Below are 72,089 nucleotides of genomic sequence, written 5' to 3'. Positions count from 1 at the left end.
GAAAGGCTCCCATGCGCTTCTCCAAGACTGTGGACAGCGGGGATCGCACACGCACCGAAGCACCAGCTGGGGGAGAACCTGAAGGACAGCAGCCTGGGGCATTAGCGCTGGTGGGGCTGAGGCAGGACAGGGGACTCGGAGGGCAGATCAGGCAGCAGAGAGGAGGAGGCGGAGCTACTCACATAACTCATAGGTGTAACAGCAACTGCTGCCGGGGAAATTGAGGAGCTGGCCGGGACTCATTCTACACGGGGAGGTTACCGGAGCACCGGGGTGTGTAGGAGGAAGGAATGGCCTGGCTGGCCGAGACACCAGGGTGCAGGTCTCCGGGGCAGCAACAGTAGTAGCGGGACAGGCACTGTCGGTTACTACTACATTACACCCCATAGCCTTCCAATATTACCAGCGGGTAAGGGGCAGAGGCGTAACAAGGGTTATGCCTCTGCCCCCCCAAAGATTCATAATATAAGCTATGTGCGCGCGCCTAAAGCGCACGCGCAAAAACGTGGGCATGGTCACACACCAGATGGGGCATGGTCACACACAAGATGGGGCATGGCCACTGAAATTAGGGCTTGCTACCACGTCACAATGGAAACATTCTTTTCAATTGCACACGCACCTTACCTGTATGATGGTTTCTCACAATGTGGAACCTCTGGAGAAATGTATCCTCTGAGGCAGACGGCGTCTTCAGTCGGTATTCACTAGTCATGTAGGAGATCCCATCGTCCAGAAGATGCCTGTTTGTGTAGGAATATTAACACGGTCACCATCATACAACAGCGGTTCAACAAGGCTCACATCCTGCCCCCTGCGTCTTTCAGCCACACCATCACCAATCCCCTGTGTCGTCTCCCAGCAACCATCACCTACCCCCGTGTCGTCTCTCAGCAACCATCACCTACCACTTGTGTCGTCTCTCAGCACACCATCACCTACCCCCTGTGTCGTCTCTCAGCACACCATCACCTACCCCCGTGTCATCTCTCAGCAATCATCACATACCACTTGTGTCGTCTCTCAGCACACCATCACCTACCCCGTGTCGTCTCTCAGCAACCATCACCTACCACTTGTGTCGTGTCTCAGCACACCATCACCTACCCCCTGTGTCTTCTCTCAGCACACCATCACCTACCCGTGTTGTCACTCAGCACACCATCACCTACCCGTGTCGTCACTCAGCACACCATCACCTACCCGTGTTGTCACTCAGCACACCATCACCTACCCGTGTCGTCACTCAGCACACCATCACCTACCCCCTGTCATCATCACTCAGCACACCATCACCTACCCCCTGCCGTCACTCAGCACACCATCACCTACCCCCTGCCGTCACTCAGCACACCATCACCTACCCCCTGTGTCGTCACTCAGCATACCATCACCTACCCGGTGTCGTCACTCAGCATACCATCACCTACCCCCTGTGTCGTCACTCAGCACACCATCACCTACCCCGTGTCGTCACTCAGCACACCATCACCTACCCCCTGTGTCATCACTCAGCACACCATCACCTACCCGGTGTCGTCACTCAGCACACCATCACCTACCCGGTGTCGTCACTCAACATACCATCACCTACCCCCTGTGTTGTCACTCAGCACACCATCACCCACCACCTGTGTCGTCACTCAGCACACCATCACCTACCCCCTGTGTCGTCACTCAGCACACCATCACCTACCCCGTGTCGTCACTCAGCACACCATCACCTACCCCCTGTGTCGTCACTCAACACACCATCACCTACCCGGTGTTGTCACTCAGCACACCATCACCTACCCGGTGACGTCACTCAACATACCGTCACCCACCCCCTGTGTTGTCACTCAGCACACCATCACCCACCCCCTGTGTTGTCACTCAGCACACCATCACCCACCCCCTGTGTTGTCACTCAGCACACCATCACCTACCCCCTGTGTCGTCACTCAGCACACCATCGCCTACCCCGTGCTGTCACTCAGCACACCATCACCTACCCCCTGTGTCTTCACTCAGCACACCATCACCTACCCCTTGTCGTCACTCAGCACACCATCACCTACACCCTGTGTCTTCACTCAGCACACCATCACCAACCCGGTGTCGTCACTCAGCACACCATCAGTGGGGGGCACAGGGAGCAGAGTTGGGGACACAGAGGGGGGATGAGGCCACAGAGGGGAGAGTGGGGGCCACAGTGGGGAGAATGGGGCCACAGTGGTGCAAGTGGGGCCAAAGGGGGGTGGGAGTGAGGCCACTGAGGCCACAGTGGGGCCACAGGGGGAGAGTTGGGGGCACAGGGAGCAGAGTGGGGTTACAGAGGGTAGAATGAGGCTGCAGGGGCTAGAGTAGGAGCCACAGTGGGGAGAGTGGGGCCATGGGGGGGGAGAGTGAGACCACAGGGGGGAGAGTGGGGCCACAAAGGGGAGAGAAGGAGGCACAGGGAGCAGAGTGGGGCCAAGGTCATGCACTCACCATGAACACTGGCTGTGCACCGTGGGGAGCAACATCAACATCCCTGCAGACAGGTATCCGGAGTCAGAAGGATCACAAGGGACCCAGCAGCCTCAGCAGCGCTATCAGCCTCAGCAGCGCTATCACCAGGGGGGAGAGCCGGGAACCACTTTAGATGTAATAGGGGAAGGAGGTTACACGCCGAGCGCGGAGGACAGGAAGAGCCGGGGACAGCTCCCCGCCTTGTCAGTGGCCGTTACCATGGAGACAGGTTGCTGGTTGGCTGAGAGACAACCAGCGTCCGCCATACTTACTTCTGCTCCCCCCCCCTTACCTAGTAGTGGGAGCCGGGAGCCAGCGGGCTGAGGCGGTAGGCAGCGCAGCTGGCTGTGTAGACAGGGGAGCATGACACATTGCGGGTCATGCTCAGTGCTCTGGTGGTGCGCATGGGGCGAGCGGGGTGTGCAGGGGCCGGTGGCGCCCCCCTCTGCTGGGCCTGCCACGGCGCCCAGGGCACGCACCCTGCTCGCCCTGTGCTAGTTACGCCTCTGCCTGGAGTGCTGTGCCTTTTTGGAGAAGTGAATTACTAAACATAGGTGGGCGATTTTCCACTAATTGCGCATGCGCAATGTTCGCACTGCGACTGCGCCAAGTAAATTTGCTATGAAGATTGGTAATTTACTCACGGCATTATGAGGTTTTTTCTTCGTTCTGGAGATCGGAGTGTGATTGACAGGAAGTGGGTGTTTCTGGGCGGAAACTGGCCGTTTTATGGGAGTGTGTGTAAAAACGCTACAGTTTCTGGGAAAAACGCGGGAGTGGCTGGAGAAACAGAGGAGTGTCTGGGCGAACGCTGGGTGTGTTTGTGACGTCAAACCAGGAACGACAAGCACTGAACTGATCGCACTGGAAGAGTAAGTCTCGAGCTACTCAGAAACTGCACAGAGAAGTCTTTTCGCAATATTGCGAATCTTTCGTTCGCAATTTTGATAAGCTAAGATTCACTCCCAGTAGGCGGCGGCTTAGCGTGTGCAAAGCTGCTAAAAGCAGCTTGCGAGCGAGCAACTCGGAATGACCACCATAACACGGACACCCGGCGCAATATTGATTATGGTGGATGGGAGAGCCGGTACATTTGTTGTATATATATATATATATATATATATACATATACAGGGGCGGATTGGGCCTGAAAACTAGCCCGGGAAACTTATGGAAGCAGCCCTAATGGGGGTGCGGTCTGATGAGGGGGTGGGGTCTGTTGAGGGTGGTGGAATCCCTTCACATAGGGCCTGATTGTATGCAATTGGGCCTTCCGTGCGTCTTTTGCTGTAGTTGTGTCTGACACTAGTGGCTAACTGGGAAACAAAAAATTGCCCTGTGAAATTTTGTAGAAGTGGCCCGACATGGGCAGCACAGGAGGTATAACATACCGTGTAGCCATGGCAGCATCACTGGATAGCAGAGTTGCTGTGTTGCAGAGATGGAATAACAGAATGACAGTGGACAGTGCAGTGTACTGAGTGCGGTGGGCTGCCTGTCATGTGGGGGGGGGGGCACATGACAACACACAAAACAGGCCCCACAGACACGTCGGGCAGTAAGCCAATCTGCCCCTGGTACTATCTAGCTGCCTGAAGCTGAATGCATTATAATATCACAGTCATAGGTGTGCGCAGGGGGGGTGCCTGGTGCGCACAGGCACCCCCTAATGTCTGGCACCCTGATCTCACATGCCTGATGCAGCGATCGCCGAGCAGGCTGATTACTGTCCCCTCTGCGCTGCACCCTGTCAGGACTGCATTACTGACCAGACGCATGGGTTCATCAAGGGTACCACTGCCACCGGCTTTCAAACTCCCGGCTCCACCTCCATGTACAAAAACAGCGTGATGTGACGTGATGATGTCATGCTGCTCGCACGCCCACCCGTCACATGCCCACCTCTCTCCTTCTATGCTATGCCAACGCCAGCCACTGATGAGGATCAGCATGCAGCCAGCGTTCCTCTTAGGAAGACAAATTCAATACTGGCAGGCGGTTGGCAGCAGCATTGACACGTCACTCGTTTTTCCAGCAGCAGCAGTACTAGTCTGCGACTGTCAGTGTCAGTGAGTGACTGACTTGTAAGTAAGCTGCTGCAGCTTGCAGGGGAAAGAGACAGGGAGCCAGACCAGGCTGAGGAGGAGCAGTGTAATTGCAGTGAGTGCCATCGGGGGTGTTTATTTGGTGCACACCACAACATCTGACAATGTATCTGCTTTATTAGGATTGGTACAAGGGTGGATATTTTATATTGCGTTGACCGTCAATAGATGGTGCTAGACACGCCCAAAAGGCGGTGCTAGACACACCCCTCCAACAGTGCACCCCCTAATAAAATGTGCTGCGCACGCCTATGATCACAGTGGTACTGTCTAGCTGCATGCAGCTGAATGTATTGTGATATCACAGTGTACTGCATACTTACCTACTTTCCTGCCTCCTCCTCAGGGAGGAGGCAGCGTTGTAGGTGAATGGGGACGTGGCCGGCAGCAGGACGGGCGGTTCGGGGGCGTGGTCGGCAGCAGGATGGGCGGTCCGGGGGCGTTGCATACGGGTCGCGTCATCGTAACTCCACCCCCCGCTGTGCTGTGCCGAGAAACGAGGCTCTGCATAGCGGGGGGCAGAGCTACGATGACGCGATTCAGAGCGAATCGCGTCATCGGACCCCCTCGGCCCGCCTACTTGTTCACTGCTGCGGGCGGCCGAGGGGGAAAGCGGGAGGCTTGCCCACCTTTCCGGGGGGCCGGGAGGGTCACCCGATTTTCGGGAGCCTCCCGGCCATTCCGGGAGGGTAGGCAAGTATGGTGTACTGTCTAGCTGCCTGCAGCTGAATGCATTATTATGTCACAGACGTACTGTCTAGCTGCCAGCAGCTGAATGCAATGTGATGTCACAGCGGTACTTTCTAACTGCCTGCGGTTGAATGTATTGCGATGTCACAGAAGTACTGTCTAGCTGCCTGCAGCTGAATGTATTGTGATGTCTCAGTGTACTGTCTAACTGTCTGCAGCTGAATGCACTGTGATGTCACAGAGGTACTGTCTAGCTGAATGCATTGTGATGTCACAGTAGTACTCAGTGCCGGATTTCCCACTAGGCACGTGAGGCATCTTCTGGGGGTGGCACAGGATGCCCCCCCCCCCCAGCTGAAAGGACCCCCTGCCACTTGCCGCAGCTCGGATCTAATAAACTATCCACAGAGTGTTGCCACTACAGCCCAGCATCGCAGTATAAGCTCGCCTGCGCAGGCTCTCCGATCTGACTGACCGGTTACCGCGTGGGCTGTAAGGAAGGAGCCTGGGTTGGCGGCGGGCACATAATATAGAGGGATTCTGGCAGGAGAGGAGCATGCTACAGGAACTGCAGTGTGCAGCCACGCAGGTGATCCGTCTTTTCTCCCCGAGGAGCAAAAATTAAAACAGCACTTATTTTTGTGTGGAGATGGAGATGTGTATAATGGGCTACCTGGTGCAATGTGTATAATGGGATACCTTGTGCAATGTGTATAATGGGATACCTTGTGCAATGTGTATAATGGGATACCTTGTGCAATGTGTATAATGGGATACCTTGTGCAATGTGTATAATGGGATACCTTGTGCAATGTGTATAATGGGATACCTTGTGCAATGTGTATAATGGATTACCTGGTGCAACGTGTATAATGGGTAGAGATGAGTGGGTTCAGTTCCCTGAGAACCAACCCCCCCGAACATCACGCTCCGAAACCAGAACGAGGCGAAACATCATCATCCCGCTGTCGGATTCTCGCAGGTTTTGGATCCCATATAAACAGCCGTTTTCACTCCGGACTGGGAGAGCGAGTGAGAGAGACCTCTGTCTGTCTCTGTGGGTGGTGGTGTCGGGTGGGGTTAGTGTGTGCTCTGTAGGGCTGCTGCTGCAGTCACTGTGGTGTACCTGTGCTGTGTTAGGGGTGCTGTCCTGGCTGTCACTGGTGTCTCATGTGCTGTTACGGCCGGGTGCTGCAGCTGTACATAGTGTTGCTCAGTGCCATAACTAGACATTTTAGCGCTGTGTGCAAGAATTAGCATTGGCGCCCCCTCCCCCCCCCCCCCCATCCTACTCATATATAAAATAAAGCCAATGGTCACGTTCCAAAAATATAAGGGCGAGGCTTCATCAGGAAGGGGCATGACCACAAAATAATACCAATTCACATTACACCACAAATAGTGACACTTGTACAAATTGCGCCAAGTAGAGCCCCTTAGGCACTTTACGTCAGGTAATGCCCCTTAGACATACTGCACCAGGTAGGGCCCCTTAGAACTACTAATGCACCAGACTACATCAGCCTCCATTTCATATGTTCTGGGCCTACCTTGAGTGGTTGTTGTTGGTCATACCAATAGATCTCCAGGTCATGCAGTGTGGTGGGAGGGCACACTGCATAGGTATGCAAGTGCTTCCCACTCCGTCCCCTGGTATGATGCTGTGACTGGTGCCTCCATCTTCTGGTGTCTGTAGGGAGGTGGGTATACCAGCACTCCCCACCAGTCTCCGTTGGTGAGCTATGGAGTGGAAGCACAGGTTATGCATGGCAGCACTTGTCACTCCTCTCTTAACTGAAGACAGATCTCTTTTAGGTGCGATGGGTTGTAGATGTCCCTGCAACCTGTGTACGATGGGTACAGAGTGGGACGGCAGCGCACAGTGCACCTCAGCATCTACTTGGCTCCTCTCTCTCTGTGCCGGGCATGTTACGTGAGAAGTCAGACGCAGCCATAAATTTACATGGTGGAGAGCAGAGCCCTGGAGGTGGGGCAGGCACCTGGCAGCTGTCACACTTCAATCAATGCGCTGACAGTCTGCCGGGGCCTGCCGTCTGGATGTAAAAATGTATGTCATTAAACAGCTCTGTTGATGGCCAAGGCCCCTGGAACACACTGGGCCCTGAGCGACCACTTTGGTCGCAGATCAGTAAATCTGCTATTGGGGCATAGTAGATTATTTATGAGTGATATATATATATATATATATATATATATATATAAACAAACACGAGGAACCACTGCACTCGCCATTCCCAGGGGTTGGGGTGCGGTGGGTTGTGAGCACCGTACTCAAATATACCAAACAGAAAACCCAGCACTCTCCTAAGCAGTTTCATTACCTTAATGCTTTAAAATACATCTAAATAAACAATTGGGTTTTGGTTTATGAATTGTACAATGCATGTAAGCTTGCGGCCCACTCCACGGGACCCCATTTCACCGCAAGTCCTACTCTATCACAAACTTTCACATAAATTTTATAGAAACCTGGCAACTGCTGTCTCATAGAGGAAAATGTGCTTATCTGGTTTAAAGTTTACCTGCCACACTTATGGCTTTTAAAAAGTAAGACAGTCACCAACTGTCTTACCTTTTAAAAGCCATAAGTGTGGCAGGTAAGCTTTAAACCAGAAAAGCACATTTTCCTCTATGAGACAGCAGTTGCCAGGTTTCTATAAAATTTTTGTGATAGAGTAGGACTTGATGTATATTAAAGCATTAAGGTGAATGAAGCTGCTTAGGAGAGTGTTGGGTTTCCTGTTTGATATATATATATATATATATATATATATATATATACACAGTACATATACATACATAGGATATGGTGTATATTTATTATGAGGGCACTGGGCAGTATAGGGAAAGTACAGACACTGCCTCCCACCACCACACCCTCTCAGCCATCAGTATCCTTATCCTACCCCCCCTTCCCCTTCCCCCTCAGTAGACAGCAGCAACCCGGCACAAACTAGTGATGTGCACCGGACATTTTTCGGGTTTTGTGTTTTGGTTTTGGATTCGGTTCCGCGGCCGTGTTTTGGATTCGGACGCGTTTTGGCAAAACCTCACTGAAAATTTTTTGTCGGATTCGGGTGTGTTTTGAATTCGGGTGTTTTTTTCAAAAAACCCTAAAAAACAGCTTAAATCATAGAATTTGGGGGTCATTTTGATCCCATAGTATTATTAACCTCAATAACCATAATTTCCACTCATTTCCAGTCTATTCTGAACACCTCACACCTCACAATATTATTTTAAGTCCTAAAATTTGCTCCGAGGTCGCTGGATGGCTAAGCTAAGCGACACAAGTGGCCGACACAAACACCTGGCCCATCTAGGAGTGGCACTGCAGTGTCAGACAGGATGGCACTTCAAAAAAATTGTCCCCAAACAGCACATGATGCAAAGAAAAATGAAAGAAAAAAGAGGTGCAAGATGGAATTGTCCTCGGGCCTTCCCACCCACCCTTATGTTGTATAAACAGGACATGCACACTTTAACGAACCCATCATTTCAGCGACAGGGTCTGCCACACGACTGTGACTGAAATGACTGGTTGGTTTGGGCCCCCACCAAAAAAAGAAGCAATCAATCTCTCCATGCACAAACTGGCTCTACAGAGGCAAGATGTCCACCTCATCATCATCCTCCGATTCCTCACCCCTTTCACTGTGTACATCCCCCTCCTCACAGATGATTATTTCGTCCCCACTGGAATCCACCATCTCAGATCCCTGTGTACTTTCTGGAGGCAATTGCTGCTGGTGAATGTCTCCACGGAGGAATTGATTATAATTAATTTTGATGAACATCATCTTCTCCACATTTTCTGGAAGTAACCTCGTACGCCGATTGCTGACAAGGTGAGCGGCTGCACTAAACACTCTTTCGGAGTACACACTGGAGGGAGGGCAACTTAGGTAGAATAAAGCCAGTTTGTGCAAGGGCCTCCAAATTGCCTCTTTTTCCTGCCAGTATACGTACGGACTGTCTGACGTGCCTACTTGGATGTGGTCACTCATATAATCCTCCACCATTCTTTCAATGGTGAGAGAATCATATGCAGTGACAGTAGACGACATGTCAGTAATCGTTGGCAGGTCCTTCAGTCCGGACCAGATGCACTCGCTCCAGACTTTCCTGCATCACCGCCAGCGGGTGGGCTCGGAATTCTTAGCCTTTTCCTCGCACCCCCAGTTGCGGGAGAATGTGAAGGAGGAGATGTTGACGGGTCACGTTCCGCTTGACTTGACAATTTTCTCACCAGCAGGTCTTTGAACCTCTGCAGACTTGTGTCTGCCGGAAAGAGAGATACAACGTAGATTTTAAATCTAGGATCGAGCACGGTGGCCAAAATGTAGTGCTCTGATTTCAACAGATTGACCACCCGTGAATCCTGGTTAAGCGAATTAAGGGCTCCATCCACAAGTCCCACATGCCTAGCGGAATCGCTCTGTTTTAGCTCCTCCTTCAATGTCTCCAGCTTCTTCTGCAAAAGCCTGATGAGGGGAATGACCTGACTCAGGCTGGCAGTGTCTGAACTGACTTCACGTGTGGCAAGTTTAAAGGGTTGCAGAACCTTGCACAACGTTGAAATCATTCTCCACTGTGCTTGAGTCAGGTGCATTCCCCCTCCTTTGCCTATATCGTGGGCAGATGTATAGGCTTGAATGGCCTTTTGCTGCTCCTCCATCCTCTGTAGCATATAGAGGGTTGAATTCCATCTTGTTACCACCTCTTGCTTCAGATGATGGCAGGGCAGGTTCAGGAATGTTTGGTGGTGCTCCAGTCTTCGGCACGTGGTGGCTGAATGCCGAAAGTGGCCCGCAAATCTTCGGGCCACCGACAGCATCTCTTGCACGCCCCTGTCGTTTTTTAAATAATTCTGCACCACCAAATTCAATGTATGTGCAAAACATGGGACGTGCTGGAATTTGCCCAGATGTAATGCACGCACAATATTGGTAGCGTTGTCCGATGTCACAAATCCCCAGGAGAGTCCAATTGGGGTAAGCCATTCTGCGATGATGTTCCTCAGTTTCCGTAAGAGGTTGTCAGCTGTGTGCCTCTTCTGGAAAGCGGTGATACAAAGCGTAGCCTGCCTAGGAACGAGTTGGCGTTTGCGAGATGCTGCTACTGGTGCCGCCGCTGCTGTTCTTGCTGCGGGAGGCAATACATCTACCCAGTGGGCTGTCACAGTCATATAGTCCTGAGTCTGCCCTGCTCCACTTGTCCACATTTCCGTGGTTAAGTGGACATTGGGTACAACTGCATTTTTTAGGACACTGGTGACTCTTTTTCTGAGGTCTGTGTACATTTTCGGTATCGCCTGCCTAGAGAAATGGAACCTAGATGGTATTTGGTACCGGGGACACAGTACCTCAATCAAGTCTCTAGTTGCCTCTGAATTAACGGTGGATACCGGAACCACGTTTCACACCGCCCAGGCTGCCAAGGCCTGAGTTATCCGCTTTGCAGCAGGATGACTGCTGTGATATTTCATCTTCCTCGCAAAGGACTGTTGGACAGTCAATTGCTTACTGGAAGTAGTACAAGTGGTCTTCCGACTTCCCCTCTGGGATGATGATCGACTCCCAGCAGCAACAACAGCAGCGCCAGCAGCAGTAGGCGTTACACTCAAGGATGCATCGGAGGAATCCCAGGCAGGAGAGGACTCGTCAGACTTGCCAGTGACATGGCCTGCAGGACTATTGGCTTTCCTGTGTAAGGAGGAAATTGACACTGAGGGAGTTGGTGGTGTGGTTTGCAGGAGCTTGGTTACAAGAGGAAGGGATTTAGTGGTCAGTGGACTCCTTCCGCTGTCACCCAAAGTTTTTGAACTTGTCACTGACTTCTGATGAATGCGGTCCAGGTGACGTATAAGGGAGGATGTTCCTAGGTGGTTAACGTCCTTACCCCTACTTATTACAGCTTGACAAAGGCAACACACGGCTTGACACCTGTTGTCCGCATTTGTGTTAAAATAATTCCACACCGAAGAGGTGATTTTTTTTGTAATTTGACCAGGCATGTCAATGGCCATATTCGTCCCACGGACAACAGGTGTCTCCCCGGGTGCCTGACTTAAACAAACCACCTCACCATCAGAATCCTCCTTGTCAATTTCCTCCTCAGCGCCAGCAACACCCATATCCTCATCCTGGTGTACTTCAACAGTGACATCTTCAATTTGACTATCAGGAACTGGACTGCGGGTGCTCCTTCCAGCACTTGCAGGGGGCGTGCAAATGGTAGAAGGCGCCACCTCTTCCCGTCCAGTGTTGGGAAGGTCAGGCATCGCAGCCGACACAATTGGACTCTCCTTGGGGATTTGTGATTTAGAAGAACGCACAGTTCTTTGCTGTGCTTTTGCCAGCTTAAGTCTTTTCATTTTTCTAGCGAGAGGATGAGTGCTTACATCTTCACGTGAAGCTGAACCACTAGCCATGAACATAGGCCAGGGCCTCAGCCGTTCCTTGCCACTCCGTGTCGTAAATGGCATATTGGCAAGTTTACGCTTCTCCTCAGACGCTTTTAATTTTGATTTTTGGGTCATTTTACTGAACTTTTGTTTTTTGGATTTTACATGCTCTCTACTATGACATTGGGCATCGGCCTTGGCAGACGACGTTGATGGCATTTCATCATCTCGGCCATGACTAGTGGCAGCAGCTTCAGCACGAGGTGGAAGTGGATCTTGATCTTTCCCTATTTTACCCTCCACATTTTTGTTCTCCATTTTTTAATGTGTGGAATTATATGCCAGTATCAATAGCAATGGCCTACTACTATATATACTGCGCACAACTGAAATGCACCACAGGTATAGCATGTAGATGGATAGTATACTTGACGACACAGAGGTAGGTACAGCAGTGGCCTTCCGTACCGTACTGCTATATATACTGGTGGTCACTGTCAGCAAACTGCAAAACTAAAATGCACCACAGGTATAGAATGTAGATGGATAGTATACTTGACGACACAGAGGTAGGTACAGCAGTGGCCTTCCGTACCGTACTGCTATATATACTGGTGGTCACTGTCAGCAAACTGCAAAACTAAAATGCACCACAGGTATAGAATGTAGATGGATAGTATACTTGACGACACAGAGGTAGGTACAGCAGTGGCCTTCTGTACCGTACTGCTATATATACTGGTGGTCACTGTGTCAGCAAACTGCACAACTGAAATGCACCACAGGTATAGAATGTAGATGGATAGTATACTTGATGACACAGAGGTAGGTACAGCAGTGGCCTTCCGTACCGTACTGCTATATATACTGGTGGTCACTGTGTCAGCAAACTGCAAAACTAAAATGCACCACAGGTATATAATGTAGATGGATAGTATACTTGACGACACAGAGGTAGGTACAGCAGTGGCCTTCCGTACCGTACTGCTATATATACTGGTGGTCACTGTCAGCAAACTGCACAACTGAAATGCACCACAGGTATAGAATGTAGATGGATAGTATACTTGACGACACAGAGGTAGGTAGAGCAGTGGCCTTCCGTACCGTACTGCTATATATACTGGTGGTCACTGTGTCAGCAAACTGCAAAACTAAAATGCACCACAGGTATAGAATGTAGATGGATAGTATACTTGACGACACAGAGGTAGGTACAGCAGTTGCCTTCCGTACCGTACTGCTATATATACTGGTGGTCACTGTGTCAGCAAACTGCACAACTGAAATGCACCACAGGTATAGAATGTAAATGGATAGTATACTTGACGATACAGACGTAGGTACAGCAGTGGCCTTCCGTACCGTACTGCTATATATACTGGTGGTCACTGTCAGCAAACTGCAAAACTAAAATGCACCACAGGTATAGAATGTAGATGGATAGTATACTTGATGACACAGAGGTAGGTACAGCAGTGGCCTTCCGTACCGTACTGCTATATATACTGGTGGTCACTGTGTCAGCAAACTGCACAACTGAAATGCACCACAGGTATAGAATCTAGATGGATAGTATACTTGACGACACAGAGGTAGGTAAAGCAGTGGCCTACTGTACCGTAATGCTATATATTATATACTGGTGGTCAGCAAACTGTGCAAAACTGAAATGCACCACAGGTATGGATGGATAGTATACTTGACGACACAGAGGTAGGTACAGCAGTGGCCTACTGTACCGTAATGCTATATATTATATACTGGTGGTCAGCAAACTGTGCAAAACTGAAATGCACCACAGGTATGGATGGATAGTATACTTGACGACACAGAGGTAGCTACAGCAGTGGCCTTCTGTACCGCACTCCTATATATTATATACTGGTGGTCAGCAAAATTATGCACTGTACTACTATATACTACACAATGCAGCACAGATATGGAGTGTTTTTCAGGCAGACAACGTATACTGGTGGTCACTGGTCAGCAAAACTCTGCACTGTACTCTTCCCATATAATATTATACTGGTGGTCCCCAGTCCCCACAATAAAGCAGTGTGAGCACAGATATATGCAGCACACTGAGCACAGATATGGAGTGTTTTTCAGGCAGACAACGTATACTGGTGGTCACTGTCAGCAAAACTCTGCACTGTACTCCTCCTATATAATACAGCTGCTCCCCAGTCCCCACAATTAAGCAGTGTGAGCACAGATATATGCAGCACACTGAGCACAGATAAGGAGCGTTTTTTTCAGGCAGAGAACGGATAAAACTGGTGGTCACTGATCAGCAAAACTCTGCACTGTACTCCTCCTATATTAATATAAAGCTGATCCCCAGTCCCCACAATGATATAAGCAAGCACAAATATTTGCATCAACTCAACAATGAATAAACGGAGAGGACGCCAGCCACGTCCTCTCCCTAACATTTCCAATGCACGAGTGAAAATGGCGGCGACGCGCAGCTGCTCATATAGAATCCGAATCTCGCGAGAATCCGACAGCAAGGATGATGACGTTCGGGCGCGCTCGGGTTAACCAAGCCATATGGGAGAATCCGAGTATGCCTCGGACCCGTGTAAAATGGGTGAAGTTCGGGGGGGTTCGGTTTCCGAGAAACCGAACCCGCTCATCACTAGCACAAACCCTCCCTAGTCCCTACACAGAGCAGCAGCCAGTACCCCCATCCCCTTCCCAAACAGGACTGCAGAAGCTGGCTTCTACCACCTACCCCACTCTCCCCATCAGAGGACTATTGTGGCCGGCTTCTCCCCCCCTGTCAGAGGACAACAGATACCGGATTCTCCCCCCTACTTACTCCCTCTATCAGAGTACTATGCGGTTGGCTTCTCCCCCCTCCTTGCTTCCTCCGTCAGTGGACTACGGCCGGCGGCTGGCTGCTGATCATGGTCACCGGGCTGCAGGGGAGGAGGAGCCTCGAGGTGCACAAGCTGGCTAGTATTTTTGGTCAAAGCTGCAGGCAGATAGGCAGCATTGTCCCCTGATGACTACTCCCCGGACAGCTTGTGCACCTTGAGGCTCCTCCTCCCCTGCAGCTGGGTGACCAGGATCCACAGCCAGCCGCCGCAGTCCACTGATGGAGGAAGCAAGGAGGGGGAGAAGCCTGCTGCGGTTGTATACTGATGTGGGGAGTAGCCGGTCTCCGTTGTCCTCTGACAGGGGGGAGAAGCTGGCCGCAGTAGTACTCTGATGGAGTGAGCAGCATGAGCACGCATATGTATGTCACATGTGTGTGCCAGTGGATGCGCCCGCTGTGTGCAATGCACCACTGGCCCACACCTAGTTACGGCCCTGGTGTTGATGTCTTGGCTGTCACTGTGTTGTACAGGGTGCAGGGGCAGTGTCCTTCTGTATGCTGTAAAATATAGGGGTGCTGCTGTTAAAATAACATTACACTGGCTCTGTATGCTGTAAAAATTCAGAGGTGCAGTAAAATCAATGTACACTGGCCCTGTCTTGTATGCTGTAAAAATTCAGGGGTGCAGTGAAAATAAATGTACACTGGCCCTGTCTTGTATGCTGTAATAATTCTAGGGTGCAGTGAAAATAAATGTACGCTGGCCCTGTCTTGTATGCTGTAATAATTCTAGGATGATGCAGTGAAAATAAATGTACACTGGCCCTGTCTTGTATGCTATAATATTTCTAGAGTGCCATGAAAATCAATGGACACTGGCCCTGTCTTGTATGCTGTAATAATTCTAGGGTGCAGTGAAAATAAATGTACACTGGCCCTGTCTTGTATGCTGTAATAATTCTAGGGTGCAGTGAAAATCAATGTACACTGGCCCTGTCTTGTATGCTGTAATAATTCTAGGATGCAGTGAAAACAAAATGTACACTGGCCCTGTCTTGTATGCTGTAATAATTCTAGGGTGCAGTGAAAATAAATGTACACTGGCCCTGTCTTGTATGCTGTAATAATTCTAGGGTGCAGTGAAAATAAATGTACGCTGGCCCTGTCTTGTATGCTGTAATAATTCTAGGATGATGCAGTGAAAATAAATGTACACTGGCCCTGTCTTGTATGCTATAATATTTCTAGAGTGCCATGAAAATCAATGGACACTGGCCCTGTCTTGTATGCTGTAATAATTCTAGGGTGCAGTGAAAATAAATGTACACTGGCCCTGTCTTGTATGCTGTAATAACTCTAGGGTGCAGTGAAAATCAATGTACACTGGCCCTGTCTTGTATGCTGTAATAATTCTAGGATGCAGTGAAAACAAAATGTACACTGGCCCTGTGTTGTATGCTGTAATAATTCTAGGGTGCAGTGAAAATAAATGTACACTGGCCCTGTCTTGTATGCTGTAATAATTCTAGGGTGCAGTGAAAATAAATGTACGCTGGCCCTGTCTTGTATGCTGTAATAATTCTAGGATGATGCAGTGAAAATAAATGTACACTGGCCCTGTCTTGTATGCTATAATATTTCTAGGGTGCCATGAAAATCAATGTACACTGGCCCTGTCTTGTATGCTGTAATAATTCTAGGGTGCAGTGAAAATAAATGTACACTGGCCCTGTCTTGTATGCTGTAATAATTCTAGGGTGCAGTGAAAATCAATGTACACTGGCCCTGTCTTGTATGCTGTAATAATTCTAGGATGCAGTGAAAATAAATGTACACTGGCCCTGTCTTGTATGCTGTAATAATTCTAGGGTGCAGTGAAAATCAATGTGCACAGGCCCCGTCTTGTATGCTGTAATAATTCTAGGGTACAGTGAAAATCAATGTACACTGGCCCTGTCTTGTATGCTGTAATAATTATAGGGTGCCATGAAAATCAATGTATACTGGCCCTTTCTTGTATGCTGTAATAATTCAAGGGTGCAGTGAAAATCAGTGTACACTGGCCCTGTCTTGTATGCTGTAATAATTCTAGGTTGCAGTGAAAATTAATGTACACTGGCCCTGTCTTGTATGCTGTAATAATTCTAGGGTGCAGTGAAAATTAATGTACACTGGCCCTGTCTTGTATGCTGTAAAAATTCAGGCGTGCAGTGAAAATAATTGTACACTGGCCCTGTATGCTGTAAAAATTCAGGGGTGCAGTTGTTAAAAATTAGAAGTACACTGTTCCTGTATGCTGTAAAATATAGGGGTGTTGCTGTTCAAATAACATTACACTGGCCCTGTATGCTATAAAAATTCAGATGTGCAGTTGTTAAAAAATTAAAAGCACACTGCTCCTGTATGCTGTAAAATATAGGGGTGCAGCTGTTAAAATAACATTAAACTGGCCCTGTATGCTATAAAAATTCAGGGGTGCAGTTGTTAAAAACTAAAAGCACACTGCTCCTGTATGCTGTAAAATATAGGGGTACTGCTGTTCAAATAACATTGTACATACAGGTGTTTCCTGTATGCTTAAAATTCAGGGTGCAGTTGTTAAAAATTAAAAGCACACTGCTCCTGTATGCTGTAAAATAAATGGGTGCTGCTGTTAAAATAACATTACACTGGCCCTGTATGCTGTAAAAATTCAGGGGTGCAGTAAAATCAATGTACACTGACCCTGTCTTTTTTGCTGTCAAAATTCATGGGTGCCGTGAAAATCAATGTACACTGGCCCTGTCTTGTATGCTGTAATAATTCTAGGGTGCAGTGAAAATAAATGTACACTGGCCCTGTCTTGTATGCTGTAATAATTCTAGGGTGCCGTGAAAATCAATGCACACTGACCCTGTCTTGTATGCTGTAATAATTATAGTGTGCCGTGAAAATCAATGTACACTGGCCCTGTCTTGTATGCTGTAAAATTACAGGGGTGTTGTGAAAATACGGGGGTGCTGGCACTGTCCGCGGTTGTGTTGTCTAGGCCTGACCTTCACAACACTATATGGGAAGAGGAGGCTCCTACCACCATTTGCATGCCCCCTGCAAGTGCTGGGAGGAGCACCACCAGTCCAGTTGCTGATATAATTCAGGGGTACAGCCGTTAAAAATTAAAAGTACACTGCTTCTGTATGCTGTAAAATATAGGGGTGCTGCTGTTCAAATAACATTACACTGGCCGTTTATGCTATAAAAATTCAGGGGTGCAGTTGTAAAAAATTAAAAGCACACTGCTCCTGTATGCTGTAAAATATAGGGGTGCTGCTGTTAAAATAACATTACACTGGCCCTGTATGCTGTAAAATTCAGGGGTGCTGTTGTTAAAATAAAAGTACACTGGTCCTGTTTGCTGTAAAAATACAGGGGTGCAGTGAAAGTAAATGTACACTGACCTTGTTTTGTATGCTGTAAAATTAAAGTGGTGTGAAAATACTGGGGTGCTGGCACTGTCTGCGGTTGCGATGTTTTGGCCTGACCTTCACAACACTGTATGGGAAGAGGAGGCTCCTAGCACCATTTGCACACCCCTTGCAAGTGCTGGGAGGATCATCGCCAGTCCAGTTGCTGATATTGAGATTGAGGATGTCACTGTAGAAGTACACCAGGATGAGGAGGATATGGGTGTAGCTGGCGCTGCGGAGGAAGTTGACGATGAGGATTCTGATGGTGATATGGATTGTTTGAATAAGGCACCAGTGGAGACAGTTGTTGCCATGGAATGAAAAAGCCCATTGTCATGTCTGGGCAAAATACCAAAAAAGCCACGTCTTCGGTGTGGAATTATTTCTCCACAAATCCGGACAACAGGTGTCAAGCCATCTGTTGCCTTTGTCAATCCATAATAAGTAGGGGTAAGGACGTTAACCACCTAGGAACATCCTCCCTTATACGTCACCTGCAGTGCATTCATCATAAGTCATTAACAAGTTCAGAAACTTTGGGTAATAGTTAGTGATGAGCGGGTTCGGTTCCTCGGAAACCGAACCCCCCCGAACTTCACCCATTTTACACGGGTCCGAGGCATACTCGGATTCTCCCGTATGGCTCGGTTAACCCGAGCGCGCCCGAACATCATCATCCCGCTGTCGGATTCTCGCGAGAATCGGATTCTATATAAGGAGCCGCGCGTCGCCGCCATTTTCACTTGTGCATTGGAAATGTTAGGGAGAGGACGTGGCTGGCGTCCTTTCTGTTTATTAATGTTGCTGCAAATATTTGTGCTTATTGCTTAATTGTGGGGACTGGGGAGCAGCTGTATTATATAGGAGGAGTAAAGTGCAGAGTTTTGCTGATCAGTGACCACCAGTTTTATCCGTTCTCTGCCTGAAAAACGCTCCATATCTGTGCTCAGTGTGCTGCATATATCTGTGCTCACACTGCTTTATTGTGGGGACTGGGGACCAGCAGTATTATATAGGAGGAGTACAGTGCAGAGTTTTGCTGACCAGTGACCACCAGTATTATACGTTGTCTGCCTGAAAAACGCTCCATATCTGTGCTCAGTGTGCTGCATATATCTGTGCTCACACGGCTTTATTGTGGGGACTGGGGACCAGCAGTATTATATAGGAGGAGTACAGTGCAGAGTTTTGCTGACCAGTGACCACCAGTATTATACGTTGTCTGCCTGAAAAACGCTCCATATCTGTGCTCAGTGTGCTGCATATATCTGTGCTCACACTGCTTTATTGTGGGGACTGGGGACCAGCAGTATTATATAGGAGGAGTACTGTGCAGAGTTTTGCTGACAGTGACCACCAGTATATATAGCAGTACGGTACGGAAGGCCACTGCTCTACCTACCTCTGTGTCATAAGTATACTATCCATCTAGATTCTATACCTGTGGTGCATTTTAGTTTTGCAGTTTGCTGACAGTGACCACCAGTATATATAGCAGTACGGTACGGAAGGCCACTGCTCTACCTACCTCTGTGTCGTCAAGTATACTATCCATCTAGATTCTATACCTGTGGTGCATTTTAGTTTTGCAGTTTGCTGACAGTGACCACCAGTATATATAGCAGTACGGTACGGAAGGCCACTGCTCTACCTACCTCTGTGTCATCAAGTATACTATCCATCTAGATTCTATACCTGTGGTGCATTTTAGTTTTGCAGTTTGCTGACAGTGACCACCAGTATATATAGCAGTACGGTACGGAAGGCCACTGCTCTACCTACCTCTGTGTCGTCAAGTATACTATCCATCTAGATTCTATACCTGTGGTGCATTTTAGTTTTGCAGTTTGCTGACAGTGACCACCAGTATATATAGCAGTACGGTACGGAAGGCCACTGCTCTACCTACCTCTGTGTCGTCAAGTATACTATCCATCCATACCTGTGGTGCATTTCAGTTGTGCGCAGTATATATAGTAGTAGGCCATTGCTATTGATACTGGCATATAATTCCACACATTAAAAAATGGAGAACAAAAATGTGGAGGTTAAAATAGGGAAAGATCAAGATCCACTTCCACCTCGTGCTGAAGCTGCTGCCACTAGTCATGGCCAAGACGATGAAATGCCATCAACGTCGTCTGCCAAGGCCGATGCCCAATGTCATAGTAGAGAGCATGTAAAATCCAAAAAACAAAAGTTCAGTAAAATGACCCAAAAAGCAAAATTGAAAGCGTCTGATGAGAAGCGTAAACTTGCCAATATGCCATTTACGACACGGAGTGGCAAGGAACGGCTGGGGCCCTGGCCTATGTTCATGGCTAGTGGTTCAGATTCACATGAGGAAGGAAGCACTATCCTCTCGCTAGAAAAATGAAAAGACTTAAGCTGCCAAAAGCACAGCAAAGAACTGTGCATTCTTCTAAATCACAAATCCCCAAGGAGAGTCCAATTGTGTTGGTTGCGATGCCTGACCTTCCCAACACTGGACGGGAAGAGCTTGCGCCTTCCACCATTTGCACGCCCCCTGCAAGTGCTGGAAGGAGCACACGCAGTCCAGTTCCTGATAGTCAAATTGAAGATATCACTGTTGAAGTACACCAGGATGAGGATATGGGTGTTGCTGGCGCTGGGGAGGAAATTGACAAGGAGTATTCTGATGGTGAGGTGGTTTGTTTAAGTCAGGCACCCGGGGAGACACCTGTTGTCCGTGGGACGAATATAGCCATTGACATGCCTGGTCAAAATACAAAAAAAATCACCTCTTCGGTGTGGAATTATTTCAACACAAATGCGGACAACAGATGTCAAGCCGTGTGTTGCCTTTATCAAGCTGTAATAAGTAGGGGTAAGGACGTTAACCACCTAGGAACATCCTCCCTTATACGTCACCTGGACCGCATTCATCAGAAGTCAGTGACAAGTTCAAAAACTTTGGATGACAGTGGAAGCAGTCCACTGACCACTAAATCCCTTCCTCTTGTAACCAAGCTCCTGCAAACCACACCACCAACCTCAGTGTCAATTTCCACCTTACACAGGAAAGCCAATAGTCCTGCAGGCCATGTCACTGGCAAGTCTGACGAGTCCTCTCCTGCCTGGGATTCCTCCGATGCATCCTTGAGTGTAACGCCTACTGCTGCTGGTGCTGCTGTTGTTGCTGCTGGGAGTCGATCGTCATCCCAGAGGGGAAGTCGGAAGACCACTTGTACTACTTCCAGTAAGCAATTGACTGTCCAACAGTCCTTTGCGAGGAAGATGAAATATCACAGCAGTCATCCTGCTGCAAAGCGGATAACTCAGGTCTTGGCAGCCTGGGTGGTGAGAAATGTGTGTCCGGTATCCACCGTTAATTCACAGGCAACTAGAGACTTGATTGAGGTACTGTGTCCCCGGGACCAAATACCCTCTAGGTTCCATTTCTCTAGGCAGGCGATACCGAAAATGTACACAGACGTCAGAAAAAGAGTCACCAGTGTCCTAAAAAATGCAGTTGTACCCAATGTCCACTAAACCACTGACATGTGGACAAGTGGAGCAGGGCAGACTCAGAACTATATGACTGTGACAGTCCACTGGGTAGATGTATTGCCTCCCGCAGCAAGAACAGCAGCGGCGGCACCAGTAGCAGCATCTCGCAAACGCCAACTCGTTCCTAGGCAGGCAACGCTTTGTATCACCGCTTTCCAGAAGAGGCACACAGCTGACAACCTCTTACGGAAACTGAGGAACATCATCGCAGAATGGCTTACCCCAATTGGACTCTCCTGGGGATTTGTGACATCGGACAACGCCACCAATATTGTGCGTGCATTACATCTGGGCAAATTCCAGCACGTCCCATGTTTTGCACATACATTGAATTTGGTGGTGCAGAATTATTTAAAAAACGACAGGGGCGTGCAAGAGATGCTGTCGGTGGCCCGAAGAATTGCGGGCCACTTTCGGCATTCAGCCACCGCGTGCCGAAGACTGGAGCACCAGCAAACAGTCCTGAACCTGCCCTGCCATCACGAGGTGGAATTCAACCCTCTATATGCTTCAGAGAATGGAGGAGCAGCAATAGGCCATTCAAGCCTATACATCTGCCCACGATATAGGCAAAGGAGGGGGAATGCACCTGACTCAAGCGCAGTGGAGAATGATTTCAACGTTGTGCAAGGTTCTGCAACCCTTTGAACTTGCCACACGTGAAGTCAGTTCAAACACTGCCAGCCTGAGTCAGGTCATTCCCCTCATCAGGCTTTTGCAGAAGAAGCTGGAGACAATGAAGGAGGAGCTAAAACAGAGCGATTCCGCTAGGCATGTGGGACTTGTGGATGGAGCCCTTAATTCGCTTAACCAGGATGCACGGGTGGTCAATCTGTTGAAATCAGAGCACTACATTTTGGCCACCGTGCTCGATCCTAGATTTAAAACCTACGTTGTATCTCTCTTTCCAGCAGGCACAAGTCTGCAGAGGTTCAAAGACCTGCTGGTGAGAACATTGTCAAGTCAAGCGGAATGTGACCCGTCAACAGCTCCTCCTTCACATTCTCCCGCAACTGGGGGTGCGAGGAAAAGGCTAAGAATTCCGAGCCCACCCGCTGGCGGTGATGCAGAGCAGTCTGGAGCGAGTGCTGACATCTGGTCCGGACTGAAGGACCTGCCAACGATTACTGACATGTCGTCTACTGTCACTGCATATGATTCTGTCACCATTGAAAGAATGGTGGAGGATTATATGAGTGACCGCATCCAAGTATGCACGTCAGACAGTCCGTACGTATACTGGCAGGAAAAAGAGGCAATTTGGAGGCCCTTGCACAAACTGGCTTTATTCTACCTAAGTTGCCCTCCCTCCAGTGTGTACTCCGAAAGAGTGTTTAGTGCAGCCACTCACCTTGTCAGCAATCGGCGTACGAGGTTACTTCCAGAAAATGTGGAGAAGATGATGTTCATCAAAATGAATTATAATCAATTCCTCCGTGGAGACATTCACCAGCAATTGCCTCCAGAACGTACACAGGGATCTGAGATGGTGGATTCCAGTGGGGACAAATTAATAATCTGTGAGGAGGGGGATGTACACAGTGAAAGGGGTGAGGAATCAGAGGATGATGATGAGGTGGACATCTTGCCTCTGTAGAGCCAGTTTGTGCAAGGAGAGATTGATTGCTTCTTTTTTGGTGGGGGCCCAAACCAACCAGTCATTTCAGTCACAGTCATGTGGCAGACCCTGTCGCTTCGTTAAAGTGTGCATGTCCTGTTTATACAACATAAGGGTGGGTGGGAGGGCCCAAGGACAATTCCATCTTGCACCTCTTTTTCTTTCATTTTTCTTTGCATCATGTGCTGTTTGGGGACTATTTTTTTAAGTGCCATCCTGTCTGACACTGCAGTGCCACTCCTAGATGGGCCAGGTGTTTGTGTCGGCCACTTGTGTCGCTTAGCTTAGTCACACAGCGACCTTGGTGCGCCTCTTTTTTTCTTTGCATCATGTGCTGTTTGGGGACAATTTTTTTGAAGTGCCATCCTTTCTGACACTGCAGTGCCACTCCTAGATGGGCCAGGTGTTTGTGTCGGCCACTTGTGTCGCTTAGCTTAGTCACACAGCGACCTTGGTGCGCCTCTTTTTTTTTCTTTGCATCATGTGCTGTTTGGGGACAGTTTTTTTGAGTGCCATCCTGTCTGACACTGCAGTGCCACTCCTAGATGGGCCAGGTGTTTGTGTCGGCCACTTGTGTCGCTTAGCTTAGTCACACAGCGACCTTGGTGCGCCTCTTTTTTTCTTTGCATCATGTGCTGTTTGGGGACTATTTTTTTGAAGTGCCATCCTGTCTGACACTGCAGTGCCACTCCTAGATGGGCCAGGTATTTGTGTTGGCCACTTGTGTCGCTTAGCTTAGTCACACAACGACCTTGGTGCGCCTCTTTTTTTCTTTGCATCATGTGCTGTTTGGGGACTATTTTTTTGAAGTGCCATCCTGCCTGACACTGCAGTGCCACTCCTAGATGGGCCAGGTGTTTGTGTCAGCCACTTGTGTCGCTTAGCTTAGCCATCCAGCGACCTCAGTGCAAATTTTAGGACTAAAAATAATATTGTGAGGTGTGAGGTGTTCAGAATAGACTGAAAATGAGTGTAAATTATGGTTATTGAGGTCAATAATACTATGGGATCAAAATGACCCCTAAATTCTATGATTTAAGCTGTTTTTGAGGTTTTTTTGTAAAAAAAACACCCGAATCCAAAACACACCCGAATCCGACAAAAAAATTTCAGGGAGGTTTTAGCAAAACGCGTCCGAATCCAAAACACGGCTGCGGAACCGAATCCAAAACCAAAACACAAAACCCGAAAAATTTCCGGTGCACATCTCTAGTAATAGTGTAAGCAGTCCACTATCACCTAAATAATGTGGTTTGTTTGTTTGAATTGTATTTATCTGTGAGGATGAGGATGTAAACACTGAAATGGGGGGGGGGGCATCTGAGGATGAGGATGACATCTTACCACTGTAGAGCCAGTTTGTGCGAGGAGAGATTGATTGCTTCTGTTTTGGTGGGGGCCCAAACAAACCAATCATTTCAGCCGCAGTCATGTGGCAGACCCTGTTGCTTCCCCTCTGGGTTGCTTCCCTCTTTCCTATCAGTGCAGGTGGGCTGCCCCACTGCCGTTTAAGTCCAGGGGTGCTGTTGCCTGTTTTCCGTGCTGTGTAATTCTCCAGGGGTGCTGCCTACACTGTATAAATCATGGGGTGCTGCAGTATAATACCAGGGGTGCTGCTGTACTTGATCCTAGGTTTAAATGAAAGCCTTGAGCAGATATGAAACAAGCTTAAACATCGCAAACAGATTTGTGAAAACTAGCCGCAAAGGTGGAAAAGGAAACTTATGAAATGTTTTTAAATAAAGTGGGGAGAGACCACATTTGTGGCCAAAATCAGTGTGACTCAGAAGGGACTGAATCAAAATCCATCACAACTGCTGGGGAGGTAAAAGTGAGATTTTCTGCCGGAGCATTAGAGAGAGGTTCTTCTCAATTATTTCATGTTAGGGACTCACTCGAATGGATCAAGTTAGTTAACCTTAATTTTGATTTATTATTGATGTTCCACAATTTGGAATTATTTATGTAGAAGATACACATTGGTTGTACAGAGATCTTCTTTTCCTAAGGGCTGCGTAGGGTTATCACAAGACCTTGCGGTGTTAGAAGAACAGAGTTTCAGTGATCTTGCATTGCATCAGCTTCCCATTGCACTGCAGCACTAGATGGGCCAGGAGCTTCTGTGAGGCACAAACAGTTACTGAATACGGCCCAGTATGGCGTCTCATGGTGGCTTACAGCCAGGAAGATGTCTGGCTTGCCAGGCTGAGGCATGCTGTGGGCACAGAGGTTAGCATTGCTTCCTCCCACAGTCCTACTTATAGTATGAAATGAGTTTGGACTATAGAGTGGTAAGCTCCACTAGGGCAGGGGCTCAATAACAAATACATTTACTGCACAGTCATGCTTAGTACTTTACCGAACCCACCCGAAGTCAACTTGTCCCATCTGGGGCTGCTGTAGGGGCTCAGGAGGGGCTGCTAAAACATCTAAGGGGCTGCTTTATTAAAAAATAAAATATGAATAAAATAAACAAGACACACAGGTATGCTCACATGCATGTTACTGGGACACACAGGTATGCTCACATGGGGGGTAATTCCAAGTTGATCGCAGCAGGATTTTTTTTTAGCAATTGGGCAAAACCATGTGCACTGCAGGGGAGGCAGATATAACGTGCAGAAAGAGTTAGATTTGGGTGGGTTATTTTGTTTCTGTGCAGGGTAAATACTGGCTGCTTTATTTTCTACACTGCAAATTAGATTGCAGATTGAACACACCCCACCAAATCTAACTCTCTCTGCACATGTTATATCTGCCTCCCCTGCAGTGCACATGGTTTTGCCCAATTGCTAACAAAAATCCTGCTGCGATCAACTTGGAATTACCCCCATGGGTTTAACTGTGAGCTGTCAAAAACAAAAATAAGGCATCTACCACAAAATATGTAAAGAAAAAGGCAATAAAAAATGCATCATCAAGGTAATGGCAGAGATGATGTTTCTCCTCCGCAAACATGGAGTGAACTTAATACTATACCTGGACGACCTGCTGATAAAAGCACCATCCAGGGAGAAGTTGTTGGACAGCATTGCCCTCTCAACCTGACTACTCCAGGATCACGGGTAGATTCTGAACTTACCAAAATCCCACCTGGAACCAACATGGCGGCTTCCGTTCCTGGGGATGATACTGGATACGGAGGAACAGAAGGTATTCCTTCCATTGGAAAAGGCATTAGTAATCCAGTCAATGGTGCGGGATGTTCTAAAACCAGCCCGGATCTCGGTACATCTATGCATTTGCCTTCTAGGGAAGATGGTAGCCTCTTAAAAGGCTCTGCAATATGGAAGGTTTCATGCAAGGCCCTTCCAGCTGGATCTGTTGGACAAATGGTCCGGATCACATCTTCACATGCACCAGAGGATACGTCTGTCGCCAAAAGCCAGTATTCCTCTTCTGTGGTGGTTTCAGACTTCTCACCTGACCGAGGGTCGAATGTTCAGGATTCAAAAATGGATTCTGCTAACCACAGACACAAGCCTCAGAGGTTGGGGAGCGGTCACCCAGGGGGAATGGTTCCAAGGAAAATGGTCAAGTCAGGAAACCATTCTTCCGATCAACATTCTGGAACTATGGGCCATATACAATGCCCTTCTACAGGCGTCACTTCTACTTCAAGATCACGCCATTCAAGTTCAGTCGGACAATGTGACTGCAGTAACGTACATAAACCGACAGGTCGGAATGAAGAGCAATGTCAGAGGTAACAAGAATTCTCCTCTGGGCAGAAAGACATGCGGTGGCGCTGTCAGCAAAATCTTCATTCCGGGAGTAGACAACTGGGAAGCGGACTTCCTCAGCAGACACGACCTCCACCCAGGACAGTGGAGCCTTCACCCACAGGTGTATGAGTCCTTAACACGTTGGTGGGGAAGTCTCAACAAGAAGCTAAAGCGGTATTGTTCCAGGTCAAGGGACCCACAAACAGTGGCTGTGGACGTTCTGGTGACTCCATGGGTCTACAAGATGGTTTACATGTTCCCACCTCTTCCATTGATCCCAAGAATTCTCAAAAGAATAAAAAGGGAAAAGGTTCAAGCAATTCTCATTGCTCCAGATCGGCCAAGAAGGGCCTGGTACGCGAATCTACTGGAGATGCTCCTTGAGGACCCATGGCCTCTGCCTCTTCAAGAAGATCTTCTACAACAGGGGCCGCTCGTCTATCAAGACTTACCACGGCTACGTTTGATGGCATGGAAGTTGAGCGTCAAATTGTAGCCTGGAAAGACATTCCAGACAGGGTTATTCCAACCCTGATCCAAGCTAGCAAAGGGGTAACGTCTAAACATTACCACAGTATTTGGAAAAAAAATGTCTCGTGGTGTGAAAACAGGAAATTTCCTGCAGTGGAATTTCAACTGGGACATTTTCTCCTTTTTCTACAGTCAGGTGTGGATGTGGGCCTACGTTTGGATTCCTTGAAAGTCCAGATTTTGGCCTTGTCCATTTTCTTCCAGAAACAATTGGCTTCCCTCCCTGAGGTTCAGACGTTCTTGAAGGGTGTTCTGCACATCCAACCTCCCTTTGTGCCTCCCATAGCACCTTGGGATCTTAATGCGGTGTTGCAGTTTCTCTAGAGATGTGCAGCGGGCATTTTTCGAGTTTTGTGTTTTGGTTTTGGATTCGGTTCCGTGGTCGTGTTTTGGATTCGGACGCGTTTTGGCAAAACCTCCCTTAAGAATTTTTAACGGATTCGGGTGTTTTTTTCAAAAACCCCTCAAAACCAGCTTAAATCATAGAATTTGTGGGTAATTTTGATCCTATAGTATTATTAACCTCAAAAACAATCATTTACACTAATTTCCAGTCTATTCTGAACACCTCACACCTCAGAATATTATTTTTAGTCCTAAAATTTGCACAGAGGTCGCTGGATGACTAAGCTAAGCGACCCAAGTGGGCGGCACAAACACCTGGCCCATCTAGGAGTGGCACTGCAGTGTCAGACAAGATGGAACTTAAAAAAATAGTCCTCAAACAGCACATGATGCAAAGATAAAAAAAAAAAGAGGTGCAAGATGTAATTATCCTTGGGCCCTCCCACCCACCCTTATGTTGTATAAACAGGACATGCAAACTTTAACAAACCTATCCTTTCAGCTACAGGGTCTGCCACACGACTGTGGCTAAAATGACTGGTTGGTTTGGGCCCCCACCAAAAAAGAAGTAATCAATCTCTCCTTGCACAAACTGGCTCTACAGAGGCAGGATGTCCACCTCCTCCTCATCGTCTGATTCCTCACCCCTTTCACTGTGTACATCCCCCTCCTCACAGATTATTAATTCGTCCCCACTGGAATCCACCATCTCAGGTCCCTGTGTACTTTCTGGAGGCAATTGCTGCTGGTGAATGTCTCCACGGAGGAATTGATTATAATTAATTTTGATGAACATCATCTTCTCCACATTTTCTAGAAGTAACCTCGTACGCCGATTGCTGACAAGGTGAGCGGCTGCACTAAACACTCTTTCGGAGTACACACTGGAGGGGGGGCAACTAAGGTAAAATAAAGCCAGTTTCTGCAAGGGCCTCCAAATTGCCTCTTTTTCCTGCCAGTATACGTACGGACTGTCTGACGTGCCTACTTGGATGCGGTCACTCATATAATCCTCCACCATTCTTTCAATGGTGAGAGAATCATATGCAGTGACAGTAGACGACATGTCAGTAATCATTGGCAGGTCCTTCAGTCCGGACCAGATGTCAGCACTCGCTTCAGACTGCCCTGCATCACCGCCAGCGGGTGGGCTCGGAATTCTTAGCCAGTTGCGGGAGAATGTGAAGGAGCAGCTGTTGACGGGTCACGTTCCGCTTGACTTGACAATTTTCTCACCAGCAGGTCTTTGAACCTCTGCAGACTTGTGTCTGCCGGAAAGAGAGATACAACGTAGGTTTTAAATCTAGGATCGAGCACGGTGGCCAAAATGTAGTGCTCTGATTTCAACAGATTGACCACCCGTGAATCCTGGTTAAGCGAATTAAGGGCTCCATCCACAAGTCCCACATGCCTAGCGGAATCGCTCTGTTTTAGCTCCTCCTTCAATGTCTCCAGCTTCTTCTGCAAAAGCCTGATGAGGGGAATGACCTGACTCAGGCTGGCAGTGTCTGAACTGACTTCACGTGTGGCAAGTTCAAAGGGTTGCAGAACCTTGCACAACGTTGAAATCATTCTCCACTGCGCTTGAGTCAGGTGCATTCCCCCTCCTTTGCCTATATCGTAGGCAGATGTATAGGCTTAAATGGCCTTTTGCTGCTCCTCCATCCTCTGAAGCATATAGAGGGTTGAAATTCCACCTCGTTACCACCTCTTGCTTCAGATGATGACAGGGCAGGTTCAGGACTGTTTGCTGGTGCTCCAGTCTTCGGCACGCGGTGGCTGAATGCCGAAAGTGGCCCGCAATTCTACGGGCCACTGACAGCATCTCTTGCACGCCCCTGTCGTTTTTTAAATAATTCTGCACCACCAAATTCAATGTATGTGCAAAACATGGGACGTGCTGGAATTTGCCCAGATGTAATGCACGCATAATATTGCTGGCGTTGTCCGATGTCACAAATCCCCAGGAGAGTCCATTTGGGGTAAGCCATTCTGCGATGATGTTCCTCAGTTTCCGTAAGAGGTTGTCAGCTGTGTGCCTCTTCTGGAAAGCGGTGATACAAAGCGTAGCCTGCCTAGGAACGAGTTGGCGTTTGTGAGATGCTGCTACTGGTGCCGCCACTGCTGTTCTTGCTGCGGGAGGCAATACATCTACCCAGTGGGCTGTCACAGTCATATAGTCCTGAGTCTGCCCTGCTCCACTTGTCCACATGTCCATGGTTAAGTGGACATTGGGTACAACTGCATTTTTTAGGACACTGGTGACTCTTTTTCTGAGGTCTGTGTACATCTCACCGCCCAGGCTGCCAAGGCCTGAGTTATCCGCTTTGCAGCAGGATGACTGCTGTGATATTTCATCTTCCTCGCAAAGGACTGTTGGACAGTCAATTGCTTACTGGAAGTAGTACAAGTGGTCTTCCGACTTCCCCTCTGGGATGACGATCGACTCCCAGCAGCAACAACAGCAGCGCCAGCAGCAGTAGGCGTTACACTCAAGGATGCATCGGAGGAATCCCAGGCAGGAGAGGACTCGTCAGACTTGCCAGTGACATGGCCTGCAGGACTATTGGCTTTCCTGTGTAAGGAGGAAATTGACACTGAGGGAGTTGGTGGTGTGGTTTGCAGGAGCTTGGTTACAAGAGGAAGGGATTTAGTGGTCAGTGGACTGCTTCCTCTGTCATCCAAAGTTTTTGAACTTGTCACTGACTTATGATGAATGCGCTGCAGGTGACGTATAAGGGAGGATGTTCCGAGGTGGTTAACGTCCTTACCCCTACTTATTACAGCTTGACAAAGGCAACACACGGCTTGACACCTGTTGTCCGCATTTGTGTTAAAATAATTCCACACCGAAGAGGTGATTTTTTTGTAATTTGACCAGGCATGTCAATGGCCATATTCATCCCACGGACAACAGGTGTCTCCCCGGGTGCCTCACCATCAGAATCCTCCTTGTCAATTTCCTCCTCAGCGCCAGCAACACCCATATCCTCATCCTGGTGTACTTCAACAGTGACATCTTCAATTTGACTATCAGGAACTGGACTGCGGGTGCTCCTTCCAGCACTTGCAGGGGGCGTGCAAATGGTAGAAGGCGCCACCTCTTCCCGTCCAGTGTTGAGAAGGTCAGGCATCGCAGCTGACACAATTGGACTCTCCTTGGGGATTTATGATTTAGAAGAACGCACAGTTCTTTGCTGTGCTTTTGCCAGCTTAAGTCTTTTCATTTTTCTAGCGAGAGGATGAGTGCTTCCATCTTCACGTGATGCTGAACCACTAGCCATGAACATAGGCCAGGGCCTCAGCCGTTCCTTGCCACTCCGTGTCGTAAATGGCATATTGGCAAGTTTACGCTTCTCCTCATACGCTTTTAATTTTGATTTTTGGGTCATTTTACTGAACTTTTGTGTTTTGGATTTTACATGCTCTCTACTATGACATAGGGCATCGGCCTTGGCATACGACGTTGATGGCATTTCATCGTCTCGGCCATGACTAGTGGCAGCAGCTTCAGCACGAGGTGGAAGTGGATCTTGATCTTTCCCTATTTTACCCTCCACATTTTTGTTCTCCATTTTTTAATGTGTGGAATTATATGCCAGTATCAATAGCAATGGCCTACTACTATATATACTGTGCACAACTGAAATGCACCACAGGTATGGATGGATAGTATACTTGACGACACAGAGGTAGGTAGAGCAGTGGCCTACTGTACCGTACTGCTATATATTATATACTGGTGGTCAGGAAACTGTGCAAAACTGAAATGCACCACAGGTATGGATGGATAGTATACTTGACGACACAGAGGTAGGTAGAGCAGTGGCCTACTGTACCGTAATGCTATATATTATATACTGGTGGTCAGCAAACTGTGCAAAACGTAAATGCACCACAGGTATGGATGGATAGTATACTTGACGACACAGAGGTAGGTAGAGCAGTGGCCTACTGTACCGTACTGCTATATATTATATACTGGTGGTCAGCAAACTGTGCAAAAGTTAAATGCACCACAGGTATGGATGGATAGTATACTTGACGACACAGAGGTAGGTAGAGCAGTGGCCTACTGTACTGTACGGCTATATATTATATACTGGTGGTCAGCAAACTATGCAAAACTTAAATGCACCACAGGTATGGATGGATAGTATACTTGACGACACAGAGGTAGGTAGAGCAGTGGCCTTCTGTACCGTACTCCTATATATTATATACTGGTGGTCAGCAAAATTATGCACTGTACTCCTACTATATACAGTACTACAATGCAGCACAGATATGGAGCGTTTTTCAGGCAGAGAACGTATAATACTGGTGGTCACTGGTCAGCAAAACTCTGCACTGTACTCCTCCTATATAATATACTGGTGGTCCCCAGTACCCACAATAAAGCAGTGTGAGCACAGATATATGCAGCACACTGAGCACAGATATGGAGCGTTTTTCAGGCAGACAACGTATAATACTGGTGGTCACTGGTCAGCAAAACTCTGCACTGTACTCCTCCTATATAATATACTGGTGGTCCCCAGTACGCACAATAAAGCAGTGTGAGCACACATATATGCAGCACACTGAGCACAGATATGGAGCGTTTTTCAGGCAGACAACGTATACTGGTAGTCACTGGTCAGCAAAACTCTGCACTGTACTCCTCCTATATAATATACTGGTGGTCCCCAGTACCCACAATAAAGCAGTGTGAGCACAGATATATGCAGCACACTGAGCACAGATATGGAGCGTTTTTCAGGCAGACAACGTATACTGGTGGTCACTGGTCAGCAAAACTCTGCACTTTACTCCTCCTATATAATACTGCTGGTCCCCAGTCCCCACAATAAAGCAGTGTGAGCACAGATATACTGTATGCAGCACACTGAGCACAGATATGGAGCGTTTTTCAGGCAGAGAACGTATAATACTGGTGGTCACTGGTCAGCAAAACTCTGCACTGTACTCCTCCTATAATACTGCTGGTCCCCAGAATAAAGATATGCAGCCCCCTGAAACAAAGTGAGAGGACGCCAGCCACGTCCTCTCACTATCATTTCCAATGCACGAGTGAAAAATGGCGGCGACGCGCGGCTCCTTATATAGAATCCGAATCTGGCGAGAATCCGACAGCGGGATGATGACGTTCGGGCGCGCTCGGGTTAACCGAGCCATACGGGAGAATCCGAGTATGCCTCGGACCCGTGTAAAATGGGTGAAGTTCGGGGGGGTTCGGTTTCCGAGGAACCGAACCCGCTCATCTCTAGTAAATAGTCCCCTATGTACCATAAAACCATAATGTACATATGCATATAGGCAACACTACACGGCTGAAGACATGGAGTGGCACATATCATTCCAACAACTTATTCATCAATGTCTTAGGATGGGTACACACTTGAGCGACGGGGATTCGTTCCGACATAGGAAAGAATCCCCATCATCCCGCATTGCCCCAACACAACTTTAATGAAGGACGGAGCGACCATGTTCCGTCCTTCATTAACATAACACAGGACGCTAGCGATGGATGCTTGGCTTGATGTGCAGCACATCAAACCAAGCATCCATCGTATACAACCGTGAGAGCACGCAGTCCTGTGTACACACTGCGCGATGTAAGTGATATGTCGCACCAAAAGGGCATTTTGGTGCAGCATTGCTCCAGTGTGTACCCAGCCTTAGACAAATGCCATCCTTGTGACCACCATGTACTTACCCCATTACCCTCAGAGTGTCCACCATGTACTTACCCCATCACCCTCACAGTGTCCACCGTGTACTTACCCCACCACCCTCACAGTGTCCACCATGTACTTACCCCACCACCCTCAGAGTGTCCACCATGTACTTACCCCACCACCCTCAGAGTGTCCACCATGTACTTACCCCACCACCCTCACAGTGTCCACCATGTACTTACCCCACCACCCTCAGAGTGTACACCATGTACTTACCCCATCACCCTCACAGTGTCCACCATGTACTTACCCCACCACCCTCACAGTGTCCACCATGTACTTACCCCACCACCCTCACACTGTCTACCATGTACTTACCCCACCACCCTCAGAGTGTCCACCATGTACTTACCCCACCACCCTCAGTGTCCACCATGTACTTACCCCATCACCCTCACAGTGTCCACCATGTACTTACCCCACCACCCTCACAGTGTCCACCATGTACTTACCCCATCACCCTCACAGTGTCAATCATGTACTTACCCCACCACCCTCACAGTGTCCACCATGTACTTACTCCACCACCCTCACAGTGTCCACCATGTACTTACCCCACCACCCTAACAGTGTCCACCATGTACTTACCCCACCACCCTCACAGTGTCCACCATGTACTTACCCCACCACCCTCAGAGTGTCCACCATGTACTTACCCCACCACCCTCAGTGTCCACCATGTACTTACCCCATCACCCTCACAGTGTCCACCATGTACTTACCCCACCACCCTCACAGTGTCCACCATGTACTTACCCCATCACCCTCACAGTGTCAATCATGTACTTACCCCACCACCCTCACAGTGTCCACCATGTACTTACTCCACCACCCTCACAGTGTCCACCATGTACTTACCCCACCACCCTCACAGTGTCCACCATGTACTTACCCCATCACCCTCACAGTGTACAGTTAAACAAATTTAATATATAGACTTTGTATTTTTATTTATAAGTTCAAACATCAAATAAACAGTAAATAAATGTAAGGATCCTGAGCTGGGTCTTCCAGACGTAAACAGTAGACTTGCAGAGTGTTGCTCCTCATACAGTAAATAGTGAGAATGGGACGGCAAAGTCCTCCAGATCTCTGCTTGGAATAGAAGAAGTCACAGGCAGTCTATTATCAAAGGTGTTTAGAGGGAATGATGTTGTTGCTGTTGGACATTGTGTTTTGTCTAATGTGTTGCAAAAATGGGTTGGACGTTGGTAAAGTATAGCGATATTATTACGTAGTAGATGGCACTGCAGCTTTATGAACTTGTTGTAATTGACCATGGCATTAAAAATAATAGAGTTTTTTCGAAATGTTATATTTACTTTTTAATCTAGTCATTATTTAATGTAATAAATGTATATAAATCACACATCGCTATAAACGGGTCCTCTATGGGGATCGGGAGGTCGGCTGTGCTGCGCACAAGGTGCTACCTCCTGGTGCCGACCATTATAGGAGCGTTACAAGCCATTTCTCGGCTCTAGCTGGGTACACACTAGACGATGTGTCTACCTAGCGATATCGGTGGTTCCCGGTATCGGCAAGTTCATACACACTTGTCAATGCAGGCAGTGACGGAGTGATGATTAACTTATTATTATTATTATTATTATTATTATAATAATAATAATAATAATTATTATTATTATTATTATTACTACTCACTTTCAAGGATTTTTCAGCATTTTTTTTATTCTTTTTTCATTAATTTTAAGGTGCAAATTGAAAATTCCACAGCAATGGCATGTATGTTTGCAGAACGGTAGAGGCACTTTAAGGTGAACATAAAACTTTCTCAATAAGGACAGGTGGTTATTGATGTGTGTAATAACATCTCATTATCAAATGCCGTGAAAGGCCTTATGATAACACTATACTGCAGTTTATATTGTCTATTAAAACCCAATGAGACAAATACATTTCTCTTCTGAAAATGAGAAATATTAAACAGAGGTAGTCGCTGACCAGCGCACATGACTTCAGTTATATAGTAAATGTTGGGGTGCAAAATTTTATGTTCAGTCATTGTAAGTTGCAGCCCGCATCTCACACTCTTGCTACAGCTATGGGTGCAGAGGTTACTAGAGGAGTCCACCCATTATCCACACACGGGGCAGTTATAGGCTAGATCAATAATTCATGAGGTAGGATTCTGTTAGTATTATCACTAGTATAAGGCACACATTGCTAGGTGATTGTTAGTCTGCATTCTCGTGAATATTGGTTTAGGCCACAAACAACTGCCTCCAATTTGTATAGCTGACAACTATTACATTATATTTAGACATCTTTTAGTGGACTTGTTGAAAGGCCACATCAATTAATGGGCATCACCCATGATAGATAGTGGGCATTGCCAAGCAATCGATGAGAGCTAGCCACACATTGTTCTTATGGATTAGGCTATGGCAAAAGTTGGCAATGTGGTTCAGAAGCATTACTATTGTGGGCAGCCTTTACTTGTTGAACTATCATATGTGACGAACATATGATGAGTTGGTTCATGCTATATATGCGTTGCTGTCAAGCGGTGGCTGTGTCATCTAGAATGCCACATTCAGAGATAACAATCTTCCTACTGGTCTTCCCACTGTTAGAGCCATAACTTTCCATCTTCTTTATCACCTCCATCCCCTCGACTACATGGCCAAAGACCACATGTTTTCCATTCAGCCTGCAAGATAGAGATTAGTGAAAGAGTAAAATATGTAAATTATTTGTTGCCTCATTTCTCCCTTGCAGACCTCTGCATTGTGTGTTCATACTGTACTGCCCTTTTTTCTTACCAGTCAGCCTTGATGGTTGAGATGAAGAACTGAGAGCCATTGCTGTTGGGTCCTGCGTTGGCCATGGAGAGGATGCCTGGGGTATTGTGTTTTAGGATAAAGTTCTCATCTTCAAACTTGCCACCATAAATTGACTTACCCCCTGTACCATTGTGATTGGTGAAGTCACCACCCTAGAGGTGAGTGAAGGGAAGAGGAAGCAATGGTTGTAATAAGGTTGGTGATCCAAGTGTGGAGAAGTAGGTGGAAACAAAATAATCAGTTCTAGGTGGTTATGGAGAAAAGTGAGTTGGTATGGATATAATACAGTAAGAGGTAGAAATTCTGGTGGTTATGGTGAACAGACAAAAAGTTGGGACGTAATAAGGTAACAGATGGGGATTGTGGTACATATGGAGAAGGGTGATGCATTCAATATCCCGCCTGTCTGGATCCCGACCACCGTGATACCGACACCTATCCTCCCTCTTGGGGTGTCCACGACACCCCTGGAGGGAGAATAAATAGTGTGGCACGCATAGCGCACCACCGTGCCCACAAGGGGCTTTTTTGCGCTCGCCCCGCTGCCGGCATTCCGGCGCCCGGCATCCCGCTGTCGGGATTCTGACCGCCGGGGTGTCGGGCGCCAGTATATTGATACCAACGCATGGAGAAGACAGTGTAGACTGGGATGTACTGTAGTAATGAAAGATGAGGAAATCCAGATAGTTATGGAGAACAGGTATAAGGCAGGGAACTGAGAAAGTGGGAAGAGACCCACCTACTTATACAGAAGACAGAATTAGAGAAATAGAATAGTAAGTGTATAACCAGGTGGTGGTTACAGAAATAGAAAGAATACAGAGAGATGAAAAAAATGAGAGTAGAGTTTCCAGGCAGTTATCAGTCACAAAATAACATACTGTATGGAGATAGGTGGTTATGGGGAACAGATAGAAGGTTGGGAGATCAGTGGACATGCAAAAGTCAGTGTAAGTTGGAAGATAGTAAGGAAACAGTGGAAATCCAGCTGGCTTTGGAGAACAGAGAGAAAATCAAAATACAGAGATGGAGAAATTGCTAAGTGTATATCCAGGTGGTTATGAAAAAGAAAGGACACAGAGACATATGAGAGGTGGTGTTCTAGGTAGTTATCAACCAGAGAGAAGGTAGGAAGATAATAATGTGAGAGAGGGGGAGATGCAACTTGTTATGAAGAAGAGAAAGACAGCAATAAGATAAACAGGTCAAAGGTAGAGATACAGTTAGTAATGGGAGAAAGAGAGAATATAAGTTAACTGGAAAAAGTGACATGAAATACAGCAAGAAAAATGTTTTGGAAGTGCAGAGACAGTAATGGCAGAGACTACATAGATTTGTATCAAGGAGGTATCTAAAAGTAAAGATGCTTTGTGCCGCCTTGTCTCACCTGGCACATGAAGCTGGGGATGATGCGGTGGAAAGTGCTGCCCTTGTACCCGTAGCCAACTTCCCCTGTGCAAAGTTTAAGAAAGTTTTCTGCAGCGATAAAGGAAAACAAAAAGGGTAATTTAGAACATTGTAAACATTGTAGTACAATACAGTTCGGAAAGAGAAACTTATTCCAAAGATGGTAAAGTCAAAATGGAGAAAGGAATCAAGAGTGACAAGGACTGGACAGATACAATGAGAGAGGTGGACAGGAGAGGATAAAACGCTTGGATATGATGAGTTAGTTATGAGGGAGTGGAACTGTATGTTATCAGCACAATGTAGGTAAATCATCTGTGTATAAGGTGCAGAACAAGTCATTGGGATGCTGTAAGCAGGAGGATCAGAGCACGTGATGTGTGCGGCTGCTGCTGCCTGCAGTGATTGTGCACGTCATACACAGTGAGAGATGCATTTATATCTCAGTGACCTCAATTTGCTGCATACCTGCAGTCTTTGGCACAACATCAAACCGGAGCTAAGGAAGAACGAGAACAGAGATTAGCAAAGCATGATGTATACACAGTGTATGGGGTTATGGTTAGAATAGTACACATTTTCAGCTGTACCTCCCTCTAAGCTAAGCGATCTGGACATTAAAGAAAATGAGTATATCCGGGAGGGGTAAAACAGAGTGCACTAACCCACAGATTCCCAATCTCCTTTATAAACGATGATCAACCTTCCTTCCTCCATCATTAACCATCCAACATCACCTCCTCCCTCATGTATCATCATTAACACCTATAGTCTTCCATCATTAATCTGTCACTATTAACTCCCCCATCATCCTATATATTAATAGCAGAAGGATAACTTTTATGACTGACATATTTCTATGATGCTGTTGTCTGAACATACACCAAATTAAAGGTCTTGATCCGTAGATTTGCAGAAAAATATTGGCGCTGTAATTGTTTGCCTCGTTTCGGAGTTATGTGGCAAAATGTCTACCTGCCATTTACAGTGCATCACCATTGTGCTCTGGAAATGTGACAGCTGGTGAACTCTCCCTGTGCACCTGCTGGGTGACCTGGAATATGTGACCTGCTGGGTGGTCTGACAACTGTGACAGTTATTTGCAGCCGCCCACTAAGCAGGGATTTTTAGAAATTTGACTCCTAGGGGGGTGAAAAGGTGTAAAATGTTCCGCCCAGCAAACCTTTGCCTTTTTGAAACTGGCCACATCTGCTAGTTCATCATTAATCCCCTTTCCCTCGCCCATTCTACTTCGCCCCCACTGATCCTCATAATATCATCTACCCTCAGTCACAGTCATACAGGTGCAGTAATGCTCTTTTGCATGTTCTCAGAGCTGTGGTGTAAGTGATAGTTGTTGGTGCCCCTTTCTGCTTGCATTTACTACTAACACCCCCAGGGCCGGCGCTTCAACTAGACAGCTTTAGGCAGCTGCCTATGGGCGATGGGACCTGAGGGGGCGGCCTGCTGAGGCTGCCTGAAATAAAAAATAAAGATGTCTCTGAAAGACCAGGGTTCTATTGGCGGGCCTAATGCAGAGCAGTGTTTGTGACCAGACAGCTGCTCAGGGAGTCAGGCACAAGAGACTCCCAGCCATAGAGATCAGCACCAGGGATAGAGGATGCAATGCTGTCAGTCTCACAGGCAGGAAGACAGAGCGTCATGGTGACATTGTGCATGCACAGAAGCTGTAACTGGCCGGCACTGTTAGCTCCTGGAGAGGAGTGTCGCTTGTAGTTTGCTAAGTTCTCACCGGTTACTGCCAAGAAACATGGCCAAACCACCCCGACCAGAGCCGCTTACACAGCGTTGGATAAGAGCCAGAGCTGCCTGGCGGAAGAGGAGAAACTAGTCCGAGGTGAGGAAAGACCCCCTACCCCCCCCCCCCCTCCCCTGGCTCGTACAGCGCTGGACCACCAGCGCAGTGCGGAATCCTGTATTCACCCTTCTTTCCTATTTCCCCAGGTACCGTGTCACCCCCCCCCCCTCATGTCCCCAGGTCCTGTGTCCCTACTCCCCCTCTCACGTCCCCAGGACCCATGATACCTTCTCCCCCCCTCATGTGCCTGGGTGGGTCCTGTGTCCCAACTCCCCCTCTCCACCCCCCCCCCCCATGTCACCACCTTCCCCCTCATGTGCCAAGGTACTGTGTCCCTCCTCCCCCTCTCCACCCCCCTCATGTCCCCAGGTCCTGTGTCCCTCCTCCCCCTCTCCACCCCCCCATGTCCCCAGGTCCGGTGTCCCTCCTCCCCTCTCCCCCTTATGTCTTGTTTCACCCCCCCCTTCCTCATGTCCACAGGTCCTGTGTCTTTCCTTTGCCTGCCCCACTTATGTCTAATGTCAACCCCTCATGTGACCAGTTCCCTTGTCACTTCCTCACATGTCCCCAGGTCCTGTGTCCCTCCTTCCCTTCCCCCTCATGTCCCATGTCATCCCCTCACCCTTCACGTGCCCAGGTCCTGTGTCACAGCTTCACCAGGCTTGTCCATCCCTGCAACTCTTTGTGGAAGCATGGGCAACTAACAGCAGCACTATATGGACTCATGAGAGTGTGATTGTGACAGCACTGGTGATACCAAGTGCATCCTCCTCTGTGGCTGGAGCCTGGCCTGGTGGGGGCACTGCTGAGGCTGTGTAGTGCTGTCATCCTGGCATGCTGTGTGTGCGTGTGCCTGGTACCTGCTGTCACTACTTGTGTCCTGCAAGGGAGGCAATGGCATATGTACAGTCCGGGCCCTCAGTTAATATTAATTGGTTTTAGATGGTGCAATGCTTCCCCAACTGCTGCACATCCCTGCATTGTAACCCAGTGTTATTTATTTTTGACCTTACAGAAAGAGCTTCACCTAAGACTGCTAGGAGTATGTATATATCACAATACTGCCCCAGTTCCTTCAATTCTCAAAAGACACTGTTCTTCTGATATCATGTTACCTTCCCTCATATACAGTAGGAGGCAGATCATGTTTCAGGGATATCCATACTATACATTGGCTTTGAATATATACAGTGTGATTGTTCATGATGGGGTGTATCTGTTTTGTCCATCAATTTTAGTAGGCCGAAGTTTTGCCTAGGGTGCTAACAAACCTTGCACCGGCCCTGAACACCCCATCCCATCAGTAACCAGACACATACTCACTCCAGGGGCACCAAGATGATAAGGGGTGAGTACGTATTACATGGGCCCGAGCTTGTTAGTAGGACCCGGTCCGGATCATCTCCTAAGGGAGACACAGCCCCTGTGCGGCTGCCTGTGCCCCCTATACAGCGGCGAGGAGGAATGGGGGAGTGTGCACTCGGGATGAAGTCTCTCTTCATAGGTGCCGACTGCTATGGGAGTGGACCTGCCTCCTGCAGATCACATTTACCCTCTGTCACGACCACCGGCCAATTCTCCAGATACACCAATCCGAGAATCACCGTGCGTGACTACTGAATTACTTTAAACCCAAAACTGCCACCAGCAAGATGATTTTAGCGACTAAACGCAAGGCTATCTTCGCTTTGGCCTATACACACAATTATTAATACATCACAAAATCATAGTATGGACCATGAGGCCTTTGGGCATAAGAACACAGACCAGAATTAAAAATTAGATGTTTAATTTCAAGAATATCTTCAGAGCTTCAGTTAAAAAAGAGTGACAAAGATTATGAGAAATATTTAAAAGTAAACAATGATTAGGATACAATTTCAAATAAAACAAAAGGGAAAATAATTTCAGAAAACCTAACTTAGCAGTAGGTGAGCCTTCAGTGTGGAGGGATTTCACAATGTAAAATATATGGTGCATCCCCAGCTCTTGGCTGTTCCCTCAGGAATGAACAACCCAGTGTGGGTGAGAGGGACAGATATAACCCCCTCACAGCTGCAGCCCCCACCGTTTCCTTAACTCACTCAATGCTGTGTACCTGGGCAGTGAGAAACCAGAGTTACTTCTTCCAGCTGGCTTTATTTTAAGTTTCAAGTGGTCAAGTTTCTTGACTTGTGATGTTCCTCCTAACTATAGTTTATAGCTTCTTAGATAAGGTAAGGGCCATAAACTAACCTCTGGCTCCCCACTATACATCAGTGTCATCTACTCTATGTAGCTATGGATTCACTTAGAAGACAGGCTTGCAACCATGTTGTGTCACAGACTCCATTACAATATACACGTAAACATTACATACAAGCAGGGGCGCCAGAATGATTTCACGCAGGGGGGGGGGCAAGTTTGAATTTAATTTTTGCGCCTCTCCTTCAACCTCCGCCCCCCTCCTCCCCCTCCCGTGGTGCCGGTCTCCTCTCCTTCAAACCCCTCCCCCCTCATCAGTGCGGGGGAGCGCTTACCTCTGTATCCCCGTGGACGGCTTTTAAAGTAGTGTGCTGCCGCAGGCAGGGTGCAGTGCCCCTTCTGTACTGGCCGGCTGTCTCTTCTTTGGTGATGCATTACTGGGAGGAGGCGTCGCATTCCGGGACCACAGCCACGCCTCCTCCCAGTAATACATCACCAGTGAAGAGACAGCCGGGCAGTACAGAAGGGGCCCCGCACCCTGCCTGCGGCAGCACATTGCTTTTAAAGTTGTAGCTGCTGACGGGGATGCGGAAGGAAGGGCTCCCCCGCACCAGCGCCTGCGCCTCGATCATGTTTGGGGGGGTCAAGCTGCCCCCTTGCCCCCCCCCCCCCCCATTCCGACGCCTATGCATACAAGTCTTATATCGCTGGATGCAAATGAATGTCCCATTTGTCACACCCTCCACATTCACTTCTGCCACCCCAGCAGCACCCAGATAGGGAGGACCACAGCACATGCCTCCTGGGCTCCCTGCTTATAGCCACTCTGGGGCACATAATGCATAACCTGGAGCAATGGGAGAGATCAGTGTGCTCCCTTCAGGGTTGGTGCCCACGGGCACCGAGAGGCGTGGGGGGAGGTACAAATTACCTGGGCCCAGGGCTGATGAAGTGGCCCTAGTGGGGTCCCAGGTCACCCCCCTTACCTGGCAGCAGCAACAGCTTTTCTCCTCAGCAGTGTGGCCAGGAATGGGCTTAAAAATAAAAAAAATCTGTATTTTTCCCTAAAGGTTCATGGCCACGCCTCCTATGATTTGGCCACACCCCCTGAGAAGTACCTGGGCCCAGCCAGGCTCTCTACTGCCCTGTCGGCACCCGGAGGCAACTGTCTTCCATTGTCTCCTGTAGTTACGTCTCTGACTCAGAGGAGGACTGAGTATTTATGTCACACTCATTAATCAGAAAGGAAATAATCTGTGATCAGTTCCCCTCTGAGCATGTTTAAAGTTGCCACGTCTGAATGCCAGGCCAGTTTTATGGTGCTGAATATATACTTATATCTGAACAATACAGAAAACTCTGCTTCTATGGCAATGTCTGACCGCACTAAGGTGCAGATTCGGTAACCCGCAGCAAGTACTGTACTAAGACATTGTACAGTAATAAGCTGCATTTTTCCCCCCAATATAATCAGAAAGTTGATTCATTCCGTTCACTTTGAAATGTCAAGTCGCAGTCATCGTGCATTGGCCCTCATTCCGAGTTGTTCGCTCGTTAGTGGTTTTCGCAACGGAGCGATTTGTCGCAAACTGCGCATGTGCAATGTTCGCAGTGCATCTGCGCCAAGAAATTTGCCAAAAAGTTAGGTATTTTACTCACGGCTTAATGAAGAAATTTCTTCGTTCTGGTGATCGGAGTGTGATTGACAGGAAGTGGGTGTTTCTGGGCGGAAACTGGCCGTTTTATGGGTGTGTGCGGAAAAACGCTGCCGTTTCTGGGAAAAACGCGGGAGTGGCTGGAGAAACGGGGGAGTGTCTGGGCGAACGCTGGGTGTGTTTGTGACGTCAAACCAGGAACGAAACTGACTGAACTGATCGCAGTGGCAGAGTAAGTCCCGAGCTACTCAGAAACTGCAAAGAAATTTCTATTTGCAATTATGCGAATCTTTTGTTCGCAATTCTGCAAAGCTAAGATACACTCCCAGAGGGCGGCGGCTTAGCGTGTGCAATGCTGCTAAAAGCAGCTAGCGAGTGAACAACTCGGAATGAGGGCCATTGTGTCAAGTATGTATGTGAAGTGTATGATAACACCCTGAACCCCCAACCTAGTGGAAAATAAGGTAGTATGTGGGTATAAGGACGGTGTAGGAGGCTGTTAGCGGACATAAGAAAAGTATAGGATATAGGAGGTTGCTAGCAGGTGTCACTTAATGAATGGAAAATAATAATAGCCAGCATGTGTATTTCAGCCAAGAAAAGTGTTTTTAGGTGCATATAAATTAGAGATGAGCGCCTGAAATTTTTCGGGTTTTGTGTTTTGGTTTTGGGTTCGGTTCCGCGGCCGTGTTTTGGGTTCGACCGCGTTTTGGCAAAACCTCACCGAATTTTTTTTGTCGGATTCGGGTGTGTTTTGGATTCGGGTGTTTTTTTCAAAAAACACTAAAAAACAGCTTAAATCATTGAATTTGCGGTCATTTTGATCCCATAGTATTATTAACCTCAATAACCATAATTTATACTCATTTTCAGTCTATTCTGAACACCTCACACCTCACAATATTATTTTTAGTCCTAAAATTTGCACCGAGGTCGCTGTGTGACTAAGATAAGCGACCCAAGTGGCCGACACAAACACCTGGCCCATCTAGGAGTGGCACTGCAGTGTCACGCAGGATGGCCCTTCAAAAAAATACTCCCCAAACAGCACATGACGCAAAGAAAAAAAGAGGCGCAATGAGGTAGCAGACTGTGTGAGTAAGACTAGCGACCCTAGTGGCCGACACAAACACCGGGCCCATCTAGGAGTGGCACTGCAGTGTCACGCAGGATGTCCCTTCCAAAAAACCCTCCCCAAACAGCACATGACGCAAAGAAAAAAAGAGGCGCAATGAGGTAGCTGACTGTGTGAGTAAGACTAGCGACCCTAGTGGCCGACACAAACACCGGGCCCATCTAGGAGTGGCACTGCAGTGTCACGCAGGATGGCCCTTCCAAAAAACCCTCCCCAAACAGCACATGACGCAAAGAAAAAGAAAAGAAAAAAGAGGTGCAAGATGGAATTGTCCTTGGGCCCTCCCACCCACCCTTATGTTGTATAAACAAAACAGGACATGCACACTTTAACCAACCCATCATTTCAGTGACAGGGTCTGCCACACGACTGTGACTGATATGACGGGTTGGTTTGGACCCCCCCCAAAAAAGAATCAATTAATCTCTCCTTGCACAAACTGGCTCTACAGAGGCAAGATGTCCACCTCATCATCACCCTCCGATATATCACCGTGTACATCCCCCTCCTCACAGATTATCAATTCGTCCCCACTGGAATCCACCATCTCAGCTCCCTGTATACTTTGTGGAGGCAATTGCTGCTGGTCAATGTCTCCGCGGAGGAATTGATTATAATTCATTTTAATGAACATCATCTTCTCCACATTTTCTGGATGTAACCTCGTACGCCGATTGCTGACAAGGTGAGCGGCGGCACTAAACACTCTTTCGGAGTACACACTTGTGGGAGGGCAACTTAGGTAGAATAAAGCCAGTTTGTGCAAGGGCCTCCAAATTGCCTCTTTTTCCTGCCAGTATAAGTACGGACTGTGTGACGTGCCTACTTGGATGCGGTCACTCATATAATCCTCCACCATTCTATCAATGTTGAGAGAATCATATGCAGTGACAGTAGACGACATGTCCGTAATCGTTGTCAGGTCCTTCAGTCCGGACCAGATGTCAGCATCAGCAGTCGCTCCAGACTGCCCTGCATCACCGCCAGCGGGTGGGCTCGGAATTCTGAGCCTTTTCCTCGCACCCCCAGTTGCGGGAGAATGTGAAGGAGGAGATGTTGACAGGTCGCGTTCCGCTTGACTTGACAATTTTGTCACCAGCAGGTCTTTCAACCCCAGCAGACTTGTGTCTGCCGGAAAGAGAGATCCAAGGTAGGCTTTAAATCTAGGATCGAGCACGGTGGCCAAAATGTAGTGCTCTGATTTCAACAGATTGACCACCCGTGAATCCTTGTTAAGCGAATTAAGGGCTCCATCCACAAGTCCCACATGCCTAGCGGAATCGCTCCGTGTTAGCTCCTCCTTCAATGTCTCCAGCTTCTTCTGCAAAAGCCTGATGAGGGGAATGACCTGACTCAGGCTGGCAGTGTCTGAACTGACTTCACGTGTGGCAAGTTCAAAGGGCATCAGAACCTTGCACAACGTTGAAATCATTCTCCACTGCGCTTGAGACAGGTGCATTCCACCTACTATATCGTGCTCAATTGTATAGGCTTGAATGGCCTTTTGCTGCTCCTCCAACCTCTGAAGCATATAGAGGGTTGAATTCCACCTCGTTACCACTTCTTGCTTCAGATGATGGCAGGGCAGGTTCAGTAGTTTTTGGTGGTGCTCCAGTCTTCTGTACGTGGTGCCTGTACGCCGAAAGTGTCCCGCAATTCTTCTGGCCACCGACAGCATCTCTTGCACGCCCCTGTCGTTTTTTAAAAAATTCTGCACCACCAAATTCAAGGTATGTGCAAAACATGGGACGTGCTGGAATTTGCCCATATTTAATGCACACACAATATTGCTGGCGTTGTCCGATGCCACAAATCCACAGGAGAGTCCAATTGGGGTAAGCCATTCCGCGATGATCTTCCTCAGTTGCCGTAAGAGGTTTTCAGCTGTGTGCGTATTCTGGAAAGCGGTGATACAAAGCGTAGCCTGCCTAGGAAAGAGTTGGCGTTTGCGAGATGCTGCTACTGGTGCCGCCGCTGCTGTTCTTGCGGCGGGAGTCCATACATCTACCCAGTGGGCTGTCACAGTCATATAGTCCTGACCCTGCCCTGCTCCACTTGTCCACATGTCCGTGGTTAAGTGGACATTGGGTACAACTGCATTTTTTAGGACACTGGTGAGTCTTTTTCTGACGTCCGTGTACATTCTCGGTATCGCCTGCCTAGAGAAGTGGAACCTAGATGGTATTTGGTAACGGGGGCACACTGCCTCAATAAATTGTCTAGTTCCCTGTGAACTAACGGCAGATACCGGACGCACGTCTAACACCAACATAGTTGTCAAGGCCTCAGTTATCCGCTTTGCAGCAGGATGACTGCTGTGATATTTCATCTTCCTCGCAAAGGACTGTTGAACAGTCAATTGCTTACTGGAAGTAGTACAAGTGGGCTTACGACTTCCCCTCTGGGATGACCATCGACTCCCAGCAGCAACAACAGCAGCGCCAGCAGCAGTAGGCGTTACACGCAAGGATGCATCGGAGGAATCCCAGGCAGGAGAGGACTCGTCAGAATTGCCAGTGACATTGCCTGCAGGACTATTGGCATTCCTGGGGAAGGAGGAAATTGACACTGAGGGAGTTGGTGGGGTGGTTTGCGTGAGCTTGGTTACAAGAGGAAGGGATTTACTGGTCAGTGGACTGCTTCCGCTGTCACCCAAAGTTTTTGAACTTGTCACTGACTTATTATGAATGCGCTGCAGGTGACGTATAAGGGAGGATGTTCCGAGGTGGTTAACGTCCTTACCCCTACTTATTACAGCTTGACAAAGGGAACACACGGCTTGACACCTGTTGTCCGCATTTCTGGTGAAATACTTCCACACCGAAGAGCTGATTTTTTTGGTATTTTCACCAGGCATGTCAACGGCCATATTCCTACCACGGACAACAGGTGTCTCCCCGGGTGCCTGACTTAAACAAACCACCTCACCATCAGAATCCTCCTGGTCAATTTCCTCCCCAGCGCCAGCAACACCCATATCCTCCTCATCCTGGTGTACTTCAACACTGACATCTTCAATCTGACTATCAGGAACTGGACTGCGGGTGCTCCTTCCATCACTTGCAGGGGGCGTGCAAATGGTGGAAGGCGCATGCTCTTCACGTCCAGTGTTGGGAAGGTCAGGCATCGCAACCGACACAATTGGAGTCGGACTCTCCTTGTGGATTTGGGATTTCGAAGAACGCACAGTTCTTTGCGGTGCTACTGCTTTTGCCAGCTTTAGTCTTTTCATTTTTCTAGCGAGAGGCTGAGTGCTTCCATCCTCATGTGAAGCTGAACCACTAGCCATGAACATAGGCCAGGGCCTCAGCCGTTCCTTGCCACTCCGTGTGGTAAATGGCATATTGGCAAGTTTACGCTTCTCCTCCGACAATTTTATTTTAGGTTTTGGAGTCCTTTTTTTACTGATATTTGGTGTTTTGGATTTGACATGCTCTGTACTATGACATTGGGCATCGGCCTTGGCAGACGACGTTGCTGGCATTTCATCGTCTCGGCCATGACTAGTGGCAGCAGCTTCAGCACGAGGTGGAAGTGGATCTTGATCTTTCCCTAATTTTGGAACCTCAACATTTTTGTTCTCCATATTTTAATAGGCACAACTAAAAGGCACCTCAGGTAAACAATGGAGATGGATGGATTGGATACTAGTATACAATTATGGACGGGCTGCCGAGTGCCGACACAGAGGTAGCCACAGCCGTGAACTACCGCACTGTACTGTGTCTGCTGCTAATATATAGACTGGTTGATAAAGAGATAGTATACTCGTAACTAGTATGTATGTATAAAGAAAGAAAAAAAAAACCACGGTTAGGTGGTATATACAATTATGGACGGGCTGCCGAGTGCCGACACAGAGGTAGCCACAGCCGTGAACTACCGCACTGTACTGTGTCTGCTGCTAATATATAGACTGGTTGATAAAGAGATAGTATACTCGTAACTAGTATGTATGTATAAAGAAAGAAAAAAAAAAACACGGTTAGGTGGTATATACAATTATGGACGGGCTGCCGAGTGCCGACACAGAGGTAGCCACAGCCGTGAACTACCGCACTGTACTGTGTCTGTTGCTAATATAGACTGGTTGATAAAGAGATAGTATACTCGTAACTAGTATGTATGTATAAAGAAAGAAAAAAAAACCACGGTTAGGTGGTATATACAATTATGGACGGGCTGCCGAGTGCCGACACAGAGGTAGCCACAGCCGTGAACTACCGCACTGTACTGTGTCTGCTGCTAATATATAGACTGGTTGATAAAGAGATAGTATACTCGTAACTAGTATGTATGTATAAAGAAAGAAAAAAAAACCACGGTTAGGTGGTATATACAATTATGGACGGGCTGCCGAGTGCCGACACAGAGGTAGCCACAGCCGTGAACTACCGCACTGTACTGTGTCTGCTGCTAATATATAGACTGGTTGATAAAGAGATAGTATACTCGTAACTAGTATGTATGTATAAAGAAAGAAAAAAAAACCACGGTTAGGTGGTATATACAATTATGGACGGGCTGCCGAGTGCCGACACAGAGGTAGCCACAGCCGTGAACTACCGCACTGTACTGTGTCTGCTGCTAATATAGACTGGTTGATAAAGAGATAGTATACTCGTAACTAGTATGTATGTATAAAGAAAGAAAAAAAAACCACGGTTAGGTGGTATATACAATTATGGACGGGCTGCCGAGTGCCGACACAGAGGTAGCCACAGCCGTGAACTACCGCACTGTACTGTGTCTGCTGCTAATATAGACTGGTTGATAAAGAGATAGTATACTCGTAACTAGTATGACTATAAAGAAAGAAAAAAAAACCACGGTTAGGTGGTATATACAATTATGGACGGGCTGCCGAGTGCCGACACAGAGGTAGCCACAGCCGTGAACTACCGCACTGTACTGTGTCTGCTGCTAATATATAGACTGGTTGATAAAGAGATAGTATACTCGTAACTAGTATGTATGTATAAAGAAAGAAAAAAAAACCACGGTTAGGTGGTATATACAATTATGGACGGGCTGCCGAGTGCCGACACAGAGGTAGCCACAGCCGTGAACTACCGCACTGTACTGTGTCTGCTGCTAATATAGACTGGTTGATAAAGAGATAGTATACTCGTAACTAGTATGACTATAAAGAAAGAAAAAAAAACCACGGTTAGGTGGTATATACAATTATGGACGGGCTGCCGAGTGCCGACACAGAGGTAGCCACAGCCGTGAACTACCGCACTGTACTGTGTCTGCTGCTAATATATAGACTGGTTGATAAAGAGATAGTATACTCGTAACTAGTATGTATGTATAAAGAAAGAAAAAAAAACCACGGTTAGGTGGTATATACAATTATGGACGGGCTGCCGAGTGCCGACACAGAGGTAGCCACAGCCGTGAACTACCGCACTGTACTGTGTCTGCTGCTAATATAGACTGGTTGATAAAGAGATAGTATACTCGTAACTAGTATGTATGTATAAAGAAAGAAAAAAAAAAACACGGTTAGGTGGTATATACAATTATGGACGGGCTGCCGAGTGCCGACACAGAGGTAGCCACAGCCGTGAACTACCGCACTGTACTGTGTCTGCTGCTAATATAGACTGGTTGATAAAGAGATAGTATACTCGTAACTAGTATGTATGTATAAAGAAAGAAAAAAAAACCACGGTTAGGTGGTATATACAATTATGGACGGGCTGCCGAGTGCCGACACAGAGGTAGCCACAGCCGTGAACTACCGCACTGTACTGTGTCTGCTGCTAATATAGACTGGTTGATAAAGAGATAGTATACTACTAATATTATATATACTGGTGGTCAGGTCACTGGTCACTAGTCACACTGGCAGTGGCACTCCTGCAGCAAAAGTGTGCACTGTTTAATTTTAATATAATATTATGTACTCCTGGCTCCTGCTATAACCTATAACTGGCACTGCAGTGCTCCCCAGTCTCCCCCACAATTATAAGCTGTGTGAGCTGAGCACAGTCAGATATATATATACATTGATGCAGCACACTGGGCTGAGCAGTGCACACAGATATGGTATGTGACTGAGTCACTGTGTGTATCGTTTTTTTCAGGCAGAGAACGGATATATTAAATAAAACAAACAACTGCACTGTCTGGTGGTCACTGTGGTCGTCAGTCACTAAACTCTGCACTCTCTTCTACAGTATCACAGCCTCAGGTCAATCTCTCTCTCTCTCTCTCAACCCTAATCTAAATGGAGAGGACGCCAGCCACGTCCTCTCCCTATCAATCTCAATGCACGTGTGAAAATGGCGGCGACGCGCGGCTCCTTATATAGAATCCGAGTCTCGCGAGAATCCGACAGCGTCATGATGACGTTCGGGCGCGCTCGGGTTAACCGAGCAAGGCGGGAGGATCCGAGTCTGCTCGGATCCGTGAAAAAAACCATGAAGTTCTGGCGGGTTCGGATTCAGAGAAACCGAACCCGCTCATCTCTAATATAAATGTCTTTACTGGGATGTATAAGTGATTATATCAGTGTTTCCCAACTCCAGTCCTCAGGAACCCCTAACAGTGCATATTTTACAGATCTCCTAGTGGTTGCACAGGGGCGTGGTATATTTTGTCGACATTCATCATGAGAATTTTGACATCAGTGTCAAACTGGGGCTTGAAGGGCCCACCAGGGAATTGTAGTTATAGAGGCCCATGCTTAGGGGTGTGGCCAGCCACCACAGAGGCTTGGCTAACTAATAGAGATTGTTTGATTAGATAGCAAATCTTGTTAGTCCCTGCATGATAATGTACCAGATTAATAACAACAATGCACTGTAGTGAATACACCATAGCCCTGTGCAGTATAATGTAACTTATGTATAATTCAAGTGCACAGACTAAAACCTGATCCCTAGAGGAGGGAGTGAGGCCCACCGGCAGTGAGGCCCACCGGGGGTATACTCTATGCCCCTATGGGCCAGTCCGACCCTGGTTGATGTGGTCATAATGTCGACATGCTCTCAATATAGACATTGACCAGGTCAACACTGCTGAAATATTGACAAGATTACAATGTTGACAAAACGTTCCTGCTGGCCTATCAGTGACTTACCTGGCAGCTCCAGCGTTATCTTTCGGTCAGGTGATGGTGACTTGCGGCGGTGTGAGTATGCCTAACCCTCCTCCTAGTACCTAATTCTAGCCTCCTCACCCATATTGGTATCCAGGTGATAGATTTACAGTGTCTAGGTAGATAGTTAATAGGTCGAAACCATATGGTCCACATACAGTAGTTTAACAGATGAAAAGTCGACAGGTACAAAAGGTCGACATACAGTAGTTTAACAGATGAAAGTCGACAGGTACAAAAGGTCAATGGTTGACACACAAGTGGTCGAACTATGGTTTTTGGGTTTTTCAAGACATGCCAACATTTGCTTGATTTACTATCCACGTGGAAATCTGTTGAGAATAGTGATCTTGCCTGAAGCGCGACGAGCGTACACGTTTATACTAATGGAATATTCAAGAAGTGGCCTAAAAAAATCAACTTGTGTTGACCAGTGTCATGTTGACCTTTTCACCCTGACGACCTCCTGTACCTGTCGACCTTAACCACTTATGATCTTTTATCTGTCGATCGTTCGTACCTGAAAACCTAATGCATGTCGGCCATATGTTATTGACCGTCTACCTAGACATTGTAGATCTATTATACCACACCCACTGGCAACAAAACCCTAACCTCCCCTTACCACAGCCTAACCCTAACCCAGGGGTTCCCAACCTCAGTCCTCAAGGCACACTAACAGTCCAGGTTTTAGGGATAGCTATTCTTGAGCATAGGTGACTTAATTGGTACCTCAGTTATTTTGATTTAACTATCTTTGCTGAAGCCTGACTATCACTGAAATCTGGACTGTGTGTGCCTTGAGGACCATGTTTGAAAAACATCGCCCTAACCCTTCACTGCCGGTCCGTGCAGAATGTCGGAGCTTCACATGTTGACATTTCACCACGTACCAACATTATAGCAATGTCGACATCATAACAGTCATCACTGTGAATATTCACATTTTGACTTCATTGTGGTGCACAGGCGTAGTCATCACTCACTGACGCATTTGAAAAGATCCACTGGTGGAGGTATTTATTTTAATTGTAAAACCGAGGAGCTCTATAAAACATGCACTGTTAGCGTTCCCATGGAAAAAAAGGCTAATGCCGCAGGAGGCGCCTGAAGAAAAAATGCACCTCCTGCTGGCATCGCAGATCCGAGTGCTGCGGCTGAAAATGTGGCATCGGATCACCATTGGTTGCAGCTGTCGGCATACATATTGCGGCAATGACAGTAAAGGACACACATGTACTGTAGTGTCATAACTGCCAACCAACTGACCTGGCGGTTTTTTACATGCTGGGTGAAGGGGGAGGGCCAGGCCCCCTAGCAGCCGCACCCTCCACACCTACTATAGCTACGTCCTTGCATGTGCACTTCCCTGGAAGCCCAAACTTGGCTTTGCTGCCGACAGACGGTTTACTTTCTGGCAGCAATAGCACCTTCGATGTATAGGTCAAGGCAATAATATATATTCATAAATAGTCCCGATCATTTTATGTGTGGTACACACTGCTGACCAACTGACCTGACAGATTTCCTAATGATTGAGAACACCCAATATTGGCCCTCATTCCGAGTTGTTCGCTCGCTAGCTGCTTTTAGCAGCAGTGCACACGCTAGGCCGCCGCCCTCTGGGAGTGTATCTTAGCTTAGCAGAAGTGCGAACGAAAGGTTAGCAAAACTGCTCGTAAAAATTTTCATGCAGTTTCTGAGCAGCTCCAAACCTACTCCTACCTTGCGATCACCTCAGTCAGTTTAGTTCCTGCTTTGACGTCACAAACACGCCCTGCGTTCGGTCAGCCACTCCCCCGTTTCCCAAGGCACGCCTGCGTTTTAACCTGACACGCCTGCGTTTTTAAGCACACTCCCGGAAAACGGTCAGTTACCACCCAGAAACACCCACTTCCTGTCAATCACTCACCGATCAACAGAGCAACAGAAAAGCGTCGCTCGACCTTGTGTAAAACTGCATAGTTTTGTGTGAAAGTACTTTGCGTGTGCGCACTGCGGCCCATACGCATGCGCAGAAATGCCGCTCTTTCACCTAACCGCCGCGCTGCGACCGAAAGCAGCTAGCGATCAACTCAGAATGAGGGCCTTTGTACATACGCATTAAACAATCATTGTTCCTTTCCGAACAATGATTGTCTACTCAGAGGTTTGAGAGCTACCAATCGTGACTCTGTATACACTGTCATACACTGTCTCCAAGATGAGTGACCCTTAACCATTGGTACCCAAAGCAACGACTTAAGTTAGTCTAACTGGGTGTGGTTCATTAGGTCGACATGAGTTAGGTCGACATACATTGGGTCAGCCATGTTTGGTCGACATGCATTAGGTCAACATGATCACTAGGTCGACATGGTCATTATGTCGACATGGAAAAAGGTCGACATGAGTTTTTTTTACTTTTTTTGGTGTTGTTCTCTTTGAAAAGGGACGGGGAACTCCAGTTAGTGCCCCGTAACCCCCTGCATGGCTCGCTTCGATTCCCATGCTTCGGGCACGGTGCCTCACTCCGCTACAGCTCGGCATAGGTCACCGTTCCCAATTGTAGTCCACGTGGATCGTTAAGTATGAAAAAGGTCAATAAATGCAAAAAATTGTGAAAAACTCATGTTGACCTTTTCCATGTTGACTTAGTACATGTCGACCTAATGACCATGTCGGCCTAGTGATCATGTTGACCTAATGCATGTTGACCAAACGTGGTCGACCCAATGTATGTCGACCTAATGACCGCCATCCAGTCTAACTGTGGCACAGGCCCTGTTTGTTTGTGCACTGTGAAAATTAAAAAATACAATGCAGCATGTTCCCCTCCCAAAATCCTCCACCAGTCACAAGTCCCTGCCCTGCCCTGCCTGGAGCTGCTTGTCACTATAGCAGAAAAAAACATATACTGTATTACCATGTGACCCAGCGCAGGACGTCTAACTTTGGGCTGGTTAAGGATTTGGTGGGAGCAAGGTCTTTTTTTGTTTATTTATTGTAGGTTTTAAACCATACATTTATTATGTGTTTCGTTTGTGTGTGAAGTGTATTATATTATGCATACCTCCCAACACGACCCTCTCCAGGAGGGACACAATGCTCTGCTTCTGGACTTTTCTCTTAATTTATGATTGTAAGATTGCCATCACCGGTTTTGAACAGGTTAATGGATAAGAAAGGTATTTCAGCACAAGTGATGGCAATCATAAATTAAGAGGGACGTCCAGGAACAGAACATTGTGTCCCTCATGGAGAGGGTCATGTTGGGAGGTATGTATTAGGGATGTGGTCAATATGCCAGCTATCAGGATCCCGGAAGCCAAAATACCGACACCCATCAGAATGCTGACGCCGGAACTCAGAAAAAGTTCAGCAGATCGATGACGGAATCCCGACAGCCGACTAATACTGTAGCCTTAGCTACATTTATGGTTGGCAGAGTCATTTCTTAGCTGATTATTTAGGCATAAAATGTTAGATCTATGCCTTGTACATAAATGATATACCTCGTGCATGTTATTCTAGTTCTGTATGTACATCTATACCAGGAAGGGTTGGCAATGCTCCCAGTGATAGATTATACCTTCCAGTCCTAGATTCCGCCCTGACACAATGTAACGTCATAGCTCCGCCCACAGGCAGCAGCACCCTGGGGCGACAGACACTGCAGTGTGCTCAGCCTAATTCCTGCAGAAAACTAAAGAGAGCAACTGACACACTGCAGATACATCTTATCACGCAGGCTCCCATTCTCCATACTGCTGCTATAGACTCTCTTAAGCCGCCTTGAGCTGAATGTTGCTTAGAAAATGCATGCAGCTGTGTGGAGTTGCTACCATTTAACCCCTTATATGCTGGCATGTTAAGCCAGGGATAGTAACCAGTTCATGATAGACATGCTGAGGGTGGAGGGGGTTTAAAGTGGCTCCAGGGCGGCTGGTTGCGGATTAGTCAGATTGGAGAAGTAATTCCAGCGTCCTTCTTTTAATCAGTCGACATCTGCTCCTATATTTTTGTATGGCCCATCGCATACCCATATGTTCAGTATGCATACTCGCTGTGTCAGCTATGTACATTACCTCTGCACAGCCCCAGTACATTACCTCTGCACATCCTTTTCTGACGCTTCTGTAAATAGTCAACATTTAATGTGTGTATGACACATACAGCTGCATAGACATCCACGTACTCCACAGTGCTATATATTGGGAAGCTACAGATCCACAGATGATACATCTAGATGAAACAATAGGGGATCAGAAGTCTGCCCCAGGAGCTTACAATTTATTAGCAATGTCTAACTGATACAAGAGGTAGAGGTATCATAGCAGTCCAGTGTCATCCCTTTGATCTTTGAGTAGAATGTACTTCCATTGTTTCAAGGCTTAGCCAGCTATGGGGGCATCCCTGATGTCGGTTAGTTGAGCCGAAAGCATGAAATCTATTCTTTCCCAAGCAGTAAAGGAATCTGTGTACTGGCGTCTCGTCCATTTGCACATTTCTGCTTTGACGTTATACCGAGTCCTAATGCTATGGATCATTGCACCAGTCGCAGCAGCTATTATTAGATATCTCCCAGCAATGAATAACTTCAATAGCTCTTTTTTGCTTAGATTGTAAGCTCTTTTGAGCTGGGGTCTTATATCTTGCTTTGTCTCCATTTGGTATGCATGTTAGCTCTGCTGTAATGTGTAATATAACATGTCTTGCATTACATGTCGTTCATATAATGTACTATATGCATAACCATAAAAAAAAGGGAACATTTGCTGTAGGTGCATAAGTGTTTGTGTTTTGGGCACTCAGATCTTCAGCCAATCTCATCTGTTGGCCACACACCTTTTGTTCCACATATTCATTCTGATCAGATTGTATTGGATTGTAATTGGCTTGGAGGATAGTTTTGTGGTTTACGCATGGTCCAATAATCCATTGGCAAATGCTGCACGTGATTGGTTAGTATAAAAGGCTACCTTTTTAATATTTTACTTTATATGCTGACTTGCTATAGTACAACCGTTTGGTAAAATAATATAACACAGTGGTTCCACTCAATGAAGTCACAGGGGCACTGCGGGGCTGGGCTAGGACTTCATCATTTCGCTAATACTTGGCTGTGACTGGCCACTGACCTTGGGGATGACTGAGATGTGCATACACTTACTCTATGCATTGCAACCCAGTGAACAACAGACTGCATCCTGGGTAGGGATGGCCATTAGAAATGTTGCCTAACGATGGCATATAACCAACTTATCTAAACCATTCGATGGTGCACTTGTGTGCATGTGTAAATGAGCTTTGCCCTGAGCCACTGTTTTTCCCTGTGGTGTATTACATCACCAAATATCGGGAAAACACACATTGGAAGGAAACAAATGATAGCGGCAACCATCGCAATCCAGCTATTGCATGCCAAAACCATTACCAACGAGCTGAAAACATTGATGATTACTGATGATCATTCTTAACACGGATACATAATATAAGATTATCTATCCAATCTGGTTGGAACGAAAATCTGGTAACGTATGGGAGCAAATCACAATTGACCAAACACTACAACATACAAAAATGGACGTTCAGACAAATTGGTAGTATCCATTTGATTTAACTAATTCATCTGAACGACCAATGTTAACCATTTTTAAGTTTTTGGAAGCAAACGGACAATTGTCATTTGCTCCCATACATTACCAGATTTTATCTCCAATCAGAAAAATTGGACAGATAATCTTTAAGTGTGTATTCACCTTAAAACTGGGGTGGGCAGGTTGCATGGTACACTGAAGAGGTTGCACAGGTATATAAAATGATTGCATTTTTGTCAGTAAATCTGTATTGTGCATTAACCCATACAAAACCATGCATGGTGCTCAAAGCACAGAAGATCTAAAACGCGGTCCTCAAGGCACCCCAGCGAACCAGGTTTTCAGGATATCCATAAATCAGCACAGATCGTTAATCAAATTGACTGAGGTACTAATTAAGTCACCTGTGGTCAAGCATGGATATACTTAAAACCTGGACCGTTGGGGTGCCTTGAGGACCGTGTTTGAGAACCTCTGTCATAGCGATTCTTAGGCGATTACAGGACACTGACCAGGTCACTCTTAAAGTGCCTGTGAGATGTGCGCAGAGCTGGCAGACTAGGCTAAACCACTGGAAAAAAAATTTGTATAAATTCTTTATTTTCAAAGGAAGTTTTTCAGAACAAAATAGCCACATAAGGAACATGTACAAATTAATGATACAAATAGTACGCTATGGATTAAAGGCACATAAAAACATGAGAACAGATAACACGGTCCTCCAAAATATGTATCCATTAAAAATGATAAACCAATAACGTACAGAAAATATGTTTAAAATAAAAAAATAAGGAGTATCAGATTCCATTATAGTCAAAAATAAAGAGAAAAAAAATTTTTTTAAAGGGGAAAAAGAAGACGTGAGAGGGGACAGAGAACAAAGGAGATGCAAGAAAGAGAAAGAGAGATCCACTCGGCTGGAAGGAACCATCAATAAGGGTAACTAAATCAGTGTCAAACAACACCAATACTACATCACCACCAACAGGAAAGGGGGTAAATGATAAGATCCCAAATTTGAACTATAGACATGGTAAGCCGTCTCCGACACTACTGATGAGGTGGCACAGGAATCATGGTCAGAAAGGACGGTGATAGTTTAAAGTCCATCCAGCTGAGCCACATACAGTATGTACCATGTCTTTCGGGGGTGTAAAATAATATATTTCGTCCATGGACATATAAAAGTCAACCACTGGAAATTGAATGGTGATTTACAGTGAGTATTTACAAAGACCAATGTGAAACATAAGGGTGGCAGTTTCCAGTCAGATTCCGGGACCTGAGAAGCTGTGCCCTGCCCGTCCCATTAGTACTTGTGCTTAATTAAATATGAATGTGTTGTTCTTTTGCAGCAACTAAGTTGTTAGGACATAAACCGTTATTAACTATTAAGCTGTTTGGGCCTTACTATCTAATATAACAAGACTGTTAGGTATTTCTTTTGGCCGAGGAGCACAGTATTAGAGTGGAACCATCGGTATAGTCATACTTATCAATAGGGGAGATGTACTAAGCAGTGAAAACAGTGGAGAAGTGAGCCAGTTGAGAAGTTTCCAGTGGCAACCAATCAGCATTGATGTAACATTTATAGTTTGCATACTATAAAATTATACAGAGCAAATGATTGGTTGCCATAGGCATCTTCTCCACTGGCTCTCCTCTCCACTCTTATCACTGATTAGTACATCTCCCCCAAGCTCTACAGGCATCCCAGAGGGCAGGCACAGGGGGAACTGCAGGAGTGTGCTACAGGGAACCGTGTCATCGCGGCTCAAGGCCACAATTGGTGGACTCGGGCAACAGGTGTGAGGCCGTGATTCACAGTTAAACTGCGTCAAACCCCTGGACGGCCCACTTCCCCAGTGACATAGGCAGATCCAGAAGGCTGGATCGAGAGACTAGAAAACTATGGTATAACAGATTATCATGGATCTCCATTGTTGCCAGCACTATTACAGTGTAATACATATTTTGGGATATCCCCAAGGATATGTCAGCTGTTATTAGAATCAGATTATACTGGCATCTCTAGGTTCTCACTCATTACCATAGCGACGTCATAGCGGATTTTATACATTCAGTACAGCACGGTGGTCTCACAATTCACCAGGAAGCAAATCAGATGGCTCCCACACCTCACTGTGGGGGTAATTCAGATCTGATAGTAGATGTACTAAATTTAGCACATCTATGATCACCTACTTCGACATGTGGGGGGACGCCCAGCACAGGGCTAGCCCGCCCCGCATGTCAGGCCCCAAGGGTGCAAAGCATTACACAGCGGCGATGCTTTTGCACCCGCTGAGTAGCTCCCTGCCAGCACAGCTCCTGCGCAGTGGCAGGCCACTACCCGCCATGTCCCGGGTCGCTGCGGCTGTTTGTGACGTCACGCAGCCGCCGGGCCCACCCCCGCAATGGTCTGGTCACGCCTGCGTTGTCCGGACCGTGCCCCGCCAATGGCGTTCTAACGCGGTTGGCGTGCCCCCTCCTGCCCCACGACCACCTCTGACTTATTGATCGCAGCCCTGAGATGCTGTTAGCATCTCACTGGCCTCCCGTAGTGCGCACGTGCAGTGCAACTCCGCAATGGGCTCAGTGATGCAGTCTGAATTAGGAACTGTGTCGTCCTGTGATCGTTACTGACAACTCTTACTGGTTAAACAGTATACAGTGGATAAAGAGTTTACAGTACAAATCACATAATTCTTTCTATCTATCTATCTATCTATCTATCTCATACATCTAATATGAAAAATTACACATATGAATGTGGCAATCTTATTCTATAATAATCGCATCAGTTTTGACATTATTTGGTACAGGACTAAAAAGCCTAAAATGCCAGCTGCCACCTACAGATGCTGCAATTACTGTACATCAGACAATCCCAGGAAACTAATACAAGTGTAGCCTGTACCCAAAGTTATATGTTATGATATACTGAATTAATATTGTATCAACTGGAGAAATTCTCCCAAGGAGAAATTTCCCAACGGGCATTTAAAACAGCACAACACAACTTGTGCCTCTCTGTAAGCACCTAGTGATGTCATGCTGAAACAAAACGACGGGCCTGTACAAGTCACACAGGTGACCTACAAAGCTTGCTGTGGAAAAGTGGTACAGTCATTTGTGTCTATGCTAAATACCATGGTGTAATAGAGGCTGAGGCTAGGGTGATGTTGAAAGTACAAAGAATTTTCATAGGTTAGCATTAAATTATAGGGGGGTGGTGGTGGGGGGATTTGCTGGACTGAGCATCCTAATTTTAACTATAATAAGAGGTGCTAGTGTGCTGAGACTTGTAGTGCTGCACAGAAAAAAAAGAGAAAATGCAGAAGTGATACCTAGTCACATATCCTGGCTTACAAAAGAAGTGCTGTTGTGCCGCCATTACAAACAGTATTGACCAGGGCTATCTAAACAATTCTTGGCTCGCCCTGGCCGCAAACTAGAGCCAAGGAAGAACGAGCCCCCACCCTGACCCAGTTTTCCAAACCACTGCAGCTCTCATATATAGTAAAATATAAGAATAAAGCAATCACTGTACCTCCATCACTACACGGCCAAGAGGAATCCCATCCGCACTTATGTCAAAAAATACCCGTTTGTTTTCCATGATGAATCCAGTCACTTTGTGAGGTCTCAGGGATGCTGAGCAGAGATCCCCGTGTCCACTCTTATATATGTAGACATACCACTGCCTGCTGTGTCAATCACACACAATAACACATAATGCCTCCCTCCCCTTCCCCCGTAGCACTGAACCCAAGAATATTTGATACTAGCTCAGTATATTCCCTTCCTAATCCCATTGGATATATTGTGGGTAGCACCAAATGCTGTGTGATTAGGGTGGGGGAGTGGGTTCAATGAACACAAAGCTATTTCCGTCACCTCATCTGACAACTAAACTAGAATTGTGCAGGCATGTAACTCACAAGTGGCCATATTTTGCAGGGACAGTCCGTGATTTCAACAAAATCACCTGTACTTATTTTATTCACAATTGTCCCTATGTTTACATATTTTCTGATAAAAAAAAAACTTTTTTTTTCTCCAAAAGTTGCCCCTAACATTGACAGACAAGAGGACTGTATACTAGAGATGAGCGCCGGAAATTTTTCGGGTTTTGTGTTTTGGTTTTGGGTTCGGTTCCGCGGCCGTGTTTTGGGTTCGACCGCGTTTTGGCAAAACCTCACCGAATTTTTTTTGTCGGATTCGGGTGTGTTTTGGATTCGGGTGTTTTTTTCCAAAAAACCTAAAAAACAGCTTAAATCATAGAATTTGGCGGTCATTTTGATCCCAAAGTATTATTAACCTCAAAAACCATAATTTCCACTCATTTTCAGTCTATTCTGAATACCTCACACCTCACAATATTATTTTTAGTCCTAAAATTTGCACCGAGGTCGCTGTGTGAGTAAGATAAGCGACCCTAGTGGCCGACACAAACACCGGGCCCATCTAGGAGTGGCACTGCAGTGTCACGCAGGATGGCCCTTCCAAAAAACCCTCCCCAAACAGCACATGACGCAAAGAAAAAAAGAGGCGCAATGAGGTAGCTGTGTGAGTAAGATTAGCGACCCTAGTGGCCGACACAAACACCGGGCCCATCTAGGAGTGGCACTGCAGTGTCACGCAGGATGTCCCTTCCAAAAAACCCTCCCCAAACAGCACATGACGCAAAGAAAAAAAGAGGCGCAATGAGGTAGCTGTGTGAGTAAGATAAGCGACCCTAGTGGCCGACACAAACACCGGGCCCATCTAGGAGTGTCACTGCAGTGTCACGCAGGATGTCCCTTCCAAAAAACCCTCCCCAAACAGCACATGACGCAAAGAAAAAAAGAGGCGCAATGAGGTAGCTGTGCGAGTAAGATAAGCGACCCTAGTGGCCGACACAAACACCGGGCCCATCTAGGAGTGGCACTGCAGTGTCACGCAGGATGTCCCTTCCAAAAAACCCTCCCCAAACAGCACATGACGCAAAGAAAAAGAAAAGAAAAAAGAGGTGCAAGATGGAATTGTCCTTGGGCCCTCCCACCCACCCTTATGTTGTATAAACAAAACAGGACATGCACACTTTAACCAACCCATCATTTCAGTGACAGAGTCTGCCACACGACTGTGACTGATATGACGGGTTGGTTTGGACCCCCCCCAAAAAAGAAGCAATTAATCTCTCCTTGCACAAACTGGCTCTACAGAGGCAAGATGTCCACCTCATCATCACCCTCCGATATATCACCGTGTACATCCCCCTCCTCACAGATTATCAATTCGTCCCCACTGGAATCCACCATCTCAGCTCCCTGTGTACTTTGTGGAGGCAATTGCTGCTGGTCAATGTCTCCGCGGAGGAATTGATTATAATTCATTTTAATGAACATCATCTTCTCCACATTTTCTGGATGTAACCTCGTACGCCGATTGCTGACAAGGTGAGCGGCGGCACTAAACACTCTTTCGGAGTACACACTTGTGGGAGGGCAACTTAGGTAGAATAAAGCCAGTTTGTGCAAGGGCCTCCAAATTGCCTCTTTTTCCTGCCAGTATAAGTACGGACTGTGTGACGTGCCTACTTGGATGCGGTCACTCATATAATCCTCCATCATTCTATCAATGTTGAGAGAATCATATGCAGTGACAGTAGACGACATGTCCGTAATCGTTGTCAGGTCCTTCAGTCCGGACCAGATGTCAGCATCAGCAGTCGCTCCAGACTGCCCTGCATCACCGCCAGCGGGTGGGCTCGGAATTCTGAGCCTTTTCCTCGCACCCCCAGTTGCGGGAGAATGTGAAGGAGGAGATGTTGACAGGTCGCGTTCCGCTTGACTTGACAATTTTGTCACCAGCAGGTCTTTCAACCCCAGCAGACTTGTGTCTGCCGGAAAGAGAGATCCAAGGTAGGCTTTAAATCTAGGATCGAGCACGGTGGCCAAAATGTAGTGCTCTGATTTCAACAGATTGACCACCCGTGAATCCTTGTTAAGCGAATTAAGGGCTCCATCCACAAGTCCCACATGCCTAGCGGAATCGCTCCGTGTTAGCTCCTCCTTCAATGTCTCCAGCTTCTTCTGCAAAAGCCTGATGAGGGGAATGACCTGACTCAGGCTGGCAGTGTCTGAACTGACTTCACGTGTGGCAAGTTCAAAGGGCATCAGAACCTTGCACAACGTTGAAATCATTCTCCACTGCGCTTGAGACAGGTGCATTCCACCTACTATATCGTGCTCAATTGTATAGGCTTGAATGGCCTTTTGCTGCTCCTCCAACCTCTGAAGCATATAGAGGGTTGAATTCCACCTCGTTACCACTTCTTGCTTCAGATGATGGCAGGGCAGGTTCAGTAGTTTTTGGTGGTGCTCCAGTCTTCTGTACGTGGTGCCTGTACGCCGAAAGTGTCCCGCAATTCTTCTGGCCACCGACAGCATCTCTTGCACGCCCCTGTCGTTTTTTAAAAAATTCTGCACCACCAAATTCAAGGTATGTGCAAAACATGGGACGTGCTGGAATTTGCCCATATTTAATGCACACACAATATTGCTGGCGTTGTCCGATGCCACAAATCCACAGGAGAGTCCAATTGGGGTAAGCCATTCCGCGATGATCTTCCTCAGTTGCCGTAAGAGGTTTTCAGCTGTGTGCGTATTCTGGAAAGCGGTGATACAAAGCGTAGCCTGCCTAGGAAAGAGTTGGCGTTTGCGAGATGCTGCTACTGGTGCCGCCGCTGCTGTTCTTGCGGCGGGAGTCCATACATCTACCCAGTGGGCTGTCACAGTCATATAGTCCTCAGTCTGCCCTGCTCCACTTGTCCACATGTCCGTGGTTAAGTGGACATTGGGTACAACTGCATTTTTTAGGACACTGGTGAGTCTTTTTCTGACGTCCGTGTACATTCTCGGTATCGCCTGCCTAGAGAAGTGGAACCTAGATGGTATTTGGTAACGGGGGCACACTGCCTCAATAAATTGTCTAGTTCCCTGTGAACTAACGGCGGATACCGGACGCACGTCTAACACCAACATAGTTGTCAAGGCCTCAGTTATCCGCTTTGCAGCAGGATGACTGCTGTGATATTTCATCTTCCTCGCAAAGGACTGTTGAACAGTCAATTGCTTACTGGAAGTAGTACAAGTGGGCTTACGACTTCCCCTCTGGGATGACCATCGACTCCCAGCAGCAACAACAGCAGCGCCAGCAGCAGTAGGCGTTACACGCAAGGATGCATCGGAGAAATCCCAGGCAGGAGAGGACTCGTCAGAATTGCCAGTGACATTGCCTGCAGGACTATTGGCATTCCTGGGGAAGGAGGAAATTGACACTGAGGGAGTTGGTGGGGTGGTTTGCGTGAGCTTGGTTACAAGAGGAAGGGATTTACTGGTCAGTGGACTGCTTCCGCTGTCACCCAAAGTTTTTGAACTTGTCACTGACTTATTATGAATGCGCTGCAGGTGACGTATAAGGGAGGATGTTCAGAGGTGGTTAACGTCCTTACCCCTACTTATTACAGCTTGACAAAGGGAACACACGGCTTGACACCTGTTGTCCGCATTTCTGGTGAAATACTTCCACACCGAAGAGCTGATTTTTTTGGTATTTTCACCAGGCATGTCAACGGCCATATTCCTCCCACGGACAACAGGTGTCTCCCCGGGTGCCTGACTTAAACAAACCACCTCACCATCAGAATCCTCCTGGTCAATTTCCTCCCCAGCGCCAGCAACACCCATATCCTCCTCATCCTGGTGTACTTCAACACTGACATCTTCAATCTGACTATCAGGAACTGGACTGCGGGTGCTCCTTCCCTCACTTGCAGGGGGCGTGCAAATGGTGGAAGGCGCATGCTCTTCACGTCCAGTGTTGGGAAGGTCAGGCATCGCAACCGACACAATTGGAGTCGGACTCTCCTTGTGGATTTGGGATTTCGAAGAACGCACAGTTCTTTGCGGTGCTACTGCTTTTGCCAGCTTTAGTCTTTTCATTTTTCTAGCGAGAGGCTGAGTGCTTCCATCCTCATGTGAAGCTGAACCACTAGCCATGAACATAGGCCAGGGCCTCAGCCGTTCCTTGCCACTCCGTGTGGTAAATGGCATATTGGCAAGTTTACGCTTCTCCTCCGACAATTTTATTTTAGGTTTTGGAGTCCTTTTTTTACTGATATTTGGTGTTTTGGATTTGACATGCTCTGTACTATGACATTGGGCATCGGCCTTGGCAGACGACGTTGCTGGCATTTCATCGTCTTGGCCATGACTAGTGGCAGCAGCTTCAGCACGAGGTGGAAGTGGATCTTGATCTTTCCCTAATTTTGGAACCTCAACATTTTTGTTCTCCATATTTTAATAGGCACAACTAAAAGGCACCTCAGGTAAACAATGGAGATGGATGGATTGGATACTAGTATACAATTATGGACGGGCTGCCGAGTGCCGACACAGAGGTAGCCACAGCCGTGAACTACCGCACTGTACTGTGTCTGCTGCTAATATATAGACTGGTTGATAAAGAGATAGTATACTCGTAACTAGTATGTATGTATAAAGAAAGAAAAAAAAAACACGGTTAGGTGGTATATACAATTATGGACGGGCTGCCGAGTGCCGACACAGAGGTAGCCACAGCCGTGAACTACCGCACTGTACTGTGTCTGCTGCTAATATATAGACTGGTTGATAAAGAGATAGTATACTCGTAACTAGTATGTATGTATAAAGAAAGAAAAAAAAACCACGGTTAGGTGGTATATACAATTATGGACGGGCTGCCGAGTGCCGACACAGAGGTAGCCACAGCCGTGAACTACCGCACTGTACTGTGTCTGCTGCTAATATATAGACTGGTTGATAAAGAGATAGTATACTCGTAACTAGTATGTATGTATAAAGAAAGAAAAAAAACCACGGTTAGGTGGTATATACAATTATGGACGGGCTGCCGAGTGCCGACACAGAGGTAGCCACAGCCGTGAACTACCGCACTGTACTGTGTCTGCTGCTAATATAGACTGGTTGATAAAGAGATAGTATACTCGTAACTAGTATGTATGTATAAAGAAAGAAAAAAAAACCACGGTTAGGTGGTATATACAATTATGGACGGGCTGCTGAGTGCCGACACAGAGGTAGCCACAGCCGTGAACTACCGCACTGTACTGTGTCTGCTGCTAATATAGACTGGTTGATAAAGAGATAGTATACTCGTAACTAGTATGTATGTATAAAGAAAGAAAAAAAAACCACGGTTAGGTGGTATATACAATTATGGACGGGCTGCCGAGTGCCGACACAGAGGTAGCCACAGCCGTGAACTACCGCACTGTACTGTGTCTGCTGCTAATATAGACTGGTTGATAAAGAGATAGTATACTCGTAACTAGTATGTATGTATAAAGAAAGAAAAAAAAACCACGGTTAGGTGGTATATACAATTATGGACGGGCTGCCGAGTGCCGACACAGAGGTAGCCACAGCCGTGAACTACCGCACTGTACTGTGTCTGCTGCTAATATAGACTGGTTGATAAAGAGATAGTATACTCGTAACTAGTATGACTATAAAGAAAGAAAAAAAAACCACGGTTAGGTGGTATATACAATTATGGACGGGCTGCCGAGTGCCGACACAGAGGTAGCCACAGCCGTGAACTACCGCACTGTACTGTGTCTGCTGCTAATATATAGACTGGTTGATAAAGAGATAGTATACTCGTAACTAGTATGTATGTATAAAGAAAGAAAAAAAAACCACGGTTAGGTGGTATATACAATTATGGACGGGCTGCCGAGTGCCGACACAGAGGTAGCCACAGCCGTGAACTACCGCACTGTACTGTGTCTGCTGCTAATATAGACTGGTTGATAAAGAGATAGTATACTCGTAACTAGTATGACTATAAAGAAAAAAAAAAAAACCACGGTTAGGTGGTATATACAATTATGGACGGGCTGCCGAGTGCCGACACAGAGGTAGCCACAGCCGTGAACTACCGCACTGTACTGTGTCTGCTGCTAATATAGACTGGTTGATAAAGAGATAGTATACTACTAATATTATATATACTGGTGGTCAGGTCACTGGTCACTAGTCACACTGGCAGTGGCACTCCTGCAGCAAAAGTGTGCACTGTTTAATTTTAATATAATATTATGTACTCCTGGCTCCTGCTATAACCTATAACTGGCACTGCAGTGCTCCCCAGTCTCCCCCACAATTATAAGCTGTGTGAGCTGAGCACAGTCAGATATATATATACATTGATGCAGCACACTGGGCTGAGCAGTGCACACAGATATGGTATGTGACTGAGTCACTGTGTGTATCGTTTTTTTCAGGCAGAGAACGGATATATTAAATAAAACAAACAACTGCACTGTCTGGTGGTCACTGTGGTCGTCAGTCACTAAACTCTGCACTCTCTTCTACAGTATCACAGCCTCAGGTCAATCTCTCTCTCTCTCTCTCAACCCTAATCTAAATGGAGAGGACGCCAGCCACGTCCTCTCCCTATCAATCTCAATGCACGTGTGAAAATGGCGGCGACGCGCGGCTCCTTATATAGAATCCGAGTCTCGCGATAGAATCCGAGCCTCGCGAGAATCCGACAGCGTCATGATGACGTTCGGGCGCGCTCGGGTTAACCGAGCAAGGCGGGAAGATCCGAGTCGCTCGGACCCGTGAAAAAAAACATGAAGTTCGTGCGGGTTCGGATTCAGAGAAACCGAACCCGCTCATCTCTACTGTATACTTGGTGCATGTGTCTGACATTGTGCTTTGTGGATTCGCTTATGATAACTAGAGATGAGCTGTGATGTTGTCTGACTGAATCAGCACTGGTTGGTCTCGAAGCAGAGGCTCCGCTTGACTCAGGGTGTTGTATATGGCCCTTAGTTCCAGCAGATTTATGTGCAGACAAGTCTCCTGACTTGACCACAACCCTTGGAAGTTTCTTCCCTGAATGACCGCCCCCCATCCGCGGAGGCTTGCATCCGTGGTCACCAGGACCCAGTCCTGTATGCCGAACCTGCGGCCCTCGAGGAGGTGGGCACTTTGCAGCCACCACAGAAGAGACACCCTGGCCCTGGGGGACAGGGTGATCAGACGATGCATCTGAAGATGCGACCCGGACCACTTGTCCAGCAGATCCCACTGAAAGACCCTCGCATGGAATCTGCCGAATGGAATGGCTTCGTATGACGCCACCATCTTTCCCAGGACTCGCGTGCAGTGATGCACCGATACCTGTTTTGGCTTTAGGAGGTCTCTGACCAGAGTCACGAGCTCCTGTGCCTTCTCCCCCGGGAGAAACACCTTCATCTGGACTATGTCCAGAATCATGCCCAGGAAGGGCAGACGCGTCGTAGGAATCAGCTGCGACTTTGGGATGTTCAGAATCCAACCGTGTCGACGCAACACTTCCTGAGAGTGTGCTACGCTGATCAGCAACTGCTCCCTGGACCTCGCCTTTATGAGGAGATCGTCCAAGTATGGGATAATTTTGACCCCTTGCTTCCGAACGAGCACCATCATCTCCGCCATCACCTTGGTAAAAATTCTCGGTGCCGTGGACAGGCCAAACGGCAACGTCTGGAATTGGTAATGACAGTCCTGTACCACAAACCTGAGGTACTCCTGATGAGGCGGATAAATGGGGACATGCAAGTAAGCATCCTTGATGTCCAGAGATACCATAAAATCCCCCTGGATGCTGGGTACTCCGTAAGGACCATGGGGAATAGACGGGCTCCGCAGGAGACTGGGCACTCTTTAAAGAAAGATTAGGTACTACATCTGGTGTGCACTGGCTCCTCCCTCTATGCCCCTCCTCCAGACCTCAGTTAGGGAAACTGTGCCCGGAAGAGCTGACATTACTAGGAAAGGATTTGGAATCCAGGGTAAGACTCATACCAGCCACACCAATCACACCGTACAACTCGTGATAACTATACCCAGTTAACAGTATGAACAATAACTGAGCCTCATTCAACAGATGGCTCATAACAATAACCCTTTAGTTAAGCAATAACTATATACATGTATTGCAGAGAGTCCGCACTTGGGACGGGCTCCCAGCATCCACTACGGACTACGAGAAATAGAATTACCGGTGAGTAAATTCTTATTTTCTCTGACGTCCTAGTGGATGCTGGGTACTCCGTAAGGACCATGGGGATTATACCAAAGCTCCCAAACGGGCGGGAGAGTGCGGATGACTCTGCAGCACCGAATGAGCAAACTCAAGGTCATCCTTAGCCAGGGTATCAAACTTGTAGAATTTTGCAAAAGTGTTTGAACCCGACCAAGTAGCAGCTCGGCAAAGTTGTAAAGCCGAGACCCCTCGGGCAGCCGCCCAAGAAGAGCCCACCTTCCTCGTGGAATGGGCTTTTACTGATTTAGGATGTGGCAGCCCAGCCGCAGAATGTGCAAGCTGAATCGTGCTACAGATCCAGCGAGCAATAGTCTGCTTAGAAGCAGGAGCACCCAGCTTGTTGGGTGCATGCAGGATAAACAGCGAGTCAGTTTTTCTGACTCTAGCCGTCCTGGAAACATAGATTTTCAGGGCCCGGACTACGTCCAGCAACTTGGAATCCTCCAAGTCCCGAGTAGCCGCAGGCACCACAATAGGTTGGTTCAAATGAAACGCTGATACCACCTTAGGGAGAAATTGGGGACGAGTACTCAATTCTGCCCTGTCCATATGGAAGATCAGATAAGGGCTTTTACATGACAAAGCCGCCAGTTCTGACACACGCCTAGCCGAAGCCAAGGCCAAAAGCATGACCACTTTCCACGTGAGATACTTCAACTCCACGGTCTGAAGTGGCTCAAACCAATGTGATTTTAGGAAATCCAACACTACGTTGAGATCCCAAGGTGCCACTGGAGGCACAAAAAGGGGCTGAATATGCAGGACTCCCTTAACAAACGTCTGAACTTCAGGCAGTGAAGCCAGTTCTTTTTGAATCAAAATAGACAGGGCCGAAATCTGGACTTTTATGGATCCCAATTTTAAGCCCATAGCCACTCCTGACTGTAGGAAGTGCAGAAATCGACCCAGCTGAAATTCCTCTGTTGGGGCCTTCATAGCCTCACACCAAGCAACATATTTTCGCCATATGCGGTGATAATGTTTTGCTGTCACATCCTTCCTAGCTTTTATCAGCGTAGGAATGACTTCAACCGGAATGCCCTTTTCCATCAGGATCCGGCGTTCAACCGCCATGCCGTCAAACGCAGCCGCGGTAAGTCTTGGAACAGACAGGGCCCCTGCTGCAGCAGGTCCTGTCGGAGCGGCAGAGGCCAAGGGTCCTCTGAGATCATTTCTTGTAGTTCCGGGTACCAAGTTCTTCTTGGCCAATCCGGAACGATGAGTATAGTTCTTACTCCTCTCTTTCTTATTATCCTCAGTACCTTTGGTATGAGAGGAAGAGGAGGGAACACATAAACCGACTGGTACACCCACGGTGTCACTAGAGCGTCCACAGCTATCGCCTGAGGGTCCCTTGACCTGGCGCAATATTTTTTTAGCTTTTTGTTGAGGCGGGACGCCATCATGTCCACCTGTGGCCTTTCCCAACGATTTGCAATCAGCTGGAAGACTTCTGGATGAAGTCCCCACTCTCCCGGGTGGAGGTCGTGCCGGCTGAGGAAGTCTGCTTCCCAGTTGTCCACTCCCGGAATGAACACTGCTGACAGTGCTATCACGTGATTCTCCGCCCATCGGAGAATCCTTGTGGATTCTGCCATTGCCATCCTGCTTCTTGTGCCGCCCTGTCGGTTTACATGGGCGACCGCCGTGATGTTGTCTGACTGAATCAGCACCGGCTGGTTTTGAAGCAGGGGTTTTGCTTGACTTAGGGCATCGTAAATGGCCCTCAGTTCCAGAATATTTATGTGTAGGGAAGTCTCCTGACTCGACCATTGTCCTTGGAAGTTTCTTCCCTGAGTGACTGCCCCCCAACCTCGGAGGCTTGCATCCGTGGTCACCAGGACCCAGTCCTGAATGCCGAATCTGCGGCCCTCGAGAAGATGAGCACTCTCGGGGACAGGGTGAGCAACCGATGCATCTGAAGATGCGATCCGGACCATTTGTCCAACAGATCCCACTGAAAGATCCTTGCATGGAACCTGCCGAAGGGAAGTGCTTCGTAAGAAACTACCATCTTTCCCAGGACTCGCGTGCAGTGATGCACCGATACCTGTTTTGGTTTTAGGAGGTCTCTGACCAGAGATGACAACTCCTTGGCCTTCTCCTCCGGGAGAAACACCTTCTTCTGTTCTGTGTCCAGAATCATACCCAAGAACAGTAGACGTGTCGTAGGAACCAGCTGCGACTTTGGGATATTCAGAATCCAGCCGTGCTGTTGTAGCACTTTCTGAGATAGTGCTACTCCGACCAACAACTGTTCCATGGACCTCGCCTTGATAAGGAGATCGTCCAAGTACGGGATAATTATAACTCCCGTCTTTCGAAGGAGTATCATCATTTCGGCCATTACCTTGGTAAATACCCTCGGTGCCGTGGACAGACCAAACGGCAACGTCTGGAATTGATAATGGCAGTCCTGTACCACAAATCGGAGGTACTCCTGGTGAGGTGAGTAAATGGGGACATGTAGGTAAGCATCCTTGATGTCCAGTGATACCATAAAATCCCCCTCTTCCAGGCTTGCAATAACCGCCCTGAGCGATTCCATTTTGAACTTGAACTTCCTTATATAAGTGTTCAAGGATTTCAAATTTAGAATGGGTCTTACCGAACCGTCCGGTTTCGGTACCACAAACATTGTGGAATAGTAACCCCGTCCCTGTTGAAGGAGGGGAACTTTGATTATCACCTGCTGGAGGTACAGCTTTTGAATTGCCGCCAGTACTACCTCCCTTTCCTTGGGAGTAGCTGGCAAGG

General features: G+C 47.4%; 1 protein-coding gene across 1 annotated transcript; it reads right to left on the bottom strand.

Moving 5' to 3' along the window:
* Positions 1-34,406: 34,406 nt before the first annotated feature.
* On the bottom strand, positions 34,407-60,940 carry LOC134936728 (peptidyl-prolyl cis-trans isomerase-like). Its single transcript, XM_063931924.1, has 5 exons — positions 60,733-60,940; positions 38,165-38,195; positions 37,677-37,765; positions 36,269-36,441; positions 34,407-36,156 (listed from the first exon to the last, which is right to left on the bottom strand). The coding sequence occupies exons 1-5, from the start codon at positions 60,799-60,801 to the stop codon at positions 36,006-36,008; spliced, it is 513 nt and encodes a 170-aa protein (XP_063787994.1). The 5' UTR covers positions 60,802-60,940; the 3' UTR covers positions 34,407-36,005.
* Positions 60,941-72,089: the final 11,149 nt, after the last annotated feature.

The sequence above is a fragment of the Pseudophryne corroboree genome, chromosome 6 (genome assembly GCF_028390025.1).
Source record: "Pseudophryne corroboree isolate aPseCor3 chromosome 6, aPseCor3.hap2, whole genome shotgun sequence".
In the NCBI taxonomy this organism is placed as follows: Eukaryota; Metazoa; Chordata; class Amphibia; order Anura; family Myobatrachidae; genus Pseudophryne; species Pseudophryne corroboree.
The sequence above is the reverse complement of the archived record's forward strand: the minus strand, read 5'-3'. Positions and strand labels throughout refer to the sequence as shown.

Coding starts and splice junctions, on each gene's coding strand:
- LOC134936728 (XM_063931924.1), bottom strand. CDS start 60,801: ATGGAAAACAAACGGGTATTTTTTGACATAAGTGCGGATGGGATTCCT. Junction 37,766..38,164: donor TGTTGTGCCAAAGACTGCAG/GTATGCAGCAAA, acceptor TTATCGCTGCAG/AAAACTTTCTTAAACTTTGC. Junction 36,157..36,268: donor TCAACCATCAAGGCTGACTG/GTAAGAAAAAAG, acceptor TCTATCTTGCAG/GCTGAATGGAAAACATGTGG.